Genomic DNA, 72089 nt, shown 5'->3' on the forward strand with positions numbered 1-72089 from the left:
GCTAAACAAAGGGTCTAGAATTGGTGGTAGAGAATTTAGAGTGAGGGGTATCAGTTACAGTTTTGGGACCAACTCCAGCAGTACAGACTATAGCTGGCCCTACTAATTTCCTTCTGTAAAGAGGATCATACTAATTAGAGAAAACTAATAATAAGAATAACCATAATTTATAGAGCTCATATATTTTTGGCCTTCTTGTAGGTGCTTCACACTTGTAAACTCACTTAATCCTCACAAAACCCTATAGATTTTAGTAGCAATATTATAATAGTTTTACAGATGAAGGAAATGAGACCTAAGTTGAAGTAACTAAGTGATCAAGAGTTGAAGAGGATGTGGATGATAGAATAAACTTTGCATGGAATAATCAAAAAAGAATCAAGAAAAAATTCATCAATAGCCTTTTGTTCCTTTGCTTCAAGATGGATTGGACGAATAGCAGATTTGATGGTGGGTGGGTGGATGCGAAGAAGACAGGTATTCCAGATGGGAGGGATGGGATGAACAGGTGCATGCAGGGAGTAAATAGAGATGTATGCTTGGTGAGTAATAGATACATAACTTTGGCCAAAGGATAAGACTGATGATGGGAAAGAATAGGAGATAAAAGCAGAACTGGGTCATACTAGGTATGAACTAGGTAGTTCTGAAACCAAGTTAAAAACTTTGAATTCTATTTTGGCACAGGGAATGATTGAGGGTTTTTAAGGACATGTATGGCATGATCAAAGAATTCTCTAGAAGAGTGGTTTCTGATGCCAGGTGGTAAGCTGATCTTGGTCTGGCTGCCTAAGTAAGAATTGCTTGGGGACATTTTAATAATACAGATCCCCGGGACACACCTCAGGAATTCACCAAGCATATGTCTCTTTTAACTGTCTTTCCCTTTTTCTTTCTCCGTGACAGGCAGGTTCTGTTTCCACTTTAAAGTGAAGGCCCCCTTGCTTCCTCACATTTATTTGTGACATCAGTTAATTGTGACTTCTGGCTCATGTACCTATTTTGCCTGAGTTTCCTTGACTCAGTTCTCAAATGTTTGGCAACCTTAGGTTCTTCCTTTTTGAGGTCTTGCTAATAAGACTCATGAAGATCCCTTTCTTGTCTTTGGAGTCCAAAAATAAATGGAATCCTTCTGATAATTTTTTTAAAGATTTTATTTATTTATTTGACAGAGAGAGACACAGTGAGAGAGGGAACAAAAGCAGGGGGAGTGGGAGAGGGAGAAGCAGGCTTCCTGCAGAGCAAGGAGCCCGATGTGGGGCTCGATCCCAGGACCCCAGGATCATGACCTGAGCCGAAGGCAGATGCTTAATGACTGAGCCACCCAGGCGCCCCTGATAATTTTTTTTAAAGACAATTTTCAGAGTTCTGTTTTGCTTTTTCTAAGCTAAATAGTATCTGCCCTTTTATTGTTCCAATTATGTCATGGTGTCAGACCTTCAGTGTTCTGTTGGGTTCCAGTCAGTTTGCCTGTAGTCCTTTTAGGCTGGGACACTCAGAATGGCATGCAGTATTCTAGATATTCTTTTTTTTTTTTTTTTTGTAAAGTTTTTACTTTTAAGGAACCTGTACACCCAGCATGGGGCTCAAACTCAGGGCCCCGAGATCGAGAGTCTGAACCAGCCAGGTGTCCCAGTACTGTAGATATTCTGATCCACCCAGACTAGAGTGGGACCTCCCCTGTCATCCCCCTGGACACTAGATCTCCTAGCTCACCTGCATTCATACCACAGCAGTCCATCTCTCTGCAGCTGCTTATAAAGCTTGTGGCCACTGAAGTCACTACGACTTTTCCATTCTAGCTCTTTGTCATATCTCTTTTATCAGTTGTACATGCAGTTAGTTTTGAGAATTTTGAGAAATTGGACTCACTACTTTCACTGATTTATTGTCCCATCTAGCTTTCTTATGATGGGCCAATTTATTGTAATATTGGTACAATTGTGATTCCATCTTTTTCTCTCTCTTTTTTTAAAGATTTTGTTTATTTATTTGACAGAGAAAGACACAGCAAGAGAGGGAACACAAGCAGGCTTCCTGAGGAGCAGGGAGCCCGATGCAGGGCTCGATCCCAGGACCCTGGGATCATGACCTGAGCCAAAGGCAGACGCTTAACGACTGAGCCACCCAGGCGCCCCTCATTTTTTTTTTCCTTTTTAAAATAACATACACCAGTATTTGCATTTATTAATTTATTTTTTAGTGTGCCAGGTTTGGTTCTATCTCTTCATTTTTTTTCCCCATAAGAGTAATATGCAAACTGTTTTGTTTCTATGTTCTGTCATCAGTCACAGAGAAGAACTTTCAAAATGGAATTTGTTTTTTTCCTTTGACCAGCGGACACGTGCCCTGGTCACTGAGTTTTCAGATAGGTGGGCATAGAAAAGAAAATCCATACTGAGGACATGGGTAGAATGTGATAATGCATGTTTTAAGAAAATTGAGATATAATGCACACAGCATAAAATTAATTTTAAAAAATATATAATTCAGTGGTTTTTAGTATATTCATAAGGTTGTAAAACCATCACCACCATCTAATTCCAGAACATTTTCTTTTTTTTTTTTAAGAAAAGAATTTATTTATTTGTTTATGTGTGTATTTATTTATTTAGAATGTGAGCAGCAGGTTGGCGGGGTGCAAGAAGCTGGAGGCGGGGGGAGAGGGAGAGAGAAACTCAAGCAGACTTCTTGCTGAGCGTGGAGCCTGACATGGGGCTCGATCTCACAAACCGTGAGATCAAAACCTGAGCTGAAACCAAGAGTCAGCTGCTCAACCCACTGCATCACCCAGACACCCCTCCAGAACATTTTCATTACCCCTAAAGAAACTCCATACCACTTAGCAGTCACTCTGCACTCCCCTGTGTCCTCCGCCACATTTGGATCTCTGACTTCCTGCCATTACCTATGTGTAGAGATACGAGTCTTGCTCTATGAGAGCTGTCTGGCACATGTTTTTTGCATCCTAAATTGTACAGGGGAGAATCTTGCATTCTCCATCTCATCTATTATACTGGATTCTTAGGAAGAGATGAACTCAATTGTGATAGAAATGGGCTCATGCTTACCATCATCTCCCCAACCTGGGCTTCAGTTTCTTAAATATTCATGTTACTCTTTGCAGTGAAATTCCCATTCTCTTTAGATTTTTTTTTTTTTTTTTTTTTGCGAGAGAGAGAATGAGAGACAGAGAGCATGAGAGGGAGGAGGGTCAGAGGGAGAAGCAGACTCCCCGCGGATCAGGGAGCCCGATGCGGGACTCGATCCCGGGACTCCAGGATCATGACCTGAGCCGAAGGCAGTCGCTTAACCAACTGAACCACCCAGGCGCCCTCCCATTCTCTTTAGAGAGAGAGAAAAAAAAGAAGCAAAATAGAAGTTAAGTAATTTTGCTTTTTAAAAAAAATTTTTATTTAAAGTTTAGTTAACATACAGTGCAATATTGGTTTCAGGAGTAGTAATTTTGCTTTCTTTATGATCCGTTAACAACAGGCTTACATCCTCCTTTTTCTCCTCCAAGGGAAATCACAAAAATGATTTTTCCTCATTGTCCTTAGCATCACTTGTGTATTCTGGGCTTTCGCCGTCCTGACATGATTCCCATTGATTTGTGCTGACTTTTGCATTTAATCTTGGTCATGGGTCCCTTGATCCCATTTGTGGTTTGCATGTCCTAAATTTGAGCTTGCGAGGACACTTTCTGTGTAGCAACATCAGTTCTTGCTCTCTTTTCTTCTCCTCAGGAATAATTTCTAGAAGTTAGGTTAGAGTTTTGGTTTTGAAAGCTCCATCCTTTGTGTAATCTTCCCTACAGAACCACAGACTGTGGCCCCATCACTGTGTTTTCTTCCTGCTATACAGCGAGAGGGCTTGCTTCTCACTACTCAGCCCTCCCTTCCCTAATAGTCATCACGCCAGGATGACAAAGTTCCTTTGTTCCCTAAGGTTCTGACACTTCCCCCTTGCCAAACAATCCTCCCGTATTGGTTCAGAAGAGTAGTTTCCCTCATTATTTCTTCTACCTCAGAGAGCTCATACTGTCAGGCTGAATTTGTCAGATGCACTTTCATAAATGGACTAGGACATTGCCTTTATAAGACCTTTGTAGTATGTGATCATTTGTTCTTTTATAAACATTCATGAAGTACAACTTGCAAAAATCCACCTGAGAGCAGGAATGAAAGGAAAGGAGGAAGCTTGTATCCTGAGCTGATGGAAAACAGGGCCACGGAGGCACATACCTGATTTCTCTAGAAGATGATGCTGTTTTAGGCCCCACTTTTTGGGAGTAGAAGCTAATTTACTTACTTTCCCACGCAGATAGATGATTAGGTTATAATTCTGGCTCTACCCTAATGTATGACTTTGGGCAAATTACTTAATCTTTCTAAATTTGGTTTCTTCATTTTGTAAAATAAGAAAAGGAGTACCTAGTTCATAGAATTTGTCACAGATTAAAAATGGAGGCAAACGTTTTGGACACTCCTCCCATTAAGAGGTAGAGTATATGTTTCTGTTCCTTCAATCTGTGCTCTATGACTGCTTGGTCAATAGAATGTGGCGGAAGTGACAATGTGCCTATTTTTGGCATAAGAACATGGCAGCTTCTACTTCCCCTTTCTAGGGAAACTTTCTTTAGGTATCCTGGGCTACCATGTAAGAAGTCCAAATACCCCGAGACTGCCATGCTGGAGTCTCAGGATGGGATAATCTTAGCTGAGCCCAACCTTTTAGCCATCCCCACTGATGTGACAGACGTGTGAGTGAAACCATCTTGGACCCTTCAACCAGCTTATCCATGAGCTGATACCACCAAGTGACTCACTACCTGCAGTTGATGCCCTGTGGGGCAAAGGAATTGTCCAACTGAGCCTTGATAGAATTCTTGACCCACAGAATCATGAGATATAATGATTATGATATATAATCATGAGATAAACAATTAAACTATTCAGTATGCAGCAATGGAAGACTGCAACAGAATTTGATATCTGGAAGTGGGGTGTTGCTCTAGTAAAATCCTAAAACACGTGGCTTTGAGACAGGGCAGCAGTAGACAGAAGCAGGAAGGCCTTAAGGGGCCCATTGGAGAAAGCTGGAAGGACAGGGAGAACACCACTGCTGGGGAAGTCTGGAAGGACAGGGAGAAAATTGGTTTTGTGGGTTGGAAAAAACATGACTCTTGTATTTTGGAGGAGTTTGACAACACTGTAGTCTGTAGTAATGGGGAAAATAGAACATAATCCTAACAAACTGGTGGATTTGGCCAGAGAGATTTCTGGCGGAATGTTGAAGGTGCCCATTAGGTTCTTTGGGCCACTTAGGATAAGGTGTGGGTAGAGAGATTAAAAAAAAAAAAAAAGATGAAATTTTGTGTTCAGATAATTTTTAAAGGAAATACAAACAACCCAGGACTTAATGGGCCTGAAAATGAAACGTTCTCAGCCTCTTCAATGGTGAAAGGCTTTTGAAATGAAAACTGACCTCGTGGTAAGGTCATGTCAAAGTTAAGGCTATAAGACCCTTTGTTAATATTCCAGAAAGATTTAACATGTCTAGAACTAGACAAAAAGGCTTCTAAGCATCCCAGAACACTCTGACTCAGCCCAAGGCAGAGGAGGACCTGTTTCAAAGAGATCTGTGGGTATGGCTTTCATTTAATGGAGTGAACCCCAATAAGATTCATAGAAATCCAACAGAGTTTTTAAGAGAATTGAGTTGTTAGAAGGACCATCAACTTTGACTGAAAGGGATAAAATAACTCAAAATAACGAAAGCCCTTGGGGCTCTCAAATTTCAATGGGCAAGAAGCAGTTTCAGGAAGCTTAAGCAGCAACCACAAGCCAGTTCTTACGAAAAAAAAAAAAAAGGTTGTTCAGAGGATGGGATCAAGAGATATGGGGTATAAATCCCAGGGAACATGAGTGGACCCTAATCCAGGATCTGATGGCAATTGACCAAGTGTGATTCAGAATTATCACAGCCTGGTGAATGCTATGTGCCTCCTGTTCTTTCCCTTTTTGAATGGGAGTGTCCCTTGCTGTTATCCTATGACTTTCTCACTATTGTAGTGTATGTGTGTGTGTGTGTGTGTGTGTGTGTGTGTGGCAGATAATTTGTCTCTTTACAGATCTCAGATTGAGAGGAACTGTACCTGAGGGGTCTCCTCCACACCTGGACCTGACTTAGATGATGAGATCCTGGACTTTGAGCTGACAGAGTCTTTAGGGGACTTTGGAGAGGAGTGAGTGTATTTTGCCCGTGGGAAGAATGTAAATAATTTGTGACCAGAGGGCAATTTGTGGTGGATTAAATATGGTAACAAATTCTTTGATACTCCTCCCATTAGGAGGTAAAAATCTATGTCCCTGCTCTATGAATCTGTGGATTCTGTGACTGCTTAACAAATAAAATATGGCTGAACAGATATCTTGTCAATTTCCAGACTCAGGTCTTAAAAGGCTAGCAGCTACCACGTTGTGGATCAGTCTTTTTAGAGCCCCAAGCCCCCATGTAAGAAATCCAAATACCCTGAAACCATCATGTTGGAGAGGCTATGTATAGGCATTCCTGTCACCGTCCCAGCTGCACCAAGCCTTACAGCCCTCCCTGCTATGGTACCAGACATGGGAGTGATCCCATCTTAGACCTCCCAGATGATCTCATCTCGTATCTGCATACTGCTGATTAACTTTAGTCCATGCCATATGGAGAAGAAGAAACGCCTGGCTGAGCCCTGGTCGAATTCCTGACCCATGACATCATGAGATACAATAAAATGGTTGTTATTGAGAGATGTTAAGTATTGAGTGGCTTGTCATTTGGCAAAGATAACTGGAACAGAGTTGTGAGGATGAAATGAGATTATAAAGCACTAAATAAAACAGTGCCTAGAACATAGTAAGTACTTAATACATGCTAGCTCTTATCAGTGTTACTCTAATTCTCATTCTTCCTCTGAAACCATACCCTTTATACCAAGTACCGTGTCCAGTATTCATCTTTCAACAGATTTATTGAATGCCTAATCTGTGCATACTTTGAGCTAGTTGCTGTCATATTATAGCTGTTTGATAGAACAGGTCCTTGAAGATTGAGCTCAGACTACACATTCTCTTGGAAGCTGCTTGCAAGTCACCCTACCTGGCTTGACTGGTCCTCCATGGCAGCCCTGTCAGCGCTCTGTGTGCTCTGTTTGGACTATATTAATGTACTTTAGTGGATACATTGCTTCATAGGTGATGATGAATAGTTATTTCATGTCACTGTGGCCTGTCTTCCCAATTAGAGTGTCAGCATCTGAAGGGGTGGGATCTTGAATTCAGAGTCCTTTGTCTTTCCTCACAGGGCCTTTGGCAGGTCCAAGTGCCCGTTAATCTTTGAATAATTTGGAATTCTCAGTACAGGAACTCTGGAGCAACCTGTGTGAATCTGAGGGGGAAAAAATATCCTATCTTTTGTGAAATTCATCTAGAGATGAATCCTTTAAAGAAGACCATGAAGACCAGAGGTCTGACCTTGAAGATGCTCTTCTTTTCATATATTCTCCATGTTGTCTCCTTAGAACTGAGGCTTCTTGAGGATGGTAGAAACTTTTTTTTTCAGTTCTTTTGTGAATTTTCAGTAAAGGTAGTTTTGCCTGGCCCACCTGGGGTTTAGATGCTGTTAGAACAGCGTCGACAACACCTTTACTACTTTTTTTTAATATGGTATTTCTATTTTTGTTTTTTTAAATTTAATTTTATTATTTATGTTAGTCACCATACAATACATCATTAGTTTTTGATGTGGTGATCCACGATTCATTATTTTTGTATAACACCCAGTGCTCCATGCAGTACATGCCCTCCTTAACACCCATTACTGGTCTAGCCCATCCCCCTACCCCCTTTCCCTCTGAAACCCTCAGTTTGTTTCCCAGAGTCCATAGTCTCTCATGGTTCATTTTTCCCTCCGGTTTCCCCCCCTTCATTTTTCCCTTCCTTCTCCTAATGTCCTCCATGCTATTCCTTATGTTCCACAAATAAGTGAAACCATATGATAATTGACTTTCTCTGCTTGACTCATTTCACTTAGCGTAATCTCCTCCAGTCCCATCCATGTTGATGTAAAAGTTGGGTATTCATCCTTTCTGATGGCTGAGTAATATTTCATTGTATATATGGACCACATCTTCTTTATCCATTCATCTGGTGAAGGGCATCTTGGCTCTTTCCACAGTTTGGCTATTGTGGACATTGCTGCTATGAACATTGGGGTGCATATGGCCCTTCTTTTCACTACATCTGTGTCTTTGGGGTAAATACCCAGGAGTGCAATTGCTGGGTCATAGGGTAGCTCTATTTTTAATTTTTTTTTAAGATTTTATTTATTTATTTGACAGAGAGAGACACAGCGAGAGCAGGAACACAAGCAGGGGGAGTGAGAGAGGGAGAAGCAGGCTTCCGCTGAGCAGGGAGCCTGATGTGAGACTTGATCCCAGGACTCTGGGATCATGACCTGAGCCGAAGGCAGCCGCTTAACGGCTGAGCCACCCAGGCTCCCTATTTTTAATTTTTTGAGGCACCTCCACACTGTTTTCCAAAGTGGCTGTACCAACTTGCATTCCCACCAACAGCGTAAGAGGGTTCCCCTTTCTCCACAACCTCTCCAACATTTGTTTTTTTTTTCCCTGTCCATTTTTGCCATTCTAACTGGTGTAAGGTGGTATCTCAATGTTGTGGTTTTGATTTGAATTTCCCTGATGGCTAATGATGATGACTATTTTTTCACGTGTCTGTTAGCCATTTGTATGTCTTCTTCAGAGAAGTGTCTGTTCATGTCTTCTGCCCATTTTTGGACTGGATTATTTGTTTTTTGGTTGAGTTTGAGAAGTTCTTTATAGATCTTGGATACCAGCCCTTTATCTGTAGTGTCATTTGCAAATATCTTCTCCCATTCTGTGGGTTGCCTCTTTGTTTTGTTGACTGTTTCCTTTGCTGTGCAGAAGCTTTTTATCTTGATGAAGTCCCAAAGTTCATTTTTGCGTTTGTTTCACTAGCTTTTGGAGATACATCTTTTTTTTTTTTTAAGATTTTATTTATTTATTTGAGAGAGAGAGCATGAAAGAGAGAGCACATGAGAGGGGGGAGGGTCAGAGGGAGAAGCAGACTCCCTGCTGAACAGGGAGCCCGATGCGGGACTCGATCCAGGGACTCCAGGATCATGACCTGAGCCGAAGGCAGTCGCCCAGCGAACTGAGCCACCCAGGCGCCCTGGAGATATATCTTGAAAGAAGTTGCTGTGGCTGATGTCAAAGAGGTTATTGCTTATGTTCTCCTCTAGGATTTTTTTTTTAAAGATTTTATTTATTTATTTGAGAGAGAGAGAATGAGAGACAGAGAGCACGAGAGGGAAGAGGGTCAGAGGGAGAAGCAGACCCCCGCTGAGCAGGGAGCCCGATGTAGGACTCGATCCCAGGACTCCAGGATCATGACCTGAGCCGAAGGCAGTCGCTTAACCAACTGAGCCACCCAGGCGCCCTGCTCTAGGATTTTGATGGATTCCTGTCTCACATTGAGGTCTTTCATCCATTTTGAGTTTATCTTTGTGTATGGTGTTAGAGAATGGTCGAGTTTCATTCTTCTGCATGTGGCTGTCCAATTTTCCCAGCACCATATATTGGAGAGACTGTCTTTTTTCCATTGCATATTTTTTCCTGCTTTGTCGAAGATTATTTGACCATAGAGTTGAGGGTCCATATCTGGGCTCTCTATTCTGTTCCATTGGTCTGTATGTCTGTTTTTGTGCCAGGACCATGCTGTCTTAGTGATCACTGCTTTGTAATATAGCTTGAAATTGGGCAACGTGATGCCCCCAGCTTTGTTTTTCTTTTTCAACATTTCCTTGTGAATTGGGGTCTTTTCTGATTCCATACAAATTTTAGGATTGCTTGTTCCAGCACTTTGAAAAATGTCATTGGAATTTTGATCAGGATGGCATTGAAGGTATAGATTGCTCTGGGTAGCATAGACATTTTAACAATGTTTATTCTTCCAATCCATGAGCATGGAATGTTTTCCCATCTTTTTGTATCTTCTTCTATTTCTTTCATGAGTGTTCTGTAGTTCCTAGAATATAGATCCTTTACCTCTTTGGTTAGGTTTATTCTGAGGTATTTTATGGTTTTTGGTGCTATTGTAAATGGACTCGTTTCTCTAATTTCTCTTTCTACAGTTGCATTGTTAGTGTATAAGAAAGCAACTGATTTCTGTGCATTGACTTTGTATCCGGCCACATTACTGAACTGCTGTATGAGTTCTAGTATTTTGGGGGTGGAGTGTTTTGGGTTTTCCACATAAAGTATTATGTCATCTGTGAAAAGAGAGAGTTTGATTTCTTCTTTGCCAATTTGAATACATTTTATTGTATTTTTTGTTGTCTGATTGCTGTGTCTAGGACTTCTAGTACTATGTTGAACAATAGTGGTGAGAGTGGGCACCCTTGACGTGTTCCTGATCTTAAGGGAAAGGCTCTCAGCTTTTCCCCATTGAGGATGATATTCACTGTGGGTTTTTCATAGATGGATTTTATGAACTTGAGGAATGTTCCCTCTATCCCTATACTCTGAAGAGTTTTACTCAGGAAAGGATGCTGTCTTTTGTCAAATGCTTTTTCTGCATCAATTGAGAGGACCATATGGTTCTTCTCTCTCCTCTTATTAATGTGTTCTATCACATTGATTGATTTGTGAATGTTGAACCACGCTTGCATCCCGGGGATAAATCCATGTTGGGGGCATAGATATTTACAATTGTTAGACCTTCTTGTTGGATAGACCCTTTAAGAATGATACAGTGTCCTTCTGTGTCTCTAACTACAGTCTTTAGTTTAAAATCTAATTTGTCTGATATAAGAATTGCTACCCCAGCTTTCTTTTGAGGTCCATTGGCATGGAAGATGAATCTCCATCCCTTCACTTTCAGTCTGGATGTATCTTTAGGTTCAAAATGAGTCTCTTGTAGACAGCATATGGATGGGTCCTATCTTTTTATCCAATCTGCAACCCTGTGCCATTTTATGGGAGCATTTAGGCCGTTCATGTTGAGAGTGATTATTGAAAGATATGAATTAATTGTCATCATGTTGCCTGTGAAGACCTTGTTTGTATAGGTTGTCCCTGTAAATTTGTGTTGTATATCACTCTTGGGGGTCTTTTTTCTTTTATAGAACACCCCTTAATATTTCTTGCAGGGCCGGCTTAGTGGTCACATATTCTTTCAGTTTCTGCCGGTCTTGGAAGCTCTGCATCTCTCCATTCATTCTAAATGACAGCCTCGCCAGATAAAGTATTCTTGGCTGCATGTTCTTCTCACTTAGTACCCTGAATATGTCTTGCCAGGCCTTTCTGGATTGCCAGGTCTCTGTGGAGAGGTCTGACGTTATTCTGATGTTCCTCCTTCGGTACATAAGGAATCTCTTCCCCCTAACTGCCCTTAAGATGGTTTCCTTGGTTCTAAGATTTGTGAGTTTTACTATCACATGCCGGGGTGTTGACCTGTTTTCCTTGACCTTAGGAGGGGTCCTCTCTGCCTCTAGACATGAATGTTTGTTTCATTCCCCAGATTAGGGAAGTTCTGAGCTATGATTTGCTCAAATATATCTTCTAGTCCTCTCTCTCTCTCCACCCACTCTGGGATTCCAATAATTCTGACAACGCTTCATGGTGTCACTTATTTCTCTGATTCTATTTTCATGGATTCTGAGTTGTTTTTCCCTGGCCTCCTTTTTTCCCTTTTTAATCTATTAAATGGTCTTCCAGGTCACTAATTTGTTCTTCTGCCTCACTTAACCTAGCTGTTAGATTATCTAGATTAGATTGGATCTCACTGATAGCATTTTTAAGTTCTGCCAATTCAGCTTTCATTTCTGCCCTTAGAGACTCTATGTTGCCATTAATTGATTTCTCCATTCTAGCTATTGTCTTCACAATTGCTACCCTGAATTCCATCTCCGATATCTTGGTTATATCTGAATCCATTTGTAAATCTGTGGCATAAGTCATAGTCTCTGAGTCTTTCCTATTTTGGGGGTTCTGCCTCCTAGTCATTCTGTTGAGGGGTTGTTGAGGGAATGTATAGAGTCCAAATTATTGACCAGAACCCAAGCAAGATGCACTTGTTTTCTAGGGACCTTAGGGTTGCTGGCCTCTTGTTCTCCCAGCCTGCCTTCTGGGGGAGGGGCCTGCCCCGCTGTTACTCAGGCAACCCTGTTTGGGCAGAGTTGCCCTGCCCCCTGTGGCAGGGGATGGGCTCAGTGGGAACCAGTTTTTGGGGCTTTTGTTCTCTGGCGGCTTTCCCTGGCAGCTTTCCGCGTCTCTTCCGAGAGTCAGAGCAGAAGACACCATTTCCAACCCTCTGCCTCAGAGCAGAGAGATCACAGTCTGTTCTTCAGTGAGCTCTCCAGGCCACACTGTCTCCGTTTGTGTCTGTGCTGGTATAAACTGCAGTGTCCTGGGTTGTGCGCCCCTCAGCAGCACTCCCAGTCCTGCCTCCAGGTTGGGGCACGTCTCTGCCCTTTGTGCTTCTAAAATCGCCAGCCGCCCCCAGTGCGACCCCGCTGCTCCAGGTTTCCGTCTGGGGGGGGTGCCCTAAAGTCCTTTCCCCGCCGCTACCAGTCTGTGAGTCTGTGCCCCGATCCCCAGCGCGGGAGGCTGTCGCTCACCGGCGGTGCAGGATCCCCATGGCCAGGTTCCCTCCCGCTGCCGTTTATCCTCCGATATCTGCCGCGGAATCACCACTCCCCACTTTGTACCTTGAAACCAACTGCCTGCGATATTCTGTTTGTACAGATCCAGATCTATCTTCTTCATCTCAGGCTGATTTCGTGGGTGTTCAGAGTGGTCTGGTAGATATCCAGCTCAATTCTGGGGACTGGTTGGAATAGGGTCCCCTACTCCTCTCCCTTTACTACCTTTTCCTCACCTCTTTGTACCCAGCAATGTACCAGGGATTTTTTATTTTGCAATTGGGTGAGAAGGGTAGGACTTAAAATTTTTTTTAAGAATTTTTATTATTGAAGTATAGTTGACATACAATGTTCTATTAGTTTCAGGTGTACCACATAGTGATTCAACAAGTTTGTACTTACTCAGTGCTCATCGTAAGTGTCACCACACAGTGTTACTGCAGTATTATTGGCTATATTCCTTATGCTGTACTTTTCATCTCCATGACTCATTTATCTTATAATTGGAAGTTTGTACCTGTTAATCTGTTTCACTTATTTTGTCCATTCCCCATCCCCCTGACAACCACCAGTTTGTTCTCTGTATTTGAGTCTGTTTCTATTTTTTTTTTTATGCTTATTCATTTGTTTTGGTTTTAGATTCCACATGTAAGTGAAATAATATGGCTTTCGTCTTTCTCTGACTTATTTCACTTAGCATAAAACACTCTAGGCCCATCTATGTTGTTGCAAATGACAAGATTTCACTCTTTTTTTTTATGGCCGAGTAACATTCCTTTGTGTGTGTGTGTGTGTGTGTGTATTGCATCTCTACCCGTCTATCAATGGACTGTATCCATCTATTGATTTGGGTTGCTTCCATGTCTTTTTTTAAAATTTAAATTTCTAAATTTCTAAATTTTTATTTTTATTTATTTGTTTTTAAAGATCTTATTTATCTATTTTAAAGAGAGAGAGAGAATGAACAAGTGAGAGGAGGGGCAGAGGGAGAGGGAGAGAGAGTCCTAAGCTGACTCCTTGCTGAGTGCAGAGCCTGAGGTGTGGGGCTCAATCTCACGACCCTGAGATCATGACCTGAGCTGAAGCCAGGAGTCTGCTGCTTAACTGACTGCACCACCCAGGCGCACCATGGATACAGGATGTTTTTTAATCATTAAAGAATAGCCAATTTTTTATTGCATGGACTCTCAGTTCCGTTCACACTTGGGTAATTGCAGGCTTTGATCTCAGTAGTGGGTCCCATGGTTTTCACTGGCTTGGCTCTTAGAAGTGAGATCAAGTGATCCTCTACTGGCCATGAACTCTGCATCTCGTCTATAGTGTCTTAGTGCACAGTGATTATGACTGATGGAAAGTCTACACGCTGGAATTTTGAAGAGCTAGATTCACCATAAAATCTGAGGTTTGCCATATCAGTAATCTCGTTCACGGACCTTTGGCGCAAGCCAGGGCAGGAATGGGAGTAGGGAAGGTTGGAAAGCTAAAGGAAAGAAACACTGAGTCGAATCACACAGTTAGAAAATTGTAAGAAAATGCCTGTTGAACTTTCCCCATCATTAGAAAGAAAAATAAATAATGAAAATTGACAGTAAAGACACCAAGAGCTAATTTTCAATTTCAATTTCAATTTCAGTTTGTCTTTCTGAATGATGCTTCTTTGGTCTTTTATGAAGGATAAATTACATTTGAAATGAAATCTTTTAAATGAGTTATCTTTTGGGTAGTTATTTTGTACACTTTTAACGTGCGTTTTACTTATTTGTGGGGGCTGGGGCAGAAAGATCAGTTCTGAAGAAATTGAGAAGTAAATAATTTCAGGAGGTAATAGATGAACTTGGTCTGGATGATTAATCAGGTCAGTTGCAAGAGAGTGCCAAATGCATAACGGGAGTAGAACTAAATATCTGATTGTAATTAAAACTTTAGGTTTCTAATGGCTGCATGAAAGATATTTTAATAAACGTGAAATGCACTTTCTAAATGGCACACTAACTTTTAATGACTTGGGTGTTTTGTTTGATTAGTAACCTGGACTGTTAAATTAAAGCCAACTGCAAGTGCATGATAAAATATTGATGGTTTCAGGCAAATGAATTGGGGGAGTTATGCTTGACAGATTTTTTGTATCATTAAGGATTTTAACTGGTGGAAAATATATATTGCTGGTGCTTAAAGATAGTTAAAGAGGATCTTCCTGTTTATATGACCTCGTTTTAATTTTACAGTAATAATAAGGGGGAAATCTGAATTATTCACAGATGGTTGGTCAAGAGAGGTCACTTAATTAAAAAAGTGTTACTTTAATTACACCTGTTTCACATTCTTGGAATAGGAAATTAAATATTTTGAAGCATTTGATGATTTCTGTTTCACAGAGTACCTGGACTTTTGCTGACTTTTGTGAAGGCCTGGGAATTTTGTAGGTGAAGCTTTTACTTCTTGTTAGCAGGGAGTTTTGTTTTAAGACTCAGGATTTTAAAAATAATTTTTTTCATTGATAGTTTTAGAAATAATACAGAAAAGACCTATATAATTATTCCATACACACCCTGTATTCTTGCAGATGCAGGACTATTTTTAGAAGGGTGCATAAGAAAATATGAAGCCCATTTACTTGGGAGTTGAGCTGGGAAGTCAAGAGTGAGGGGGATTTTATGTCTTACTTTATTCTTTTGGGAAATAGAATATGTTTTGCCATGAGAACGCCTTCATTTTGTTAAAAAAATTTTCCTTTCAAAACTCAGTTTTCTTTCAATGACTCCATTGTTTTCTTTTCATGCCATTCTCACATAACAGAGAATTTTTATTTTTTAATTTTTATTATTTATTTTTTAAAAAGATTTTATTTATTTATTTGAGAGAGAGAATGAGATAGAGAGAGCATGAGAGGGGGAGGGTCAGAGGGAGAAGCAGACTCCCTGTTGAGCAGGGAGCCCAGTGAGGAACTCAATCCCGGGACTCCAGGATCATGACCTGAGCTGAAGGCAGTCGCTTAACCAACTGAGCCACCCAGTCACCCTCACATAACAGAGTATTTTTAAAAAAGATTTTATTTATTTATTTGAGAGAGAGAGTGAGCAAGAGAGAGAGGGGGAGAGAGAGAGAGAGAGAGAGAAGGAGCAGGGGGAGGGGCAGACTCCTCACTGAGTAGGGATCCATCCCAGGACCCTGGGATCATGACCTAAACTGAAGGCAGATGCTTAACCGACTGAGCCACCCAGGCACCCCAACAGAGAATTTTGTTGATTCTATTAGGAGATATGGTTAATTTAATTTAATTTTTATTTATTTATTTTTAAAGATTTTATTTATTTGACAGAGAGAGACACAGTGAAGAGGGAACACAAGCAGGCAGAGTGGGAGAGGGAGAAGCAGGCTTCCCGCCAAGCAGGGAGCCCGATGTGGGGCTCGATCCCAGGACTCTGGGACCATGACCTGAGCCGAAGCAGACGCTTAACAACTGAGCCACCCAGGAGCCCCAGGAGATTTGGTCAATTTTAAAGAGCTTTTTTCATTGGATCAAGTTAGTTTCTTTCCTTTCTTCCTCCAGCCTCCATCCATCTTCCGATATTTAGTGTCTCTTACTGCTTTTTCTAGCCTAAGTAAAAGTAACTCTTTGGGAAAAAAGAGACCGCAGCAGCATTCTCAAGGTCGCTGTCCCTCTGATGGGACTTCAGCTGTGTGAAGAAAAAAAAAATGGTGAAACTTTTGAGAAGATGGAGTAATTTTGCAGAGGATGTAAGGACAATGATTCATGGTGACCTAGGTTCTCTGTAGTTAGATATTCCCTAACATAGGAGGAAAAGAAAACACTCACGCTCCTCAATTAATGAGAGACTTGCAAAATGCCAGAAGGACATCTGGAGGAATAGTGATGGAAAAACCTCTGCATAAGGAGCAGCTCTTTCCCAGGGTGCTGACCTTTGTTTGGCAGCATAGGTTGTGTGAGGTTGAAAAGACCCAGGGAGATTCTTGGATAGTATTTGACCCACGTGCACCTGCACACACCTCTGTCCAGTTGCTTGTTCCAGTGACTGAGCCTCAAGGGAGTGGAGTGAAGGATATAAAGTTAATTCTTTTCCCATGTTCTTACTGTTTTGCTCTGAGTTTGTACAAAGTTTTGATCCCTTTCTGGGTCTCTTGGCTATGAAATGAAGATACTTATTCTGTTTCAGAGTTGTTCAGACTAATAAACTAGTCCTCAATTACTATATTAAAATGTAGTAATTTTTTCCACTACTCCTAAGGAATTATAGCTGTTTGGATTTAGTTTTGAGATTGCAAATCTTCATATCAATGGACAGTAGTAGTAACAATTTAGTAGTAGCTACAATTTATTGGGTACTCACTGTGCCAATAGATTTACACACATTATCTCATTTAATTTCCTATGTTTTGTAGATGAAGAAACTGAAGCTCAGAGTAGTGAAGCAACTTGTTGGTGAGATTAGAGATTAGAGCCAAAGTATTAGACTGTAATTTGACTCTTCTCATGGAAACCCAAATGAAATAGCTTAAACAAAACAGAAGTTTAATCCTCTCTCACGCAGATCTGGGACTAAGAAGGGGAGCATATGTGTTTACACAATTACAATGGTCTTGGACTCCTTCTCTCGTGTTGCTTTGCTGTCCTCAACACGCAGCCTCATTGTATTCAAGATGGCTCTTCCAGTTGCCAGCATCCCAGTCACATTCCAGTGAGTGAGAAAGAGGAAAAAGAAGCAAGTGTAAGGCAAGGTCTTTCCATTTAAGGGCATGACCTGAAATTCTCCAAATCCGTTCTGCTCCCATCCTATTGGGCAGAGCTAGGTTCCCTGGCTAACCCACTGGAAGGGAGTCCGGAGAAAGTAGTCTTTATTCTGGGTAGTCAGTTGTCCCAGTAAAAAAAAGAAAAGAAAAAAACAAAAAAAAACCAAACCTTTTTTTTCCTAAGGAAGAAGGGGAAAGTGGATATTGGAAAAGTAGCAATGTCTTCCTCACCTCTTTTGTAAGATTGCTGACTTTGTGCTTACGGTGTGCTTTGTTTTGCCAAAATATACCAATATTATGAAAAATGTTTAATAAACGGAGCCACCTAGAAAGAGAAGTGAGCTATTTTCACTAGAGGTTATTCAAACAGATGCTGGTGGACAAACACTGCTGTATACTGTGTAAGCATTCGAAACACATACATGTATGTTATATAAAGATACCTTATGTTTCTTGTAATTCTAAAATTCTGTAGTTCAATTAAAATTGCTTAGTGGCTGGGGCATCTGGGTCGCGCAGTGAGTTGAGCATCCACCTCTTGGTTTTGGCTCAGGTCGTGATCTTGGGGTTGTGAGATTGAGCCCTGAGTCAGGTTCCATGCTCAGTGGGGAATCAGCTTGGGGTTCTCTCTCTCCCTCTGTGCACCCCCACTCATGCTCTCTCACTCTCAAATAAATAAATCTTTAAAAAAATTGCTTTGTGGCTATACCATATTTGTTGACCTTACAAACATACCCATGTATGAAACCATGAACAAATTCTTGAACTCCCTACTGTGCAGGATGTATGTATAGTTTTATATTTATATTTGAGCTTTCTCAAGTTCTATATCACATACTGAGTTTAGTATCTCCCTCTCTTCATCTTAAACCAGGTTAACTTCCCTTTTTATAAGCATGTTACTACTACTCTCTCAGGCTCCCCACTTGAAATTTTGGCCTATTTCTCTCCATTTATCTCCATTGGCCCAACTGTTACCAACATTGAATAGATTTTGCCCCTTCAACAGGTTCATCAATTTTTCATCCCTTCTCCTGTTCCTTCTGCCATTTCCATAGGTCAAACTCTCATCTCTTCTTGTGTCTGGACTGCCATGATGGCTCCCTAAGGGCTCTGCCCCCCTTCAGCCTGCATCCTCCCCAGTTTAGCCCATTCAATATGAAGCCATTCATTTCCCATAGCTTTTAACATGCTCCTCTGAAGGCTCCAGAAACCATGGGTTTTCCATCTGGCTCTATCTTGCCTTCTACTTCTGCCTCTGGGCCCTGACTTTGTTTGGTCAAGGCCCTTCCTACCCTTGCTCTACCCAGTCGTACCAAGCTTATTTCCCTTCACACCCAACACACAAAATTTCTGTGGTCAGACGTTTCTACTTTCTACATTTCTACTTTCTATTCCGTCTTTTTCATTTGAGTTCTCTCTCATGCCCTTCTTGCCCTTCTTCCTTTCTTTCATCACCAAATAGCTTCTGAGTGCCTATCATGTGCTAGTCTTTGGAGATAGAACTGTACGGCAAGCTGAGACACCGTGTGTTGCTTATGCTCATTTGTGAGCCTATCTCTGAGTCTGAGTTTGTTTCATCTGCCTGAAAGTCCTCCTTTTTCCTTCCACCCATCTAAATTGTGTTCATCACTTAAGGCCTGACTCAAGTTTTTCTTCATCTTCAGGTACATTCTCCGAATGCTTCAATACACTTCTGTTCCTGAACACCTTTAGTACACGGCCCCCACTGTATACTTCAGCTTCTAATTGTTCTTTCGCACAATATGCAAATGGTGTTCTATTCTGGAGAGCAGGAAATATGTCTTTTTTTTTTTTTTAAGATTTTATTTATTTATTTGACAGAGAGAGAGAGAGACAGAGAAGAGGGAACACAAGCAGGGGGAGAGGGAGAGGGAGAAGCAGACTCCCTGCCGATCAGGGAGCCTGATGTGGGGCTTGATCCCAGGACCTGGAATCATGACCTGAGCCGAAGGCAGACGCTTAACGACTGAGCCACCCAGGCGCCCCAAGCAGGAAATATGTCTTATCTATATTAATATTCACATACATACATAGCTGTATATAGACCTCTGTTTCTGTGTGTAAAACACCTAGCACCCCAGATCTTTTCAAAATTCTCTAATCCAGAAAAGTGGAATTGTTTTAATTCAGGATCCTGGCCTTTTCCAGATTTATGTTTCTATCCGGAGACGAGTGTAATCTTTGTGTATTCTCATACCACAGTCTTTTTTATTGTTTACTAAAGGTTATCTCTAGCACCTACAGCCATTTTTCACATGGTGACAAAATTCTGATGGTTTCCTAATCATTGCCACATGCCTGGAGTGAGAATGACATAGGATGCAGAAGTGACATGGTTAACTGCTTGAGCTGCAGAATAAGGCACACCTGGGGTCGGTCCCCAGTCAGCTAGCTCTGTGATCTCTCTGTCACACTGACTAGCTCTGCGATCCTGCTCAAGTCATACTAACTACCCATTTGATCTTCTCAATCACACTAACTAGCTCTGTGGCCTTGCTCAGTCACAGTGACTACATGATTTTGAGTATATTTCTTAACCTCTTTTGAGTCTCAGTATTTTTTGTCTATAACCTGGGGATAAAGTGGTTATAATCATGGTTAAATGAGATAATATATAGGAAGTAATTAGTACAGTACCAGGCATATGGCAAATTAAGACAATAATAATGACATTGTGTTTTTAGGATCGCTAGCTAACTAGACTGACGAGGCTGAATTACTAAGTGATTGTCTCCCAAACACTGGTGTCCTGCTATTTGCCATTCAGATTTGGGCCTCGGCAAAGACAAATTGCTATAGGTCATGAGGCTCTTGGACTGTTGTGAGAGGCAGATCCACGGGTGCCACAAGTTAGTATAGTATACTTTTGTGTACTTCTGACATGCTGCTGACATGGTGTTGGACCTCTAGAGAGACCCAGCCTATGATTTATTGATTCATGGTGTGGATAGTCAGAAAGGGGGAGTTAGGGTAGAGTGGACAGACAGACTGCTCAGGGCCCTTCTAGCCACCTGCATCTCAATCCATCTTCATTCTGGACTGGAGCACAGCTTGATCTCACATGGCCTCCTCTAAAGATTTTATGAATGGGAGTGAGGAATGGAGAAGAGCCAAAGATAGCAGCTGGGTTATTCTCTCGGACCGTGCAAGATAAAGGACTCTTTTATGGACTAGGTTTTGGGTCTGGCATACTGCAATCACACTAGACCTTCTCCAGTGACCTTTCCCACCCCCAACCCCCCATCCCTGCCCTCCTGTGTAAGCCCTGGGAGGGAGCAGGCTCCAGCACAGGCCACGAAGCGCCTAACAGGGCGCGGGGTGGGGTGGGGGGAGAATGCTCCTTTCCTTGCCTTTTCTAGAGGCTTCCCGCCCAGGCAGGGCAGGACACCAGGCAGTTGCAGAGGAAATAAAGGTCTGCGCACGTGGCTCAGGACTGTGACCCAAGCCCAGGCAGTGACAGGCATCACCGGAAACCAGACTGCTTCCGAGAGCTAGTTACAGGACTGCTATGTATGCCAGAATGCCACGGATCCACGGAAGGAGGCTGCATGTGACCTCACGGAAGCATAGCTCCGAGGGTCAGATTCGCTAAGCATCTCTGGGAAGGCCTGGAGGAGAGCAGCATCCCCTGGGTACAGCTGACATGATGCGGGTTGGGGTTTGTTCTCAGTGATTAGCTTTGGTGTTTGGAGGGCCCCCCAAATACCTTGAGAACAGATTTGTGTTATAAAGCCCAAACACTCATTTCCAGGTTCCCGATTCTTTACTAGTACATTCCTCCACCCTTTCCCTGACCTCTGCCCTTTCCTCCTGGCTGGCCCCATCCACATGCCCAGTGGTGGACCAGCAAAGGAGGGCAGCAGCGAGGAGGCTGGGGGAGGCCATGTGGGTGTTTGCTGAGCTCTGACCCCCTGCCCCCCCTCACCAGGGGGGCACATTCTCACAGCCTCACATGGCAGCACCTTTGAAGCAGAAAAGAAATCCCACCCTTCCTTTGAGGTGCCTTTTGTAATGTTGCTTTTCTCTGGCTGGTTGGATTAGTTAAAATTTCATCTGCTTTTCTTTAAAAAAAAAAAAATTTCCCTCTTGTCAAATCATGAAAAGAGAGGCTATCCCTTGAAGGTGTTTGCCACCCTCAAGAAATAAGAAAGAAAAGAACCTGATCCGTTCTTATTCTGGAAACTGAATTTCTCTTCCAAGCTTAAGCTGGTCAGATGATGTGTTTTGAAACAAAAAACTTCATGTCTATATATTTTGTGGTTGTTTATTAAAAGAAAAAAAAATAAGAGGTCCCCCCCCCCCACCGCCCCACTGCTGCAATGTTCTCCGTGTTCTTTGGGGCATGAGGGTGGGTAGCTTTAGGGACCCGGGTAAGAAACACATTCTGAAAACCAACTCAATACAACGGCAGCCAGGATGAGATTATGAGACCACATCAGTAGGGGGCAGTCTGACACAATCTAACAGAGGTTGATAGTCTAATAAAACATCAGAAACAAGGCTCTTCGAGACAACAAAGGCTAAAATTGTGCTAAGAGCTGTAAATCTTGCATGCTAAATTCCTGTGTAAGAGACAGTCATGCTTGTATCATAATTAAACATGCTACTAAAACATAAATCCCTTACTGATAACTTCTTAGTGGTCTCGTTTATCGTGGAATGAACCAGAGGCTGGTCACCCATTAGCAATAATTGCAAAGATTTCTGATGGGTTCAGCACAGACTCGTCTTTTGTGTATTGGAAGCAACAAAAGAAAAGTAAAGCATCATCGTCATTGCCACGAAGCATTCCAGAACCATCCTATGGGCGTGCGACTGTGTTGGTGCTGAAGGATGAGCTTTGATGGTTGACTCCAGTGCCTTACAACCTAGGAAGGCGGTGGGTGGAGAATACCTTGCAGGTATTGTCTGAGTTTCCTAGGGCCATGATAACAAAGTTCCACAAGCTGAGGGGCTTTAAGTCACAGAAATGTATTCTCTCAGTTACATCTATAAGGACCCTATTTCCAAATCAGGTTATGTGTGAGGTATGCGGGATTAAGGCTTCAACACAACTTTTTATGCGTGGCGTGGGGCGCAATTCAACCCATCACAGGTATATAGATATTTCTGAGTCATTTGGACTCTGCCGTACAACCTTTTACTGCGTCATGGCATCTCCTAAACCGGGTCAATCAATTTGGTCTTTCCAGAAATTCTAGTCCTTGCTTAGGCTAATTCTTTTTTTTTTTTTTTAATTATGTAGATTTTATATGCTCTTTTTTTTTTTTAAGATTTTATTTATTTATTTGACAGAGAGAGACAGCGAGAGCAGGAACACAAGCAGGGTGAGTGGGAGAGGGAGAAGCAGGCTTCCCGCGGAGCAGGGAGCCCGATGCGGGGCTCGATCCCAGGACTCTGGGATCATGACCTGAGCCGAAGGCAGACGCTTAACGACTGAGCCACCCAGGCACCCCTAATTCTTATGAAAGAGTAGAAATGGTATAAGCACTTGTTCAGTGATTACTAAGTGGTACTTTGCAAAAGTCATTTTCAGTGCAACCAGTTCTTACCTCAGCCCCTGCTCCGTGCTAGTCCAAATGGCCATTATCCCCAGGAGGGATGGACCATTTCCATGTCCTATAAAACCCGGTCTTCCTGCTTTCCAACTTGCCTTCTGTATTGGTTATCTGCTGCTGCATGACAAGTTACCCCAAAACCTAGATGCAACAGTTATTATCTCAGGAGGGTTTCTGAGGGTCAGGAATCCAGGTGCGGCTTCGCAGGGCTCTCTGACTTCTGGGTCTCTCAGGAGGTTGCCATCAAGGGGTTGGCTGAACTGCCGCCATCTCAAATCTCCACCGGGGTGGATCCACTTCCGAGTTTGCTCGCTTTGCTGTTAGAAGGCCTCTGGTCCTCCTTGGCTATTGGCTGTTGACATCAGTCCTGGTCACAGGGACCTCTCCAGAGGCCTTCTCTTCATCAGGCAGCTGGCTTCCCCTAGGCGAGGGCTCTGAGGTGGAGAGCAGGCGAGAGAGGCTGGACAAGAAGAAAGTCCTGGTCTTCTGTAACCTAATCTTGGAAGTGGCCTAGCATTACTTTTGCAATATTCTGTCAGAAGCAAGTAACTAGACCCAGCCCAGGCTCAAGGGGGAGAGGATGAGAGGAGGACACCGTAAGGAAAAGCTCACTTCCTCTTGTGTGTCTGTCTCTCCTTTACTCTCACAAAATTGCTACACTCACAACCCTTCTGAACGGCAGATGTGTGGGTTTTCCACATATCCAGCAATTCTGTGACACCAGCTGGGTGTCCTACAGCGTGAGTCAGTTCTGACACTATCTGTAGGCATGCCTCGTTTTACTGTGCTTTATTGCACTTTGCAAATACTGCTTGCTATTTTTTTCGTCTAATTTTACGTTTTTTATAAATTGAAGGTTTGTGGCAACCCTGTGTTCGCCAAATCTATTAGCACCATTTTACCAACAGCACTTGCTCACTTTGTGTCTCTGTGTCACATTTTGGTATTCTTGCAATATTTCAAACTTTTCATTATTCTATTTTTTATGGTGATCTGTGATCAGTGATTATGACTCACTAAAAGCTCAGATGATGGTTAGCATATTTTAGCAATAAAGGATTTTTTAATTAAGGAATGTAAAAAAATTTTAAGGACATAATGCTATTGCACACTTAATAAGCAGACTAGAGTATAATGTAAACATAACTTTTATATGCACCAGGAAACCAAAAAATCCATTTAACTCACTCTTACTGCGATATCTGCTTTACTGTTGTGGTTTGAAACCAAAGCCATAATATCTCCAAGGTATGCCCATACCTGGAGATAGCATCAGATCCCACAGGTTAAGGGCTCAGTTTCACAAGAGAAAACAACTGGGCTTTCAGGAGCCAATCACAAATCCAGGTTGTCACCCATGCTTCTGACCAATTGGCTATAAATCGAAAGTTCACACCACTTCTTTCTCTGGTTCAATTAATTTGCTAGAGAAGCTCCCAGAATTCAGGAAAGCATTTCTTTATTAGATTATTGGTTTCTGATAAAAGGATTTAACTCAAGACACCTGGGTGGCTCAGTCGGTTAAGCGGCTGCCTTCGGCTCAGGTCATGATCCCGGGGTCCTGGGATCGAGCCCCCTGTCAGACTCCCTGCTTGCTGGGGAAACTGCTTCTCCCTTTGCCTGCAGCTCCCCCTGCTTGTGCTCTCTCATGCTCTCTCTTTCTGACAAATAAATAAAATCTTTAAAAATTAAAAAAAAATAAGAGGCTATATAACTCAGGAACGGGTAGGTGGAAGAGAGAGGTGCATGGAAGAGGGACAGAGCTGCTTCTGCGAGTTCCTGCACACAGAAGTTCTCTGAACTTCATCCTTTTGGGTTTTTATGGAGGAGGCTTTCTTACATAGGCTTGGTTGGTTAAATCATTGGCCATTGGTGATTGAATTTGGTCTCTACCCTCTCTTTCTGGAGCTGGGGTGGGGCTGGAAGTTCCAATCCTAGAATCAAGTTTGGTTCCCCTGGCAACCAGCCCTCATCCTTAGGTTACCTAGGGGTTTTCTCTTAATCATCTTGTTAATATAAAGTGAGGTGTGGTTGTAAGGGGTTTGTTCTGAATAACATCACTCTCATCACTTCGGAAATTCCAAGGGTATTAGGAGTTCTGTTCAGAACACGGGGAAGACCGAATGTATATTTCTCATTAAATCACGTATAAGTCACAATATCATTGCACTCACACGAGGAGATAGGAATTGCTGGGAACCATTTTAGAGGCTGCTCATCATGTCCTCCTACAGATTATTGGCTAAACATTTTCCAGAGTGACCTAGTTAAAAATGTAAATCACTTCTCACAACAACTCACTTCTGCTCAAAACCCTCCAATGGCTTCCCATCACTCTTAGAGTCTGAAGTCCCTACCTAAGCCTAAGTGATTTGGCCCTAGGTATCTCTCTGATCTCACCTCCTTCACCTTCCCTTCCTCCATTGCTTTACTTTAGCCCTGTGTCCTCTGACCCCACCTTGGGACGTTGCCCTTGTTCCTCTGTCCCACCGAGCTTCGTGTGGGCACACTGGTGGTACTGCAGTCTGGGAAGGAAGGTAATATGACCTTTCTGGGCTGGGGGCAGAGGAGGAAGAGGAGTTCTACCACATGACTTCCGGGGGTTTCACAGAGGATTCTGGAGATGATGAGTATCCAGAGGACAATCAGACACAGTGGACGAGGTGGCCCTGGCTTTGACATCAGTGCCGAGAAGCCGAAGAGCCAAGAAGGAAGCACTGAAGAATCACCAGACCAATGAGGGGCCTCCCAAGAGCTCGAGGCCTCCGAAGGTCAGCACTGCTGGCAACTCTCAGAAGGCCCGAGAAGAAAAGGCACTGCTATGGCCAGGACTGCAGGGTGATGGCTCTCACAGTCTGAAGTCCATGGGTCAGTCTCTGAGCGCACACATAATGTTCCCTCGGGTTCAGGGGAGGCAGGGCCAGTCCAGGCGGTGAAAGAGGCCCCAGTGTGAGTGGCCACTGACGGAAGAGGAGCAGCTCAGGGAGGCCAAGATCACAGAGGAGCCGGACTTACCTTCATCAGAGATGACATACTGTCCACACTAACGCTGAGTTCGCTCCTTGCTGAGTTACAGGTAGAGATCCACCAGGTGGCATTGTCACACCAAGGAGACTTTCTTTGCAGCAAATAGAGATCACGGGGCACACTTCCAAAGCTGTGACTCCCCAAGCAGGGGTGAGCAGCTTTTCTTATTCAGGGTTTAGGATGAATATTCAGAAGGGGACGATTTGTCTCAGTGGTAAAGGCAGGCGGGTGTGAGATTGCACAGTCCTACTTAGAAAACTTGCCTACACACACACACGCACACACACGCACACACACATATCCTTATGTTATGTGCCTGTGTTCCTCCTGGGGTGGAGACTTTATAACGAAGCAGCAGTAACCGTGGGACCAGGAGAAGGGGTGGTAGGCATGCTCTCAGAGCCGATCCCGGGTTCCTTAACTCAGGTTAGGAATGCAGGGTCTTGCTTACTTTTGAAATAGCACTGGGAGTTTTACCACAGATTTATTGTCCGCATTATCCTATTTCCTGGCCTGGTGGAGACTGTTAGTTTTTGCATTCCCTTTGTGCCCTTCGAATCCTTAACTACTGTGATTTTTGCATTTCTTTGTAATTCTGACACCTTCCAGAAACTTCTTCGAGAAGTGTGTTTGGGCGAATAGGGCGTAGATCATGGGGAAATAGCTGGAGGCCTAAAATGACTTCTTTAGTGTCACGAAAGCTAGGTCTTGTCTTTTTCTGAGGACCCCTGACTTTTTCTGCTTAGAGCAGAAGTAGCTCGAGGCTGCCAGGAAGAAGCAGGGTTGCAAGAAGCAGGAGTTCCCAGGGCACATGATCACTTTTTATTCAATTACAGTGTCCCTGGATGGGGGAGCTGGGCCCCAAGCCAGAGAATGTCAGTAGAGAAGCACTCGATCCTGCTTCCACTGCTTCAGCCTTGACCTCTGTGCTGGGACGGGGTCTGTCTGCCACACTGCTCGCTGCTCATGTAACCTCATCACTTTTAGTAATGTGATGACATTTGAAGAATGGGTTCCCTGAGGGTGCCGCCCAAAGGTCCCTGTTCTGAAGGGCTGCTCGGGGACCTGGTGGCTGGGGGTCGCCGAGCAGTTCCGGTCATGGTGTAACGGAACCAACGTGAGCTTGCTCCTTGGTGAGTCATAAAAACTGCACCGGGTGAGTTGTCGTACAAAGAAGACTTTATTTGCAGCAAATAAGGAGATCACAGGAATGGCTTCCAAAGCCGTGATTCCCTGGTAGGGGGATGAATGGGTACCTTTTGTTTAGGGTTAGGATGAATATTTAGAGAGGGAAGCCTTGTCATCGTATGTGGAGGCCAGTGTAAGGTTGTGCATGTGCCTTAAAGAAACATGCCCAGGGCGCCTGGGTGGCTCAGTCGTTGGGCGTCTGCCTTCGGCTCGGGTCATGGTCCCCGGGTCCTGGGATCGAGTCCCGCATCGGGCTCCCTGCTCGGCGGGAAGCCTGCTTCTCCCTCTCCCACTCCCCCTGCTTGTGTTCCCTCTCTCGCTGTGTCTCTCTCTGTCAAATAAATAAATAAAATATTTAAAAAAAAAAAGAAAGAAACATGCCCATACACACATTGTATGGTTACATAAATGAGGCGGAGGCTCCTCCTTGGGCAGAAATTTTAGTATTATGATGAGGTAAAGGCAATTGCCAGTCATTCCCCGGGTCACTTCCCAGTCCATCTGCATAAGCAAGAGTCAGGGGTTTAGTCAAACAGTCTGGGTGCCTGGGCTGGGCTGGCTGCAAGTCTTGTCAGGGTACTCGCCGTCACCTGAGGGGTGGTTTTGGGTTTCATTTGTCTGAGTTAAGAGGTTAACCAGAAATAAGAGCTTAAGGAAAAATGTAAGACAAAGGTTAGTGAGTACAAGCAGGCGGGCAGTAAAGGTCAGGTCTTGGGGTCTAGTTGGTTGACACTGGAACTTGTTAGAGACATAGCTTAGGCCCCTGCTTGACCCTTCAAGATCATCCTTGAGGCCTGCAAGAAGGGCATGACCGCCCACATACTGCTGCCCACTACCTGGGCCGTGGGCCCTGGGCCACCACCTCCTGAGTCCCTCCCTGCTCTGGGCTCCGGCCTTGTACCAGAGCACCGTCATCAGATGAAGAGATGTCTAGCCCTGAGAAATATCTCTAAATATTGCCTTTTCCATTTAAAAAAAAGATTTTATTTATTTGAGAGAGAGAGAAAGAGAGCATGGGCAGGGGCAGAGGGAGAGGGTGAGGGTGGGAGAGAAGCAGACTCCCCACTGAGGAGGAAGCTTGTTGTGGGGCTCGATCCCAGGACCCTGGGATCCTGACCTGAGCCGAAGGAGACGCTCAACCGACTGAGCCACCCAGGTGCCCCGAAATGTTGCCTTTTCCAGAATGCTATATATCAGAATCATGATTTTCAGCCTGACTTCTTTCACTTAGTATGCTTCTTTCTCCATGTTATTTCGTGCCCTGATGACTCATGTCTTTTTATTGCTGAATAATATCCCATTGAATAGATGTGCCACAGTTTGTTTATCCATTTACCTATTGAAGGATATCTTGGTTGTTTCCAATGTTGGGGAATTATGAATAAAGCTGATATAAATATTTATGTACAGATTTTTTTTTTAATTTTTATTTTTTAAGTAATCTCTACACCCAACATGGCACTCAAACTTACAACCCTCAGATCAAGAGTTGCATGCTCTACTGACTGAGAACCTATGCGCAGGTTTTTGTAGACATAAGAATATAAGCTATTCAAAATGACGTTTACTTCCAGACAAAGGGCATGAGGGAACTTTTTGGGGTGATGAAAATGCTAATGAAAACATCTCAATTTTGGTGGCAGTCTATATATTTGTCAAAGCCCGTGGTACGGTGCACCTAAAAATAGTGAATTTTACTGTATAGAAAGTATATTTCAATAAGCCTACCTTAAAAAAAGTTATTATGACCTCCCCACAAACAAATGATGTTTGCATAAAATTTGATGCTTATGTAGAAAGTTAAGTAAATGAGTCAGGATTGAAAAAAAAACTATACCTAAAATAATAAAAATATTAATGCTGTTGTCTGAGGGTGGTGGGCTCATGAATGGTTATTTTTCTTTTTCTTTATTTTTGTTATGTTCTTTCTAATAAACACATCATACTTTAGCCGTAAGAGTATTAAATATTTCCACTAAAATATTGATAAAAATTGAACATACAGTTCAATCTTTGAGGATGTGAAAATGCACAGAAAAAAACTGGAGAGAATGCTAAAATAGCAAAAAGTGATATTACCTTTGGGGATGATTTTTTCCCTTGCTCTTTTATACCTATCAGATTTAAAAAACCTAACATTAAAAAATTAAATTTCTGGAGTGCCTGGGTGGCTCAGTCGGTTAAGTGTCTGCCTTCGGCTCAGGTCATGATTCCAGGATCCTGGATCGAGTCCTGCTCTGGGTTCTCCCTCTCCCCCTGCCTGCCGCTCCCCCTGCTTGTGTGTGCTCTCTGTCTCTCAAATAAATAAATGAAAATATTAAAAAGATTAAATTTCCTCATGAAGCATCTACTACATTCATAATCATAAAAATATCCCACAGAATTTGAGGTGCCTTTACATATTTGATAGGTATAAAATTCACTTTGTTTCCCGTCTAGCTAATTCTTTTGGAAGTGCAGGAGAAACATGATTGCTAGACGTGGGGGTAAGATGGTACCTCTGGACACTGTCAGCAGAGGCCCTGGGTGGCAGCAGGTGGTTGTACTAACCAGGCAGGGCAGCCCAGGAGGCCATTGCTACCCAGATACCTACTTGCTGTCTATGCCGTGTCAGTCATCAGAGGGGAGTTGGGTCCTCTCTCCCCAAGGCTGCCACTGGGTTTCGTCTGTGTGTTGGCAGCATTTTCTGTTCTGCACACCAAAAGGCAACAAGTCATGGGGACTGATTGAGAGCCCATAGCTCAGAAGGGGCAAGACAGGATTCTCTTATCCCTTCCTTTTCCTTTCTTGGCCCATCTTCTTCCCTTTTCCGGGTAGGGATGAGATCATTGGCAAGATGAAGGAAGGGTAGAATACAGAACTTTTGTTGGAATAATGCTGCGACAAGGAATAATGCTGCCCTGCTTCCCCTCATGCTGGAAGTACCCATTCCCCTTGGCCCTGAGAAGCCTCTCTCCACAGGTCCCCCGGATCTGAGAGACTCTCACTCGACTGGGAAGAAAAACAGTTCTTGGAAAAGACCCTTTATATGGCTTATTCAGGTCACTAAGCTAGTTCTGCATATTTGTTCCGCATAAAGATGTGTAATAGCGTGTTGTTTGCAGCTACCGAGAAGAGTGGGGAGCTGAAACACTGAAGTGTGGGTATTCTTCTTTCTTCTTGCCTACAGATTTTAGTAAACAGCAGAGACTTACTTAAAATGTTGAGTCTGTGGTTTTTATTTACTCAATATAGTGTTTTCCAAATTGTGGTATGTGTACCACTGGGATGATTTCATGTGGTACATGCATAAACTTTATTTATTTATTTATTAAGATTTTATTTATTTGAGAGAGAGAGAGAGAGAGAGAGAGAGAGATTGAGAGCATGAATGGAGGGAGGGGCAGAGGGAGAGGAAGAAGCAGACTCCTTGCAGAGCTGGGAGCCCGAAGCAGGACTTGATCCTAGGACCCTGGGATCATGACCTGAGCCCAAGGCAGAAGCTCAACTGACTGAGCCACCTAGGTGCCCCTTAAACATTTTTTATTTTAGTAGTGATGTGTTTGTTATAATAATTAGTTGAAAAATATAACCAGCATAAAAACCCCCCACAATTTTGTGGATATTGTTGCATATGCAGCCTCATTTCTTAAATTCTTAAAAAGTGAGAAATACTAAGCTAAGAGAGCACTCAGGAAATCAGTAAGGCAAGGATTGGAATTGATGTATGGGAAATGCAGTGCTCTTGGATGTGGCCAATATTAACAAGGGAAGGAAGGGTCTGTTTGCTTTGTAGATATTCTATTCTGAAGAATATCTAGTAATGATTATAAAAGATCTAAAGCTTCCTCAGGACCTGATGCTCCTTGCCTGGAAGGAGTCAGGAGCTCAGCTCATTGCTTTAGTTTTCATTAAGTTGGAGCTGGGGCCCTGGGGGCAGAGCAGAGAGGTGGGAGAACTTGAGAGGATCTAACTGGGAAGAGAAGAGGGATGGAGACCACAGAGAGATGGATCCCTTGTCATCCAAGGTGGATGCTGAATAAATTTACAGGTAACTTGATGGGGTGGTAATTTGTGGTACCATCTGTTCTCCTTGTGGGAGAGAGATTAGTAACAAGAATACATTCTGTTAAGGGGCTAAACCTATAGTCAGCTCTGGGTAACTGGAGTTCAATCCCAGTTGGGACCCTCTGAAGAATTATATAGAAGAGCTGTCCCCGGCAGCTGTAGAAGAGAAGTGGGCCCTAAAAAAGTGGGGCAACAAGAGCATCTGTTACAATGTCTCCCCCCAGTACCTCAACCCAAAGCCTCCAGATAGGCCATCTTACTCCTATGTTGTGTAGTCAAGTGTCTATACCTACTTCACATTGTGGTGCAGATGGACAATGGTATATGGTGTGGACATTAAACAGTAATGTATATGCAAACCTACTGTTGTAAGAAGATATTAACCATATGTTAAGGAAAAGGGCAGTTTATAAAACTGTGTTAAAGTATAATCCCATTTTTTGTGTGTGAAAAAAATACATTTATGTACATAGAGGAAAGTCTGGAAGGAGAAACATAAACATGTTTATGATGATTATTGCTTGGTAATGGGATTGTGGCTGATTTTGTTTCACTTCACTAATTTTCAAAATAATGAACATGTATTACTTTGTAATTTTTTTTAAAGATCAGAAAGTTTTCTCTTTATTCACTTACATATATATGCCCTCAAGGGGACTTTCTATGTAATTCTGGTAACCTTGGTTACCTATGTCTAAGGTTTGGTTGGGCACAGGTCAGAGTTAGGGCGTCCAGCTGCTTGTGGTAAAGGGGTTAGACCGTGGTTTCTGAGGCAAACAGAATTATTCAATTCGGAATTTTTTTTTTTCTGGGTGTGGATAACTTAAAAAATACAGCTTTTCAACAATATCAGTCATAGAATACATACATATATATAAAGTATTTTCAATTTAGGTATTCTTTGATGGTTCACTTGAAGCATGTGTCTTCTAATAAAATCAGATATTCAGTTTAAATAAGCAAATCTGTCATGCAGCACCTTTTACCACTACTGATATAGACACTATTTTTTGCAGTGCTTTAAAATTATTTTCCATTAAATAAAATGAACATTGGCAGAGAATTCTATTGTATTAGGCACTGACTCTTATTTAGCCAACTTAACCTACTTGAAAAACTGAGTTATTAAATCATAATTTAGGTTTCCAATAATTATCAATATTCAAACTAATTTGCAATTATGACCACATCATATGGCCAGAAGGAGATCAGATGAAGAGAACCCCAGAAATAAGTCCATTCAGTAAATATATATTAAACACTGACAGTGTGTGTAGTGGAAAGTTACCAGGGCTGACTCAGGACATGATGGTTTCTAATCCCAACTCTGTCAGAATGGCTCTGGGACTTTGGCAAGTTGCTTAATCTCTCTGGGTCTTCATTTTCTTGTTTGGAAAATTAAATATATTTATTATGTGTAGAATTTTGTGCTAGACACTTGGAAAAACTCCAAAATGCTTTCAAGGAAGTTACAGTGTAGGAGTAGTGACAAATATGCAATTATTTACAATACAAAGGCAGTCCGTGGCTCTTGGCTTTTGGACCAGCTCAGGGCAAGTGGTTGTTAAGGGCAGAGACTGGGGGATCAGCTGGGTTCACACTCCAGCTCTGACATATGCCGCAGTGAGACCCATGTAAGTTATATAACATTACCTTGTAGAGCCTCAGTTTTCTAATCTGTACATTGGGAACATCTATTCATAGGGTAGCTGTGGAGAGTCAATGAGATGACGTATTTATAAATAAATGCTTAGCACAGAGGTGGGCTCATTGTAGGTATTAATAAATGCTAGCTATTATTATTATTATTAATGTTTCTCCCAATTGGGATAATTATGGTGAAAGGAAAATTTAAACTTTTTTTGAAAATTGAGCTAAATGTTTTTAAAAAATTAAAGTAACTTTAAAAGTAACATAAGCAATACATATTCATTGCACACAGATAAGGATAAAAAAAAAGTGAAGTAAAGTCAAATAAGAAAAGATACATGTACCTAGCAGATGGATGAGACTTTGGATGGTGAGAAAGCATTTTTGGAAGAGAAGCAAGAGAGTAGAGAAGTATCCACCCACTGGAGAAGGATGCTCAGTCAGATGGCAGAAGCAGAGGGTCCTTTTGGGGAGGGGTCAGAGATAAGGTTAGGTCAAACGGTGGAGGGCCTGAATTCTGGTCTTTCGACTGCAGGCTAATAGGAAGCCAATGGCAATGGCTAGGTGGGAGGGACTTGATGAAGGAAATGTTTTAGGAACAGGAAATGCTTTTAAAAAAGATGTGCTTGCTGGGGCGCCTGGGTGGCTCAGTTGTTAGGCATCTGCCTTCATTCGGCTCAGGTCATGATCCCAGGGTCCTGGGATTGAGCCCCGTATCGGGCTCCCTGCTCCGCAGGAAGCCTGCTTCTCCCTCTCCCACTCCCCCTGCTTGTGTTCCTTCTCTCGCTGTGTCTCTCTCTGTCAAATAAATAAATAAAATCTTAAAAAAAAAAAAAAAGATGTGCTTGTCTGCCAAGAAGACTCCTCCTCCGCCACCCCAGACGTTACAAAGTGGGCCTAGACTCCAGAAAGCTCAGTTTGCTTATTCCACCTTCTTCCATCAATTATTGAGACCTCAAAGCAGAGACACAACCTAATCTTGCAAATGCAGCGACTCTAACTTCTTACAGGCCTGGCTGGATTTTCTTGAAGCTGTAGTCGTGGGCAAAACTTTGCCTGGCAATAGTCCTGCTAACTCTCTGTAAATAGAGGAGGAACCCTTCTGTATAAACCCAAGGGAGTATGCCTCACTCCAACCTCCCTAAAGAACCATTTCTATTCTTCTGTAAGGAGATCCCTGCATTCACCGGAATTCCTCCTGGGAATGCACAATGTTTACTTGTTTGGGTAAATACACTGATAAGACATTTGGGATAAGGAAGGAGACCCCAAGGACAAAAGTGATCATCAGTCCAGCTTCTAAGAAATGTGGATCCTCTGATGAGTCTAGCCAAGTTAATTTGGAATAAGCGATGAGACCCAATTGGAATTGCTCAGTGTGATAAGAGGGTAAGGAATTGAAAGTTGGGGGGTGGTGTTGGGAGATGAGAAGACCAGGAACCTGGGACCTGGGTGGAAAGGGAGCAAGAGAAACTCCCAGAGCCGCCAAAGCAGAAGAAAGACCGTGAGAAATGAAAGTGCCGAGTTGTTTGTGCTGGGGTGAGCGGCTCAGCCCTCCTTCTCGGCTGTCCCCAGCGAAGCGTTAGGCAGGTCTGTGTTGCTCACTTCATTTGTGTGTGTGTGTGTGTGTTTATTCTTCTTGGGGCCACTCAAACAGATGTCTGGCTTCTTATAGGTAAAAACGGAAACCACTGAGACAGACTCAGGGACAAAAGGCAAAGATATAGGTGACATTAGAGATATGGGCATCGCTCTGCTGCGAATGCTTCACCTGCTTTCGTTGCCTGCAGCGTTTATCCACTGAACACACACCACACACTTATTAATTTATTTATTTAAGTCTTTTGTGAAATTTTGGGAGCTCAGCAAAAATAGCGCCGACTGAATCGCTTCAGGCCCGCCGAGCATGAAGTCATTTGCCATCAGTAGCCTTGTGAGCGGGTCATTCTTGGGGCCCGGCAGTTATCTGACACAAATTCTGAAAAATATCTTTACAAAGAAGTCTAAAAGCACACTGTTTCATTAATTCCCCATCAGTTGGTCAGTGAGTGATTTCCCCGAGACCGTGACAAAGCACATCCTATGTCAAAGGAAGCCTAGGACAACTTCTGTGGGTCGTTCTGAAGTACCCGAAAGCCAAGGCCGTGGCAGAGCGTGTTGGTCTGTGACAACTTCCTTTGCTTGTGGTGCTGTTGCCCACTGGCCAACACCCGTGCTTTCCTGCGGGGTCGTTCTCACGCTCTCTCCTCAGGTTGATTTTCTCTGATGCCCTCCCAGGAAACCATCCCTCTCTTATCGGCGTTTGCACGGCCTGTGGTGTGGCGCTCTCCTGGCCCTTCTCACATCGTCTCATGCTTATTTACCTGTGCTCACCCTCTCCTGCTAGGCACAGCTGTCCCCTTCTGTGACCCCCCATGTGTCCCCTGCAGAGGAAGCTGGGCTCTTCCATCGGAGTTCTGTGAAGCTCTTTTCCAAAAGTCCAAAGTGTAAGTGGAGACTGTTTTAAGGAGATTCCCTGAAGGCTCCTGGATAATGCAAAGGCAGTGACATGCAGAGAACAGTTTACTTAACTCCTTAGCAGGTCAGGAGCCAGGTTTCCTACAGTTCATTGCCTCGCTCCCAGGCTCTCCTTTTTTTTTTTTTTAAAGATTTTATTTATTTATTTGCGAGAGAGAGAATGAGAGACAGAGAGCATGAGAGGGAGGAGGGTCAGAGGGAGAAGCAGACTCCCTGCCGAGCAGGGAGCCTGATGCGGGACTCGATCCCGGGACTCCAGGATCATGACCTGAGCTGAAGGCAGTCGCTTAACCGACTGAGCCACCCAGGCGCCCGCTCCCAGGCTCTTCTGAGGGTCAACTTAGCTTCCTCTTATTCATGCTCACACCACACATGCCTCAGGCATCACTATTCCTCAGAGTCTGGGCCAAACTCACTATTAGACCTCGGGGTGGTGGTAGCCCAGCTTTACTGGCAGACGAACCATCTGTACAGTTGCAGAAGGTTCCGCCCTTAGAATCATCTTACACATAGGGATGCCTGGGTGGTTCAGTCGGTTGGGTGACCGACTCTTGATTTCGGCTCAGGTCATGATCTCCTGGTCCTGAGAGCGAGCCCTGCATTGGGCTCTGCGCTCAGCATGGAGTCTGCTGAGATTCCCTCCTTCTCCCTCTGCTCTTGCCCCCCCTACCCAACTTGCACGTGCATACGTGCTCTCTCAAATAAATAAAATCTTGGGGCGCCGCGGTGGCTCAGTCGTTAAGCGTCTGCCTTCAGCTCAGGTCATGATCCGGGTCCTGGGATCAAGCCCCACATCGGGCTCCCTGCTCAGCAGGAAGCCTGCTTCTCCCTCTCCCACTCCCCCTGCTTGTGTTCCCTCGCTCGCTGTGTCTCTCTCTGTCAAATAAATAAAATCTTAAAAAAAATAAAAAAATCAAATAAAATCTTAAAAAAATAATCATTTTACACATAGTTTAATGCTCTGCCATTGCCATCTTGAAGTTCTTAGTAATTACTGAACAAGGGGCTCCACATTTTCATTTTGGCCTGAGCTCCACAAATTATGCAGCCAGTCTGAGGACACTCTTTCCTCACCCCTCTTAAGGCTTCTTCCTAAGGCCTGTTTTCTGCTGTTGTGTTGATGTCTTCTTAAGCCAATCAATAATATAAGTCATGAGTCCCATCAAGGGGAAACCCCACCCTTACCTTTAGGGCAAGGCTTGATCCTATGGTCCCCATAAGGTAATCTTATAAAACACTAATATTAGATATTTCCAAATCTAGGTATTTTAAGTGTTCAAGAGCTCCTAGAGTCCATTCTAACCTAGTCATTCTGTTACAGATGGTAATGCTATTTGTGTCAGTTTTTCTTTTACTAAGTTATCTTCAAATTTAGAAGCACCTGAAAATAAAACCGGCCCTTAGGAAATGCATCAGTACTTGATTATATACTAGAGTGAGTCAGAATTGTCCTTAATTTTTTTTTTTAAGATTTTATTTATTTATTTGACAGAGAGAGACAGCGAGAGAGGGAACACGAGCAGGGGGAGTGGGAGAGGGAGAAGCAGGCTTCCCGTGGAGCAGGGAGCCCGATGCAGGGCTCGATCCCAGGACCCTGGGATCATGACCTGAGCCAAAGGCAGACGCTTAATGACTGAGCCACCCAGGCACCCCAGAATTGTCCTTCATTTAAATCCTGACTATCTGGAGTCATGCTGGGAGGTACTTGATAGTTCTAAGCCCAGTGGTTTTCAAACTGGGTCTGATGGGGTTCTAAGAATTCTCTGAGGAGTACATCAGGGTCCAGTGGGGGGACAAGCTGGATGCCGTTTAGCTGAGGCTTAGGGTCTTCCATCTTGGCTTCAAACAGAGTCACTTTTTCTCTTTTATATTTTGAACTCACATAACAGTTCTGCTGCTAAAAAGAAATCTTGAAAACTTCCTATCTTGTTCATCTCATTCTACTCTCATGTGCTGGAAGAAGCCACTGGAATTTAGAGATTTAGTGGATTGCCCCAGATAACCAAGTTTATTAAATGGCAGAGCTAGACTTCAAGTTTGACCTCTTGACCCCTGATGGTACTTGGGCATTTAATACTGTAGTTGTGTACAGACTGGTTAAATAATTTCACTGGGATGTGGTTTTATAAAAGCCGAAGAACATGTTTGCTTGGCTTTTATTTCCAGGAAAACCTGAGTTCATTCCCGGAGGTGCCACCTCTAACCCCATCTGGACGTCTCATAAATCTGTACAGTTGTTTGCTAGAGGACTTGGCAAGAGAGGATGGAAGGTGAAAACCAATGGGATATCACTGCTGGAAAAACAAGTTCATGTTCCTGAATAGGCAGGCATGGAAGAAGAGATATAAATGCCCAGGAAATTTATGAAAAAGTGCTCAACTTCATTGGTAGTCTAAGACAACAGATTGTTGTATAACGGATTGATAAAGATGAAAAATATTGTGGGTAGTTGGCTAGAAGGGGCAGAAGGAGCATTCTTATCCTCTTTTGGTGGGAGTATAAATTGATACTACTGCAGGACTTCTCTGCCTTTAGCGCCTGTGGTTCTTGGTTGCGCCGCTTCGAAGAATGAAGAGGTAGACCAGATGAAGAGTGGTGGGCAGCAAAGCAAAGTTTTATTGAGTGATAGTATAAAGCTCCTGGAGAGGGAGGGGACCCTAGAGGGGTGCCCTTGGAGTTTCTAAGTTAGGGGTTTTTATGAGCTCTTTTGTGGAACTATCTTAAGCAACTAGGGTATGCTGAGTCATGCCAATCAGGGCTTTGGTCACATATCTGTCTACCTATTAGGCTAATGTCAGTGTGCTGAAGATCTTTTGTGCTGACATCTGGGGGCTGATGTCTTTAACTGCTCCTTGCCCATGATAGGGACAAATGCTTTGTGATTAATTGTCTTACTTTAGGACATTCTGCAGAAGTCATTTCTGCAAAGGCTGCAAAACAGAATGCTAGCGTAGTCCTGTCTAAGCTGCAAAACAGGATGTTAGAGCTGTTTTGTCTAAGCTGTCCTGACTCCCTATTTTCTTGTTGGACCCTGGCCCCTGACTACCTAACTGTCCAACTAACTCCTACCAATACCACTTTTTTGAAGGGAATTTTGAAATACCTTTTGAGATTTTAAATAGACTTTTGATCTAGCAATCTAGGAGTTTGTCCTACAGTGGTACTCAAATAATAGCACAAGCTTATTTGTACAAGGAAATTCACTTGTTGGGACAAGTGAGGGCAGAGGCATCCTTTCTCCGGGCTTCATGTTTGCATGTGGGGGGAACTCCACCAGACTAATGTTCTTGTCCTTTTGCCCCATCTCCTCACTTACCTTAACCCTGGGGAGGAGAAACTGTTTTTATTTGTGTGTTTGGAACAAAGGGCTGAGAACTTTCTGTTTGGCCCCTTCCTCCCCCTCTCCTTGATTGGATTTGCCTGCATGAAGTTGTGCTCTTATCAGCTCTTGATCATACCTCCGACCTTTGGGGTAACCTGTGGTTTTGGGGTTACATTCTGATGGTGGTGGTAGGGATCTTACTAGCAAGCTCATTTGGCTCTCACACTTAAGCCATGTTCTCTAGAACCTGCTTAAATCGGTAATGGAAGTGACATTTGATTTCTATATCTGAATCCTGTGTCTTCGTCTTTTAATTATTCTGAAATCCAATAGGAAAATGAAGAATATTATTGATAGTCCCTTCAAACTCAGTAATAGAAATTCTAAACAACCATAATGTCCATTAAATAAATTGTGGTAATCTTGTTCAATAGAACACCATGCTGCCATTACAAGGAATGAAGTAATCTTATATATACAGACATAGAAAAATGTCCACAATATATTGCCAAGGGGGGATAAAGGGCAACTTTTGTAAGAACTTACATAGTTAGAGTTTGTGTGTTTTTTTTGTTTTTTCTTCAAAGTTTGTACGTGCCCTAGCAGAATGGGAAAATGCACACTGATACACTGATAGTGTTTACTTCCAAAGGCTGGTGTGTGGTGGGGAGCTTTTACTTCTAGAATGTGTTCTGTTTTGCTTGGAGTTTTTTTTTCTTTCCCCACAAAGAGCAAATATTGCTTTTGTAAAAATAATAAAATAAAATTTATTATTCTTTAAAAGAAAAAGTTGTGATTATTTTGTTACTGGTGAGATTAGATAATCTAGTGATCGGAGGCAGTACTTAATGCAACAATTTTTCCCCCCTCTGGCTACAAAGATAAGTGAGGGCCTTGGAGATGATCAGAAGTCATGGCTCTTAGGCTAGAAAATGATACTTGGTCATATTTACCCCGGTACTATTTTTGAGTTTGTATATAATATCTTAGTTTAACTCTCTGATCTCATAAGAGTCTTTATTGTTTATCTTTTTTTCTTCTGATAGTAAAAGTAATACAAACTGATTATATAGATTTTGGAAAATAGAGAAAAACACAAAGAAGCAGAGGGACAAATGGCTTATGATCCCATTATCTAGAGGCAAATATTCATAACATTTTGTGTTGTCCGTTTCCCATTTTTTTCTATACATCTTTGCACATGGCTGATATTACAATTCTAAATTCAGATTTGTAACCTGCCAGTCTTTTACTTTATGTTCTATCATAAGCTTTTTCATCATATCAAAAAAATTCATAAGCATCATTTTGAAAAACTGTAATATTTTATTGCACTGGTGTATTTCAGTTAGAATACTTCTGGAGTGCTGTCTGAAAGCAGATGGCTCCAGAGTTGATCAGGGTGACAGGCCAATATCTGTGATTCACAGGCCCTTCCATAATAGTTTCAAGACGGCTGCCACAATTCCAGACTTCACGTTTCTACGTGGTTGAATTCAAAGCAGGAAGCAAGGGGGCAGGGAGAATAGGAATTTAAAAAAATGTACTTTTTTTTTTGGAGGGGGAGGAAGAGAGGAAAACTTTGCCAAATACTAAGAGCTTTAAAAATATTTATACCCTTTCACTAAGTAATTCTATTTTGGGAATCCCTCTAAGGAGGCTTTCTGGTACAACTCCTTGAACAGAACTAGGTCTCATACCTGTTCTTGGACTAATCATTTCCATGATTTATCTCTGGGATGTGCCAATTCTACTCAAACCCATTATTAAGGGAATTATCAAAGAAAGAAGAGGAGGAATGTAGCTATTGAGAAGGTAATTAAGAGAGTATTTCCTCCTTCTGTATTGGAAATAGAAAATATATTTCCATATAAAATACTTTTGCATATAAAATATTTTTGCATGTTAGATAATTTTCTTAGCAGGATTCACCTAAGTAGAATTACTAGATCAAAGGGCATACATATTTTTATGGTACTTGATACATACCACGGGAATTGTAATATTTTTCTTTTTACGGAATTCTGGATTTACAAATGAAACAGGACAGAAACAAACACCACAAAAAAATGAAAGCCCATATGTTCTCAAAGTTTTCTTTTAGTAATTACCGAGTGAGCTGAAATTGGACAAATCACAATTATTCTTTCTTTTGCAGAGGAGAACAAACTCTGAGGTGAACGTTATCATGTGCGGAGGAATACAGAGCTGACAGGGTAAGTCTGTCTGTCAGTTCTTCTCATTCTGTCTCCTTGAGATCATTTTATCATTTACCACTTCCACATGACTGTAGGAGCTATGGAAGGGAAGATCAAATGCAACTTGATTAATTTTGCTTTATTATTGATTAAGCAGAAGATAAAAAAAAAGTATAAGAAGTTAAAACTTAGTCAATAGGAGGAATTTCTGAATATCTCTGGTCTGGTTATCTTTTCAAACTCTGCTTCGGGTAAGTTAGTCGACTGCCATCAGCTTTTTTCCCTATAAAAGCATTCGTCACACTGGATTCTTATAGGAGAAAGAGAAATACGCTTAAATGCCCAGGAGAACTGTTGTGAATGTTAAATAAAATTTGGTTGCTAAAGAAAAGCGGAAGGATTTGTTAGCATGATTCTGATGGATTAAGGCTTTGCAAGAGGGTGTGCTAATTAGGTCCACTTCATTTTTCCATGTGTGCCTTTTCTCACCTACCTTGAAAAATTGCGGTACCAATGGCACTTTAACAAAGACCTCTTCCTGCATTTGTGGAATTGACAGGACCCACTGATGAATTGGAAGTTCCGCTCCCTTGAGAATCAGTTGCGATTTCTCTCACATATTTGTTAAGTTTTATCTTAATCTTGTATAAAAGATAATCTTTAGAAATTCTTTCCTCAGTAGACCGCTCTGTTTTCCCACAAAATACACTTGCAAATAAGTCTGCAGATTTCTCAACACAATGCCTGCAGCAATACCCATGATAAATCCTTTCTTGGCCTCAGCTTTCTGTAACCTTCTCCATCCCTCACAATGATACACATTTTCTCTCATTCATCTTTTTTTACAATTCAATATTGTGCTTGAATATCATTAGCTTGTATGCAGCACTCCCCTCCCCCCACCCCGCTTTTTTTTTTTCTTTAAGGGACAAACTACTGTTGTTATGCACATTTCATCTGGAAATTGACTTTGGTGTTATAGGTTCTAATATATTTACACAACAGGTACAGAAAGGTATTGGAAAAAAGAAGAAATATTTTTAACATCGTAAACCTCTAGCAAAAATATGTGTGTAATAGAATCGGGTACTATGGTATTACACACATTACAACTGTCACTGTGACTTAGAGCCTTAGTTTAGCTGAAGGAAAATCTATAACCCCAGAAATGCAACAATGTCTGAGTCACAGTTCAGGGTAATAAATGTTTTTCACAGAATACTGTAATCCATATTTCCAAAGCTGATGCAACAAAGGAATTTCTACTAGAAATCTTTCAATTTCATGGGTGGAGGCTCCAGTGTGGAGAGAAACAGAGGAAGAGAAAAAAAAAGTATTTAGAAAAAAAATGATACACTTGAGTGACACCACAAAGTGCCGGATGTTCAGAAACCTTAGCCATCTGGCTATCGAATTTGGTTGCTGGATATCCTCCTCCGATAAAAGGCCAGAGAGGGCAGACTTTATTTGAGTAACGTCAAGAGTGGGCCGTTTTTGTCTATAAAGGGCATACTCCCTTTAAGAGAGAATTGTTTTATGACTATCGCAAGAATTTGGGAGGAGGAATCCTAGACTTGGATCCTGAAGGGCTTTCCTCAGACTAGGAAAATGAAGGAATTATAAGGCCTTACCGATGTATTGCCTTTGTACAGGTTTGGGTAGGGACTGATAGTCTGAGGAACATACTCGAATGCCTGTGATCACCACTCATGTTCTCTCTCTTTTTGTTTTTTTAAAATTTTTAAAGATTTTATTTATTTGAGAGAGAGAGTGAGAGAGAGAGAGAGCGTAAGAGGGGGGAGTGGGAGAGGGAGAAGCAGACTCCCTGCTGAGCAGGGAGCCTGATGCGGGACTCGATCCCGGGACTCCAGAATCATGACTTGAGCCGAAGGCAGTTGCCCAACCCAACTGAGCCACCCAGGCGCCCACCACTCATGTTCTCTTGACATAGCCGGCGGTGGTGGCAGATAGGAAAAGCCTAGGATGGCAAAGAGGAGGGCAAACGGAGGTCTGTTGGAACCACTGAAAAAAAGATGGCTGGTTTAATTTGGTAGGCTTTGTTATGACGCTTGCTTCTGGCCAACTAAACAGTCATTTTTGAAAGGCGAGAAGGACCTAAAATACTTTTTTGTTCACTCGAGGGAACATGGCTAGAGGATCTGCTCAAGTGCTGGAATTTGCTATCACAATACAGGCCGTGTCACACTATTCCTTTCCCCTCTAAGTCTGTTACACTCCTACTCATTCCTTAAGACCCATTCAAATGTCCCTTTAGAAATTCTTTCCTCCTACCTCTCAGCAACCAAAACAGCTTATTTGTATTCATTGTATATTACTTGTGACATTCTAAAACTAGTTGCTCACATGGGCAACAGATTGATTTGCTGAAGATCAATCCCCCAAAGTCATTTAGCCGAATTAATTTCACCAAAAGTCAAGTGAGGAAACCAATTTGTTTAATGCAGATTTTCCTACAAGTGTGTGATTTATTCATCGTAAGCTCCTTGAAGGCAGAAACCTTGTCTGATTCATGCCTGGTGTTCCTGCATAGCTCAGCATATTGCTTGGGGGGTATTGAAGGGGTTAGTGGATGCTTAGTGCCTATTGAATTTCATTGCACATAATTATGATATGGATGAAATATTATGATGATGATGATGACTTTCTTGCTTTCCCTATGTTCGTTCTTTCTGTCTTGGATATGATGCCTAGCAGGACTCTATAGTTTTCCTGCCAAGCCTGTCCTGCAGGTGTAGAGCTTGCATCGATTTATGTGAGAAATTCAGCTCTTTATTTGGATTTAGAGCCTCTTGACCCCTCAGTAGCTGGTGTTCTGCTTGTTTTATTGTAATTTCTTTTAAGAAGTCATCTTTGCTTATAATTGTTTTCCTGTCCCTTTGTTTAGTTTCCTTGTTGCTTCATTACATAATTGACTCATTGCCATTGGTTGTTGAGAAGTGGATTGGACATCTTTTCTGTTTACTCCCAGAACTCCCATCTCAGACATCAGCAGGATACAAAGTCCAAGGAAACGAAGGCAAAGGCAAACCACTGGGACCTCTGTGGATGAGGATAGTGATGTGAATGTGGCAGCGTTGTTAGTTGCCCATCAGTGACTCTACCCCTTTCCTGCCAATGAACCCCATTTTGCTAAGGTACTGGGTGGCCATATGCCCCAGGAATGGTGGGGCCCTTGCTAGCTCCAGGGAGAAAATGATGTGTGAGTCAGTTGTAGTAATTCCCCTTTGCCAGTGAATGGTTAGGAGTGGGCATCAAACCCACCAGTGGCTGGTGAGATATAAGGGGATGGCTGCTGGAGGACTTGGAAAGTTTTTCTCGCCTAGTAAGCGTCACAACTGGGAGAAGAGTCCTTTCCTGCTTTGGATGTTACTGGGTGAGGATTTGGTGCTTGCTACTGTTTCAGGAGCCCAGCTAGACCCATGATGTTTAGCCGCCAATGAACCAGTGCCATAGCTGCCTTACCTTAGATTTCTGTGCTTAAGCCTTGGTACCTGGGGCTCCTTGCTATTTTCAGCTGACAACATCCGAAATAAGACAGTATATATGTTGCTTTAAGGAATAGTTGAATAGTCCCTGACGATGAGCATTTGATAGATGTTCCCTAATCTCAGGCTGGCATGAAGCCTATATGATTTTAGAGTCAACAAGTTCTGTGATCCAACTCTGGTGCCGCCATTTACTAGCTCTGTGACCTTGGTCAAGTTACTCAACTTCACTGGGCCTCGTATTCATTCTCTGTGTCCCACTGCTGGAAATCTGAGTCTCTTATCAGCCCTCACTCCATCTCTGTCCTCATAATACCCAGGCTGAGGATTTTGGAGAATTTTGCTTTTTAGCAAACTCTTTTTGATTAAGAATCTGCCATATACTAAGGACTTCAACCAGCCTTCAGGAAGTGGTATCAGTTCTCGGTTTGCATTCATGGCATTTACGTTGGCTAGAGTGGTCTCTTCTATTTTAAACAAAAGAGATAATGCAAATTGCTGGTAGCATATAAAATTAGCTGAGGAGTGAGAAGGAGCAAGATTTTTAGAAGTCTTTTATGTAGGCTATAAAAATCTAAACCAACATCTTTCAAGTGAGTCCTGGAATAATTAGAAATGAAGAATTGGAAACTTTCATTTGAATCCCACAGTAGATTATATAAGGGTTTAAAATACATGTCTGTTGTCCTTTTAGCTTTCCCCTCACCTGAAATATGGTACATAGAAAAAAATTATTCTTAATTTTAGTCCTTGTGAATATTACACGAAGGTCCTAAATTTTGGATCTGGGGAGTAAAATACAACTAAGATTAAAGTTCAGGTTTCTGATATTCTGTGTCCAATAATAATCACTTGAATGAAGAAATATTCCATTCATTTATGGAAAATCCTGTATTCAAGATGATAACAAATAGTTAAAATGTAAATTCATCATGGTATATTTCATAAAGGCATTTAATACAGATTAGTATTTATTTCTGATAACCTCTATTAATAAGCTAAGAGAATGGATGGAAACTTTCTTCATATGGTAGGAAAAAATCAATCTCAAACCAATAGGTAAGATGATTCTTAATGCAAAATACTAAAGGCATTCCCATTAAAGCCAGGAACAAGGTGAGAATGTCCACTGTCACCATTATTATTTAATTTTGTATATTCTAGCCAATGCATTAAGATAAGAAAAATAAATAGGAGGTATAATTATTAGAAGGGAAAAATAGAAAATGCTCATTATTTATAGACAGTATAATTATCCACAAAAAACCCAAGAGTATTAGCTGGAGAACTATTAAAACTTAATAAAGGTGGCTGCTAAGATATTTTCCTTATGCTTAGCTATAAGCTTAACAAGAAATGTGTGGCACCCATATGATGTTATAATGAAGAGCCTATTGTTTGATATTTAACTTCTAAGAACTTTTAAGCCTTACCCCTTCCTCTTCCCTTTGGGGCTCACGTTTGGAAGGCTGATAAGAAAATGAGTTCTCCAATGGGCACTGGCAGGAGATAGCAACCTGTCCCTTGTGGGAACACATATATCAGACTCCTCACTACTCCAGCCACACAAAAAACCCAGAATAGTTTCCTTTCCTTGTTCTCTCAATCAATTTTGGACCTGCTTGAGAGCCCTACCCCGCCTTCCCCCAGAGACCTCAATTATATAAGTAATAAGCCTTTTTTTATGTCTTGATATGTATTTGTGGTGTCATCAGTTTTGACGCTGGAATCAAACTGTGGGTGGGGATCCCTTCTGCTTTTTCTGGGTGACCATAATAGGTATATAGCAGATATAAAAAGACCAAGATGAAAAATAATGGCTAACATTTACTAATGCTTATTATCTTCTTATATACTGTTTTCAGTGCATTGGATCATATAATTCTTACAACAACCTTATGAATAGGTGACATCATTACTTTCCTTTTATAGATGAGGAAATAGAGGCCAGAAGTTAGGTATTCTACACTAGAGCACAAAATGATCAAAGGTGGGGTCAGGATATAAGTCCAAAAGTGTGGTTCCAGAGCCCTCTCTAAGTCACCACATGGCAGATTATACTTTACTCTATCAACCATTTCATATTTGACTTAATATTTTAAATGAAAAAACATACCGGGCGCCTGGGTGGCTCAGTCGTTAAGCGTCTGCCTTCAGCTCAGGTCATGATCCCAGGGTCCTGGGATCGAGCCCCACATCAGGTTCCCTGCTCTGCGGGGAGCCTGCTTCTCCCTCTCCCACTCCCCTTGTGTTCCCTCTCTCGCTGTGTCTCTCTCTGTCAAATAAATAAATAAAATCTTAAAAAAAAAAAAAAGAAAAAACATACCTATACGTTTACCCCACGGTGGCTACAAAATGTGCATTAATTTTCTCTTGGTAGGTGGTTTGGCACTTTCACATTTAATTGCTGATTTGTGACAGATGCTTAAAATCTGGCATACCAAACCAGGCTTTCTGGAAGATGAAATGGAGGCACAGGGTATTTAAGTTAATTTGTTTAAGTGTCACATATCTATGAAGGGGCAAAGCCAGGATCTGCCCCTATTGCCTTTCTGATTTAATAATTAATGTTAGTGTACTGCTTTTCAACTAAAAAAGCTTGTTACAGATATTATTTAAAAACCTCAACAGTTGTGGGAAAGTAAATATAGAAGTAAAAATCTCCTATTGTTCAGATGAGGAAACAGAGCCAAAGAGGTTATGTAATTAACCCAAGGTCAACACATGTTAAATGTATGTAGAAGACATAAATGTGGTCTTTGATTACCACATTTTTCATGGTACTAGCTTGGTTTCTTGTTCAAGGTGCTCCTAGAAAGTGCTTAGATATGGAGGGGTCTGGCATACCACAACCCCTTTCAGATTTGAGTGATCCAAACCAGAGTTTCCTAGGAATCTGAATCTGATCTGTGGGTGCTCCTTTGGCTCCTAGAGAGCTCCAAGCCCTGATAACAAGATCTAGAAGTGGTCAAAGTCTCAGTAAGTGTTTTATTTATTTTTTACCTTGCTTATTTTTTTTTAAAGTTTTAATTTAAATTTCAGTCAACATACAGTGTAACATTAGTATTAGGTGTACAATACAGTGATTCAACACTTCCATATATCACCCAGTTCTCATCACAAGTGCACTCCCTAATCCCGATCACCTGTTTAACCCATCCCCCCACCCACCTCCCCACTGGTAACCATCAGTTTGTTCTCTATAATTAGGAGTCTGTTTCTTGGTTTGCCTCTCTCTCTCTTTTTTCTCCTATGCTCATTTGTTTCATTTCTTAATTTCTACATATCAGTGAAATCATGTGGTGTTTGTCTTTCTCTGACTGGCTTATTTCACTTAGCATTATACTCTCTAGCTCCATCCATGTCATTGCAAATGGCAAGATTTCATTCTTTTTTATGGCTGAGTAATATTCCAATGTGTGTGTGTGTGTGTGTGTGTGTGTGTGTGTGTACACCACGTCTTCTTTATGCATTCATCAGTCAATGGACACTTGGGCTGTTTCCATAATTTGGCTATTGTAGATAATGCTGCTATAAATATTGGGGTGCACATATCCTTTTGAATTAGTATTTTGCATTCTTTGGATAAATAGCTAGTAGTGCAATTGCTGGATCGTAGGGTAGTTCTGTTTTTAATCTTTTTATTTTTTTTTAAAGATTTTATTTATTTATTTGAGACAGAATGAGAGAGAGAGAGAGAGAGAGCACATGAGAGGGGGGAGGGTCAGAGGGAGAAGCAGGCTCCCTGCCGAGCAGGAAGCCCGATGCGGGACTCGATCCAGGGACTCCAGGATCATGACCTGAGCCGAAGGCAGTCGCTTAACCAACTGAGCCACCCAGGCGCCCAATCTTTTTATTTTTTAAGTAAGCTCTATGCCCATTGTGGGGCTTGAACTCACAACCCCGAAATTAAGAGTCACACGTTCTGCTGGCCGAGCCATTCAGGTGGCCCTATTTTTAACTTTTTGAGGAACCTCTACGCTGTTTTCCAGAGTGGCTGCATTAGTTTGCATTCCCACCAACAGCGTAAGAGGTTTCCCCTTTCTCCACATCCTCGCCAACACCTGTTGTTTCTTGTGTTGTTGATTTTAGCCATTCTGACCGGTGTGAGGTGATACCTTATTGTAGTTTTGGTTTATATTTCCCTGATGATTGACCTGTTACTTTTTATCCCAGTGTAGCTGAACTAGGGGATGCCTTGCTAGTTTTCAAAGTGCTTTTCAAATTTAATTTCTCTTTCAATCTTTACAATGTGTCTGAGATACACAGAGGAGGTAGTATTATTCCCATTTTTTTTCATAAGGGAATAAAGTCTCAAAAAGGTTATACGACTTGCCTAGAGCCATGTGCATAGGTTCAGGGATAAGGTTAGCATCCAGATGTCTTGACTCACAGACTGTTTGTACTCCAGCAGCCAACCAACTTGTGAGTTGAGCAAGACAGAGAATAGATTGTGTGGGAGTCATGCCTCTAGCTGATGTTTTAACCATTATGGTAGGTGTATGTTCAATGAAACTCACTTGTTTCCAAGACAACAGGATTCAAATGAAAACCTCAATTGCTCGGGAGAAGGCAGATTCACTGTCATTTCTATCCCTTTGAAGAATTGCACATTTTGATGGGCAAAGTGCCAGAAATAATTAAGCCAAATAGCTCCACAGAACCCTGTTGGAGCAAGAAAGCTGAAGAAAAGAAACATATTTATATGTATATAGATGGGGTGGTGTTTCTGCTGTGAGAGTCTTTTAACAGAAATCCTGACAATCCAGGAAAATCCAGGGATCAATGCCACATAGAAAAGAACAATAATCTGGAAAGAAAACAAAAAACAAAAAACAAAAAACAGGAGCACCTTGAGGCGGAGAGATGGGGATGTGGGAGGAAGAGAAGGAGGAAGAGATAGGCAAGAGGAGAAGCTGCCTGGCCCCCAGCCCTTTCCCTGGTCCCTAGTGGAAGAAACCGTGGATGAAATGATCAGATTTTAACTTGAATTCCCTATGTTGAGTCAAGTGGGCCCAGAGTGTTTTTTTTTTTTGCTTTTCTTGTGAGGTATCCACTCTGGCTCTAATTTCCCATTTCTCCAGTGGAGATCAGGAGATTTGGAGCCGAGCAGAGACAGAATACATTCTTCTGTACAGGCTGCATGCAGACTTTGTTACAATTTTTAAAAAAACCTTAGTTTATTATGGGATAGAAAATTTGGTTTCTCAGGCACATGAGAGTGATGATACTCTTTTGATTTCTTCTATTCTGGTTTTTAATTCATTCGACCTTTATCGAACGGCTATTCTGTAGAAGGTCCTGCCCTAAGAATTGGGGATTCAGAAACGAGTAGGGCCTAGCATTCACTGGATCATATTTAATGTACTGACTTATGTGGTCTTCCTAGCTCAATACAAATTGACCCTTGAACAATGTGGGGATTAGGGGTGCCAATGCCTGCCTAGTAGAAAATCAGTGTATAACTTTCGACTCCCCCAAAACTTAACTATGAATAGCCTGGTGTTGACTGGATGCCTTACTGATAACATCAATAGTTGATTAACACATATTTTGTATGTTACATATATTATATACTGCATTCTTACAATAAAGTAAGCTGGAGAAAAGAAATGTTATTAAGAAAATTGTAAGGAAGACAAAATACATTTACAGGACTGTGCTGTACTTATCAAAAACAATCTATGTGTAAGTGGACCTGCATTTCAAACCTGTGTTGCTCAAGAGTCAACTAGTAAGGAAAATACCAAGCCCTGTTGTGAGCTACAGAGTGATTGTCCAATACATGGTGTGTTTATGCAACATTTATTTGTTCATGTAGTCAACAAATAATTATTACCTCTTACTAAGAGCCAGACGCTCTGCTGCCTGGGGGAGTCTCCAAAAGTGAACAAAAGCAACATGTACAACAAAGAATTAGTATCCAGAATTTATAAAGAACCCTACAAATCCATAGGAAAAGAACAAATAAACCAACAGACCAATGAGTAAATGATATAGACAAGGGAGTCACAGAAGAGGAAAACATAAAAGGTTACAGAACATTTGGTAAGGGGCATCTGGGTGGCTCAGTTGGTTGAGTGTCTGTCTCTTGATTTCAGCTCAGCTCACGATCTCAGGGTTCTGGGATTGAGCCTTGCTGCGGGCTCTCTGCTCAGTGGGGAGTCTGCTTGAGGATTCTCTCCCTCTCCCTCTGCCTGTCCCCCTGCTCACATTCTCTCTCTCTCTCAAAATAAATAAATCTTAAAGAACATTTGATAAGATGTTCACCCTCACTAAGCTAATGAGGAAATGCAAATTAAAATCACCACAAGATACTATTTTATTTTTACCTGCTAGTGTGGCAACGATGAAGTTTATTAATATCGAGTATTATTGAGTTGTGGGAAAAGGACTGCTTTCCTAAACTTCTGGTGGGAATGGTAAAATGACCTCTGACTTTGGAAGGCAATTTTATTTGTGAAAATTGTTTGTATCAAGAACAATTGGAAACAACCTAACCGTCCCTGGAGTGGATAGACAGGACATGGTATGTTCTTATGGTGAAACAGTACACAGAAATTCAGAGAAACATATTAGAGCTATCCACATCAACATGGATTGATCTCAAAAATATACTGTAGAGTGAAAAGAGCAGTTTGCAGAGTTGTATGTACTCTATGACCATTTCTGTGGAGAGAAAAAAAGACCCCCCCACCAAAATCAATACTACACAATTTCTGTAGTGTAGGTGAATAGTCTGGTGAAGATACATATCAGAGTATAATAGTGGTTATCTCTTGGCTTGTGATGGGAAAAAGACTGAAGAGGTCCAAGGGGACTTCATCTATATGTGTAGTATTACATATTTTTGGCAAATAGATCATACATAATTTATCTGTTAAAAATTAACTAGAAGAAAATAGGATCCAGGACACAATTCCTGTCTTGGAGGAACTTAATGACTAATGGCCTTATCCCCTGGCAGAGCTGGGATTAGAACCCAGGTTTTCAATTTCCTAGTGCAACGATCTGTCTCTTGGATATATGATAAATTTAACCACCTGTGAAGAATCTCACACCCTGACTTGCTTTCTGCAAAGGGATAGCTTTTCCAGTTGGCATGAAGGTTAAGGCATTTTATTTCTTTTCTGTGTATGGGGGTGGATTTTTCATTAAAAGTTTTTTTTTTATTAACAAATGAAGAAGTGCCAAGAATATTTATAATGTATGTGTAAGGCATACAGAATAACAATCCAATGAACGCACTCATGAACCTACCACCCAGTTGAAGGAATAGAAGGCATTTTCAAAACATTTTCGTAACAGAAACTGGTGAGAACATTTGGACTGTCCCATCAGAGACAAAAACCTGGAGGGCTCGATGGTGTTCTTTCCCAGGCTACGTCAGCACCATTTCCACCACTCCCTAGCAGCGAAATTAATGAAACAAATGGCCCTCTCTGGAGAATTGGAATCTTCTCTTCTTTGTATGCTAAATGGCCAAGAAGTGATTTATCTGGGCTGCTCCTAGAGGGCGAGAAGTCACACAAAGTTCTGAGAGACGCCTCTGGAGGTAAATAGAGTGTCCAAGTGTATTTAGCTAACGATAATACAAACCACAGGAAATATATAGCATGGAGGAAGGAAAATGTGCCTTTGCTGTCTGGGAAGTAATTGAACATTTATAGTTTGGGAATAGTGAGTTCAGAGCTGGAGGAAGGGAGATCCTTGTTTCTGTCAATGAAAAAAAATCAGTGTTCTTTGGAACCCAATGGGGAATGAGGAAGTCCATTCTGAGGTTTCTCAAGTCTTTATCTGAAGAGGGATTTACGCAGGAACTAGTTAAGACTGGACCCAGAACCTGGGTCACACACACACACACTCACAGGTGTATAGACACTTGCATGCAGGACGGGAGAGGAGAGAGGAGGAAGGAGGACAGAGAGACAGAAAGATCAGAGGGGATAGGTGGAGTTTAATGCCACAGACTTGTCTTCCATGATCTCCTAAGGTATTGGGGGCCACAAGCTCTGACACATGTGGTATGACAGCCTCCCAGTAACATGCTGTTCCTTCCAAAAAAGTGCCTGGTAGTCTAAGAGATCAGAACTACAAAGGGATGATTAATGAGTACACAAAAGCTCCTGGCAGCCATCTGGGGCTCCCCAGAAATCCCAATGCCCTCTTTGCAGACAGTGCTGGAGAACGGAGCTCTTTCCCTCCCCACAGCCCGTGGGACTGCCAGATAGAACCCAGGATACAATATTTGGGACATACTTACACTAAAAAATGGTTTGCTGCTTTTAGCTGAAATTCAGATTTAACTGGGTATAGTTTTTATTTTCCAAATCTAGCAACCCTGTGTTTATGAAATATGCTTGCCCTATTCCTCGCCCAATTCCTTTTTAAATTCTGATCAAGTCAAAGTTCTGCATTCCTGCAAAGACCCCGGACTGCTTCAGAACGGCCTGTGTAAGGTGATAATTTTCCTTCTTTAGGACCCATAGTCTAATTCTAAGGAGGGAAGAAATGTACTGCTCTCATTTCCACCAACCCCAAGACTGGTCCCCCATTCTGCTTGAAGACTATCTCACCATGTCAGAGAATTTCTAGTGCCTATTAGCCAAGAAGGTCTTTCACTCCAATGTCAGTGGAGAGATTGTGATGGAGATCATTGTGCCAGAATATTCAAGACTAAGAAAGAACTAGAATCTTATCTCTAAACCTTACAGAATCTAGAGGGGCATGACAGGAAGAGTCTGTTAGCACAAAGAACACAACGTTAGTCACAATCACAAACACACCTGGAGTTCAGAAGATGGGCAAGGTGTTTCTTTACTGTTCCCATTGGGCTATTCCCCTTTCCTATTGTAGTTAGCCTTGGAGAAAATCTAGAAAGTCCCTTCCACTTTGCTCTCCTCGCAGTTGAAATGGGGAAGACCTGTTACCTTTCCTGCCCGGGGAGGGCAATAGAGGATCATCACCTCATCTAAGCCATGAGGTGGCAAATTGCAGCTTGTGGGGCAAATCCTGCTCACTGCCTGTTTCTGTACAGCTCGTGACCTAAGAATGGGTTTTGTATTTTTAAATGTTTAAAAAAAAGTCAAAAGAGGAATAGTATGAAGTGGATATGTGGAAATCATACACAATTAAAATTTTGGGGTTCATGGTTTTATTGGAACACAGCCACACTCATTCTTTTATATATTATGTGTGGCTGCGTTCATGCTGTAAGGGCAGAGGTGAATATTTGCAACAAGGACCATGTGGCTCACAAAGCCTAAAATGTTTACACTCTGGCCCTTTTAATATAAATTTTGATGACTCATGATTTAAGCAATAAATTTCTCTTACTAATAGTAGCTGCCCCTCTGAGAGTATAGCTTTCAAGTGTATTTACTCTCTGGGCTACAAGATCCCATTCCCACCAGGAATGGATCATTTAGAACCCTTTTGGTGGTCAGGGACAGAAAACCCAGTTCAAAGTGCCCCACTCGTCCTGTCCAAGCTAGCCGCAGTATGCGACTGATCTAATAGTGCATGCATGTTGATATGAAAACTTTGTTTTGCTTTGGAAACACATTATTGTTATTACTGGAAGAACATTACCACAAAAAATTTCACATGATCTTGGTTTCTATCTCCTCACCTGCCTTCCTGTGTGCGAGCTTTCCTCTTTGTCCCTTCTCCAGGGCTCCCCCTACTGGTAACAGACGGGCTATAGTAGGTTTCCGGCCTGACCGCCTCATTCTACGTTCCCGACTTTTGTCACATCTTGACAAACATAGAAGATGTCATTTGTAAAGCACATTGAGAGAAACAAGGGGGATTTGTGAGTGTTTCCATAGGGCTCGGTGGAAAAAAATCTGTTATATATTTTATAATCACAATATATAATTTTTATAATTATGAAAAGGAAATGAAAAAGCATTAGGGAAGATATTAAATGTAAGATTTGTATAAATCTTACAAATAAGATCTTTCCAAAATTTTAAATGTGAAGCTTGATCTTGCTTGCATAAACATAACATTTTAATTTCATATTTTACTTGAAATTGTTGCATGTATTTCCTAATCAAGTCTTTAGAACCATGATCTCTTCAGTTATGATAGTCACTAAACAAAAACATTTGCTTACACAATTAAGTGGGAAAACATGTAAAAACTTTTTTTTAAACAACCATTTTAGCACAGCTTAAATTATATTTACAAATGTGGCAGTTCTTCCCTTATTTTTATCGACAAGTGCGTTAATCGAACTTTCTTATAATGGTGACAGATTTTTTTTTTTTTTTAAAGATTTTATTTATTTATTTGACAGAGAGAGAGAGACAGCGAGAGAAGGAACACAAGCAGGGGGAGAAGGAGAGGGAGAAGCAGACTCCACGCCGAGCAGGGAGCCCGATGCGGGGCTCGATCCCAGGACCCTGGGATCATGACCCGAGCTGAAGGCAGACGCTTAACGACTGAGCCACCCAGGCGCCCCAATGGTGACAGATTTTTAACCCAGTAGAACTTTTGCATATCAACGGCATACATGGCCTGAACAATCATGTGCAGGTAACTTGGACGCTACTAAAATGGCATCTAAGCCACAAGTAGGGAGAAATAGCTCATGTGTACGGAGACAGAGATTTGGGACCATGGCCTGGAGTGTGTCTCTGAGGAACCCTCAGCCCCGACAGTTGACCGTCACTGCTTGGCCGCATCCTGGGCTGCATGCTTGTACGCTGCATTCCCGGGACTCCCGGAACACGAAATTCTTTCCCTAGCAGCTCCAAGAGCCCCTTGCTCGCTGCGACAGGGGTCTGCTTTACAGAGAACGTGCGCTCTGTAGCTGGCCAGGAGTAGAGCACCTCCTTTGGTTATACTAGTGCATGTTAGCAGGTGGTGAGGCCTCGCTCGTGGAGCCCCCACCTGCAAGGATGATGGGGCATGCCACTGCATTCTGCTCAGCTTTGGGGCCATTTCTGAGGAGTGCCAGATGAGGCTACTTGAGGCCAGAGGTGACCTAGCTGTGTGTGTTGGTCACCCCGTGTGCCCTTTTGCTATCGCCAAGGCTGAGGGGATCAATATTTTGCAGAACATCTGTAACCCATGTGTGGTATACCAGTGAGCTCTGGCCGGGAGGCTCTGCCTTAGCAACTACTGCAACGTTTCCCGAACAATTGAAGGAGGTGATTCAGGGGAAAAGTACCTTCCAGAACAAAGTTTAACTCCCATCAACCTGGGTTGCTTTGGGGACAGATTTTTTCCATTATTTTTGTTTACTTTTTTGTTGTCTGGTTGTTAGCTGTGCCTTATACCCATATGTGTGTATATATGTACATTAGTGATTGCTCCAAGTAGTACAGTAGACCTCCTTGACCGTTCCCAGGCTGCCTTCAGGTAATATTATTCGACCTCACATAAATGTCAGAGTCTTACGAGTAAGCTTCCATCTCCCTCACTCCCATCCTTTGTGCTATTGTTTTCTGACATTTTATTTTGACATCTCTCATAAACACCACAATACGTTGTTATTTGGTATTATACCATCAATTGTCTTTTTAAAATTTTTTTTTAAAGATTTTATTTATTTATTTGACAGAGAGAGTGAAATAGTGAGAGCAGGAACACAAGCAGGGGGAGTGGGAGAGGGAGAAGCAGGCTTTCCGCTGAGCAGGGAGCCCGATGCGGGACTCGATCCCAGGACCCTGGGATCATGACCTGAGCCGAAGGCAGAGGATTAACGACTGAGCCACCCAGGCGCCCCTGTCTTTTTTTTAAAACAGGTTTCTTGGGATGTAAATGTACATATCATAAAATTCACCCAGATAAAATGTATAATTCAATGGTTTGGGGTGTAATTACATTAATTAAACAATGGTGGTAAAGTATGTATAACAGAATTTGCCATTTTAACTATTTCTATGTACGTTTCATTGGCATTAATTATATTATCAATGTTGTACAACTATCACCACTCTTTCTAAAACTTTTTCATCACTCCAAACAGAAACTCTAGCTATTAAACAATAGCTCCCTATTCTCTCCTTCCTGCAGCCCAGGAAGTAACTTATTTTTTCTTAAGATTTATTTATTTATTTTCATTTTATTTTTAAAAAGATTTTATTTATTTATTTATTTAGAGCAGGGGGAGGGGCAGACAGAAAAGGAGAGAGAATCTTCAGCAGACTCCATGCTGAGTGTGGAGCCCCACTGTGGGGTTCAACAACTCTGAGATCATGACCCAAGCTGAAACCAAGAGTCGGATGCTCAACTGACCAAGACGCCCAGGTGCCCCTTATTTATTTACTTGAGAGAGAGAAAGAGAGAGAGCGAGCAGGGAATGGGTATGGAGGGGCAGAGGCAGAGGGAGAGGGAGAGAGAGAATCTTAAGCAGGCTCCGTACTCAGCCCGGAGCCCAACTTGGGGCTTGATCTCACGACAGTGAGAGCGTGACCTGAGCTGAAACTAAGAGTCCTCTGCTTAACTAACAGAGCCACCCATGGACCCCCAGCCCCTGGTAACTCTAATATACTTTCTGTCTCTATGAATTTGCCTGTTCTAAGTATCTTATAATTGGAATCATATAATATTTGTCATTTTGTGTCTGGCTTATCTTACTTAGCGTGACGTTTTTAAGGTTCATCCATGTTGTAGTACATATGAAAACTTCATTTTAAAGCTAAATAATATTCAGTTGTACTTATATAACACATTTTGTTTATCCATTCATCTGTTAATGGACTAGTTAATTATCTTTTAAGGAAATGAAGAAACAGGAAAAAATGCTCCTTATATAGTTACCCACATATTTTTTATTTATGGAACTTTTCATTTGTTTACATATAACTGAATTTTTATGTTGTCACATCCTGAAAAATGTCCTTTTAACATTTCTAAATGCAGCACAGGTCTGCTAAGGACCAATTCTCTCAAATTTGAAAATAACTTGATTTTTTCCTTCATTTTAGAAGAATATTTTGCTGAATATAGAATTCTAGGTTGAGAGTTTTTTTTTCTTTGACCACTTTAAAGATTCCATTCCACTGTCTTCTGGATTGCATGGTTTCTGATGATGTCAGTAATAATCTTTGTTGTTGTTCTCTTACATGTAATACATCTTCTTTCTGCTATCTGCTTTAAAATTTTTTTCTTTCTCTTGGTTTTCAACAGTTTGCTGTGATGTCAATAGGTATAGTTTTATTTGTGTTTATTCTACTTGGACTTTGTAGAGCTTATTGGATCTGTGGGGTGATATATATATATTTTTTAATCAAATTTGGAAAATTTTATGCCATTATATTTTCATTATATTACTCATATATTTCCTTGTGTTGTCTCATTCTCTTTCCTATCGTTTTAGGACTCGAATACCAATTATGTTGGACTACTTGATATTGTCCCATGGGCCATGGAGGCTCTGTTGATTTTTTTAGCTTTCTTTTTCTCTGTTCTTTAATTTCTAGATTCTATTGCCCATTTTCAAGTTCATTGATATTTTCTTTCTTTTTTTTTTAAGATTTTATTTATTTATTTGAGAGAGATAGAGAGCGAGAGAGTGAGTGAGCATGAGCTGGGGGGAGAGGCAGAGGGAGAGGGAGAGCAGACTCCCTACTGAGCAGGGACCCTGAGATCACAACCTGAGCCCAAGGCAGTTGCTTAACTGACTGAGCCACCCATGTGCCCCTCATTGATATTTTCTTCTACAGTGACCAATATGCTGAAAAACTCATCCAGTGAATTTTTCATTTCAAATATTATATTTTCCAGTTCTGGACTTTTCATTGTTTTATTCAATAGTTTCTGTTTATCTGCTGAGATCACCCACTGGTTCACTTGTCATGTCCATCTTTACCTTTAAATCTTTGAATATATTTGTAGTAGTTGTATTAAATTCCTTGTTGGCTGATTTCAATATCTGTGTTGTGTGTAGGTCTATTTCTGTTGCTCCCGCCCCATGCACTTTTGGACAGGGCACATCTATGAGACAGTTGCCTTTCACAATTCTGGGCAGGAATCAAAGCACAAGTCACCTCTCCTGGGGTGTTCAAACTTTAACTTAGATTCCATCACTCTCTCTGATGCCCATGTTTAACTTTCTAAGCCCTCTTACCTCCCTTTCCAAATTTTTTTCCGTTATCTTAACTCAAAGGTGGTTACTGTTTATTTTGTTTTGTTTTGTTTTATTTTCTTCTAGTTTGGAATGAGGGGTTGATGCAGAAAGTGGAAAAACTTGGCTCAGCTAGAACTCTTTGACTTCCAGTCATCATCAGTGTTTTACCTGCAAGGAGGCTTTTTGAACTTAGGAGCTGATGGTTCAGTGTGTTGGTCCTCTGACCTCAACATGCCAACTAATACAGGAATGGCAGTCAACTCAAACAAGAGGAAGTATGGGGGGGGGGGCGGTAGCACAAGATGGGACAAGATGGGGGAAGAAAGAAACATGATGGTTGCTACTTCAATTGTTGCTTTGCCACACATTTTTTCAGTGAGATCATAGTCATGTTAAACAGAGTTTTGTTAATTATGGCGTTATGGTTGCCTCTCCCGTTTATAAACTATACATTCAATGTGTGGTACTGACTTGTAGACCTCTGGGAGAGCACAGCTATATGTTAGACAATAATTTTTAAAGGTTGATTTTCATTCAAAGGCCATCTAAAAACATTAAGGGCATTTGGGATCTTCTGACCACCATCTTATAACAGAACTGCTCATTTATATTGTATATTTATCTGTATTGGTGATAGGGGATTCCTTAGGGTCACAGATTTAATTTTAATGCAGTGTTTGGTTTGGGATATTGGGTACCCAGGGCTCTATGGATGTATACTTAGAGGACAATGTGGATTTTTTTTTCTTTAAAAAAGATCTGTATATTACATGAATTGAAGAACTCAAACCATTTTCACTTTCTATTTTATAATAAGACAGGGGTTGTCAAACTATGGCTCATAGGCCAAATGTGGCCTCTGGCCTGTTTTGGTATGGCCTACCAGCTAAGAATGGATTTTACATTTTTTAAAGTTGAAGAAGAAGAAGAGGAGGAGGAGGAGGAGGAGAAGAAGGAAGGAGAGGAGGGTCGGGGAGGAGGAAACAGATTTTATGTGGCCCACAAAGCCTAAAATGTTGACTAAGTAGATTTTTTTAAAATTATTTTTTAATTTTATTATGTTATGTTAATCACCATACATTACATCATTAGTTTTTGATGTAGTGTTCCATGATTCATTGTTTGTGTATAACACCCAGTGCTCCATTCAATACATGCCCTCCTTAATACCCATCACCGGGCTAACCCATCCCCCCACCCTCTCCCCTCTAGAACCCTCAGTTTGTTTCTCAGAATCCATAGTCTCTCATGGTTCATCTCCCCCACTGATTTCCCCCCCTTATAAAAAGTTTGTCAAGCTTTGTATTAAAGACTAGATGGGGGTAGGATGCCTCTGTCATGAGAGAACTGTGACTCAGAGTATTAATTTTTCCTTTCCTTGGGCTAATAGGAGGTGAGGTGCAACTCCAGCCTGGTTTTATCTTTGTGGAACCTTCGCTTCTACCCTGATACAGAGAGTCATTGTTTGGGCCTGTGGTGTCACACTCTTTTCTCTCTTGAAATAGTCATGGAAGCATGGATGTCCTCACATGGGACAGACACATCTGAAGGCCCAGTGTAAGTTCCCAAGGGAGGGACATCTCTCCAGCTGAGAAAGGCAGGCCAGAGCCGAGGTGGTCCTGTGCAGAGGCAGAGGGCCGAGCAGAACACAGACCTATCAAGTCAGGACTCTTCTCTCTTTTCTGCTATTTGCTTGCTGTGAGGACTTGCGTGAGTGAGAAAAGAGAATGTGAATGTAATGTCCTGCTGGGTGCTACTTTGAATTCTCTCCCCGGCCTTTGGGACACCCCTGTGGGATGGTAGCATGTTTTATGTTAGGTGCTGGTGGTGAGCGATGCCATTCATTATCTGTGTGGCTTTCAGACTGCCTGTCAACCTTCTTATAGCAATAAATAAGTGACTGTGGATCTCTAGAGATCGAAAGTCTTCTCTTTTTGTGTAATGGCCTGGTGAATAGGGGCCGAAGTATAACTTTCCTCCAGAATTCCTTTATCATCCTGCTGTTCCATATTTAAGTGCTATTATCTGGAAGTCATTCTTCTAGGCAATAATTTGAAAGAAAGTTGCTTACAAAGGCATCAAGCAGAGGGGACAACTTGCATAGAATCAAAATGGGACAGAGATTGAATTCCAGGATAAATCCCTGGTCTGTCCCTTGAAACTGAGGCATATAGATGAGAAAGCAAACAGAAAACAGTAGGTAAACATGCCAGAATGTACAGTGGGTAATGGATATTGAAGGATGATCTTGTCATGCATGCTAAGCAGATACTTTTATGAGTTTAAATTTAATTAGCATCTGGAAATTAACAAGGCTAGAAAGAAGGGCAATGTGTTTTTAAGTGATGGCGATGGATAGGTACTGTTTGGTGCATATAGATAAATGAAGATTTAATTTGTAACGCATAATGAGCCAGGTGCCTATAAAATAATTTGTTTTTGTAGTTGCTATCGCAGAACAAAACAATAGAAATATCCAAGGTCAGGCAATTACTGTTATTACTGTTCTTCTTTGCTTAAATGTTGAAATCAGCCTTGTAGATGGCTATTGATCTGTATTGTTCAAGTTGGATAATGTGAATGTTTTCATTGTCATACCTTCTGTTTCTTCTGTAACGGATGAAGCACAAAAGTAATTTTTGGTCCTACCTCTTTTGTACATTTACCTTGAGTATGTGTGTGTTGGGTCAGAGTCTGCTCCCGGAGGAAAGGGGAATGGTGTGTATCTTCTCTTCTAGTACATTTTAGTATTAAGAGCATTGGTTTTTTATGGTATTCTTGGAGGAGGGCCTGAGAAAGGAACTTTAGCTAGAAAAAGGGACCCAGTTCAGTTTGAAAATGACATAATTTCTGTTCTTCCTTTGGTCATAAACTGCATGGCTCTGTCTAAAGCATAAGTTGAAGCTGCTGTTTGTATCCCGAATGGTGCTGAGTTGGGGTGAAGGTGAGGGTGCTGGGGCAGGAGAACCCCATGGGTTTGGGTCAGAATCAGAGCAGCCCCACTGGGAGAGTTTGCTCTCCTACGGTCAGCCCCTGGTGCTGAGCACAGCCTGTGTGTGTAGGAATGAGCGCGGAGAACCTCCACTGCCTGGCTTGCAGGAGGCGCAGCCTTACTAAGAGTTACGGAGCTCAAGCGTCACACGGGATACCATGCAGACAGTGGCTCGTGTGAAGGCGGTATCCATCTGCGACACTGCTGTGCCCAGTGGAACCTGCTTCAAGCTTCAAGCGTCAGCCTCGCACCTAACTGCCTCAGAGTGGTGCCCCGTGAGCTGGGGAAGAGTCATCTTGGGCAGAAGCGGAGGACAGGGCTGCCATATTTTTACTTGTATGAGGAATGAATTTGTGTTTCTGTTTTTTTTAATCATTTTTTCTCATTTCTTCCTAAGGAAGTGTGTTTTAGTGTGTGTGTGTGTGAGAGAGACAGAGAGATAGAGCGAGCAGGTGGGCAGCCCAGGCATTCCAGGGAAACTCAGTAACTCATATAGGTCTCTAGGCCCGGGGAAGGGTGCCCAGAAGGCCATTTTGTGCAGCCATTCTTTTTTTTTTTTTTTGAAGATTTTATTTATTTATCTGAGACAGAGAGAATAAGAGACAGAGAGCATGAGAGGGAGGAGGGTCAGAGGGAGAAGCAGACTCCCTGCCGAGCAGGGAGCCCGATGTGGGACTCGATCCAGGGACTCCAGGATCATGACCTGAGCCGAAGGCAGTCGCTTAACCAACTGTGCCACCCAGGCGCCCTTGTGCAGCCATTCTTAAACCTGGCTCTGCAATTAGGCGCCTCCAGGGATCTTTGACAAATTCACTTTCCAGACCCTACTCCTGGAAGTTCTGATTCAGTCATTTTTGAGGACCTAGGAATTTATGTTTCAAAGAAAGCACCCTGGTGATTCTGTTGAGCAGCTGGGTTTGGGGACCCCAGAGCCAGTGCAAGTCTAGCCTGTAAGTGGGAACACACTTAAATCTTCCCCATCTGGGGAGACTATAAATGTCAGAGGACACATGTGGTCATAAATTTTGGCATTAGAACCACTTTGCCATCTCTGGGCCCTCATTGTCTCTTTGATCTTTTTTAAAGCACAAATCCTCGCCTCGTTCTGTTTCCTGCACCTGGAGCCTTCCCCACCACCCAGGTGTTGCGGGTGGGAGTCGCTGTGGGACCCGGGCTCGGGACCGGGTGCTTTAACATTCCACCTATTTGAGTGGGAGTGGGAGTAATCCAGAGCAGGCCAGGATTTACACAGGCAAGACCTTGTGTCGTTTCCTGCCCTGGGCACTGCCATGCTCCAGGGAGTCCAGGCTGCTTCCCTGCCAGTGGGAGGTGGTGAGGTCAGTGTGCTGAAGGATCCACCCTGGAAAAGAAAAAGGTGTGAAGGGGACTTGAAAATGTTTTAACATGGGCTGGACTCTCACAGAACCCTCGAGAAAAATAAATTTAGCCATTTTGTTTTTATCACTGTTCCTCAAGTTCCACAGTGGAGAATTAGGGGCTAGTCTCCAAGGTGGGGATGCTTTTTTAGCTTTTGTGTATTTTGAAATGGGGGTCTCGGGGGACCCAGGGCCCAGCGAGGGCAGGGAGGAGACGGCTGCCACTTGAGGAGCACCCAGAGTAAGAGCTGAGAGGTTGACGTGGTGTTTGTGCGTGGTTAAAACAGTGGTGGGGAAGCAGTCTAATTCTTCAGTGACAACCCTTTGTTTTAAGATAAATTTAAACAGAGCTGTTAAGAGAGTTTCACGTTTGTACAAGTGCCTTTTATGAACAATAGTTTCCAAACCATTTAATCATGACCTTGGCACTTTCATCAGAACAGCACAATCCTCAATCTGTCCCTGGCTTTGCTGAGGAGCCGACACACTTCCTGTTCTCCTTAATCGCTTCTCCCATCTGGGAAGCAACGGGCTCTCAGGAAGACACCTGTTTTCTCGCCTGTTATTTTCCAAGCTTGGATCCCTCGTTGGTCCCGAACGGTTGTGAGCAAGGAGACGGGGGCCAGAGGGTCAGGCCTGTCAGTCCTGTGTGACCAAAATCACGAAATATCTGTGAAAGACCCCATCATCTCAGTATCTGCCTGTGAATTCCCGAGTGAGGTTGGGCATTGTTCATGTATTTTTTTCCTTAGTGAAAGGTGACTTCTGTTCACTTCAGGAAAAAGGAATTGATGGAGAATGAGAAAAGGAAGATTTTGAAGAAGAATTAAAATCAGAATTAGAAGGAAAAGAAACACAGAGTTAGAGGAGGAAAAAAAAATCTTAGTTTAGAGAAATCCTATGTGTCCTGAGAAGCCTAGCACCTGTATTTTAGATTATCCTGGTTGTGTCCACAAATAGATTTCTTGGAATTTGATAAAGAGAATGAGGCTTAAAGGAACAAGGGAATAGCCACGCTTTTAAGAAAGGTTCCCATGCTCATGGGATCTGAGGACTCAACCATAAAGGCTAAGAATAGGGTGGTGTGCCGTGAATTTTTGGCCTTCTCTCAGCCCTGTGTTGCAGGGCGGCGTTCCTGATGAGATCACCTCAGGTGGCCTTCAGCAAGGGCTTAGTGGCTGCAGTCAGCTTTCCTGGCAGCACATTTCACTTCCCAGCATTGGCAATTCCCCCCGGACAACTTCCCACAAGAGTCCCAAAGGCCCGTACCTCCCATTCTTCCACAAAGTGAAGTTTGTGTGGGATGACAGTGTCTCCCCCACAGGCAGAAGCCACCATGGACTTGGGCATGGCAAATGTCACCGTGGTCCCGGCCTGGAGGGGGGCGAGAGGTGGTGCAGGAAATGTCAACACAGTGTAAAACCCAGGCCCTGCCCTCAAGTACCACGCTGTCCACCTGGGAAGGAAAAAGAAAGTTCATGGGAAAAAGTTAAGAGTGTTTATTCAAGCAAGTTAGAACTGATAAACAAGAACAGAGGCCATGAGTGATTAGAGCATCACGGGGCTAATCAGCAGAGGTATTCTAAAAAGGAGAGCTTCAAATTCAAAGCCAGGTAATGTAATAATAATAATAATAATAATAATACCCATCATGAGCAAGCAACAACATAATAAAATACTATGATGCTATTTTCCCAAAACTCAAAGCTCATTAAAAAGCTGACCTCATTTGTTATAGCATTTGTGAGACACAAGCGTCATTATCCTCATGTTGGGGCAAAGAAACGGAGGCTCAGGAGGATTGAGCCTTTGTTTCTAGCATGTTCCATGCAGAACCATACTCAGAATTCCGATTGCAAGATGAATCCTTGATCTGTCACAAGAGTCCAAGAGTTCATCACCTCTGTCTAGCTTTCTTAAAGCTCCTTCTGAGGAGAGACTATGGCATTATTATGTCACCAGGCTAGTGTCTTTGGGTGGGGGGGAGTAGCTAAGTAATTTTTGGAGGTTTATAAACGGTATATTTGAAATTATTTTATTTTTGGACATATATATGTGAAAAAATGATATATATAAGTTTATTTATTTATTTATTTTTTAAAGATTTTATTTATTTATTTGACAGAGAGAGACACAGCGAGAGAGGGAACACAAGCAGGGGGAGTGGGAGAGGGAGAAGCAGGCTCCCCGCAGAGCAGGGAGCCCGATGTGGGACTTGATCCCAGGACCCTGGGATCATGACCTGAGCCGAAGACAGTCGCTCAACCGACTGAGCCACCCAGGCGCCCTATATATAAGTTTATTAACAGTGGTTATGTCTGATATACATAATCATGGGTTATCTTTATTTTTTTTTTGATCTCCCTGTAAATTATAGAAATGAGTATGCAGGGCGCCTGGGTGGCTCAGTTGGTTAAGCGACTGTCTTCGGCTCAGGTCATGATCCTGGAGTCCTGGGATAGAGTCCCATATCGGGCTCCTTGCTCAGCAGGGGGTCTGCTTCTCCCTCTGACCCTCCCCCCTCTCATGTGCTCTCTCTCTCTCATTCTCTCTCTCAAATAAATAAATAAAATCTTAAAAAAAAAAAGAAATGAGTATGCATTGTTTTTTTATTAAAGGGAAAAAAACCCCCTAAAATAGTAAAATAAAAGAAAAGGTTTTAAGGTTTCAAAGCAATTTCTAATTTACTTTTAGATAATTATACCTGTTTTATTTTTATAAAAGAAAACATTTTGTTAAATATTAGAAAATTCAAGTTATAATAATCACTTTATATTGTTGTAGCTTTTGTGTATATTATACATATACATAGTACTTTATAATTTACTGTAACTCCTTTAATCATTTCCCTACTGTTAGCTATCTACTTTTTTTTTTTTTAGATATCTACTTTTTCTAACTTCTTACTAGTATGAGAAATCTAGAGTAAATGCGGCTAAAATGACTTAAAATGAAAGTAGAAACACCCTGCCCTTCCTCCAAAAGATTCTGAAAAATGGGCAGAAATCCTTTCTGGGAAATTTTATTCATTTCTCACCAAGTTATTTTTTTAACCAGATTTGTGATCTTAACTAAGGAATGGAAGGAAAATAACATTTGTTAAGTACCTACAGCCACCCACAAATGAATCGTAATAATACTTCTTGGTTTTATATTTTAGTAGGTTTTAAAATCAGGAATGATTAGAGTTATGATAGGGAGAGTAGTCCATTTTAGATGGATATTCTTACTATAAGGATGATCAAACACAATAATATGTGATTTTACAAAATCTTTCTCAGTAGGATGGATAAAGAAATATTTGGGTGTATGTGTTTGGGGTGGGGGGTATAACTTACTGTTCACCTGCCTGGACGTCCCTGGAAAGGGTTGCTCCATTTGCTTCTCTGAGGAACAATGGAATACTTTCAGTTCTCGTCATGTGTCTCCCAAGTGTCCAAGGATAATTAAATTTTGTATCCAGGAAATATTCCCACATTTTTGGCACTGTATGAGGAATGGGGGTGGGGAGACTTCAAAGGTGAATCAAGAACCACCTCAGATCCACCTCTTACCTGACATCTTCTAGAGGTTCTCTAGGTTCCTACAGGATGTTTTTATTCCTCTATAGCACTTACCACATGATGTCACAATTTGTTCAGGAAAGCCACTTTTTTTCAGATGACAGGACTTACATGCAAGATTCCTGTTGAATCTTAGACTCTGTAGGAATCTTCAGTGCATGGGGGCAAGTACAACGATTTGTTCAAGGGTTTGTCCCCATCCAGTAGGTGGTGAACTTCCCTGGGCAAGTCCCTGGAAAAGGCCTCATGTTTATTGAATGAATGATGAATGAGCTGGCTCATGAAGGATGATCACAACTCTGTCATACACAGAACGGAGAGAAAGGAAAGAGGAAGACCAGGCAAAATGCTTTCATGGAGATGAAACGATGGCTTGAAGACACTATGAGACGTTTGTCACCTCTGCCCTGCATTTGGCTTCTGTCACTGGGTTGACCACCCTGCTTGCCTCCATGCATTGAAGATTCCCGCTGAGTCTAAGATTCAGTGGGAATCTTCAGTACAAGTCTTGCAGAGAGGCTGGGGTCATCTCAAAAGAGAGGATTTCTCGAAAAGCTGAAAATGTGAGTAGGTAGTTGGGAAAGTTGAGTTGGTGGCAGGAGAGCAGCAGGATTTCTATCTTCTGACCTCATATTAAAATAGAAGTTTTCATCATCCTCATTTCTCCAAGCCTTGACATTTTTTTTTTTCCTATAAGACAAACTGGCATTTCTCATTTACTCCACAAAACAAATGCAAAAATTATTTAAGGAACCCAGATGGACCATTTATGTCAAAGACTCTGGTTGCAGAGTTGACAGCTGTCCCCTGATACCTGTCCCCCACTTCTTTCACAATGGTAGGAGCCCAGATTTTTGGCTTGGCACATGGTTGCCCAGAATAAAGCCTGTATTTCTTTTCAGCTTTCCTTCCAGCTATGGAACTCATATTAGATAAGTTCTGGCTAATAGACATTAGTGGAAGTGGTGAGAGCAACTTACAGGAGATGTCTTTAAAGGAAAGGGACTGTGTGCGTTTCTTCTTCTTGTTGGCAGGAGTGTAGGTGTGATAGCTTAACCCCAGCAGCCATTTTGGGTCATGAAGTAACCATGGGGATGGAAGAAGCCACCCCATAGCAGAAGAGCAAGACTAAGGAAGCCTGGGTCCCTGAGAGTGTGGAGCCCTAGTCCAGCTCTGGACTAACCAACTGCTCTACTTTTTGAAAGTTGGAGAGATAAGCTAATTTGTTTAAGCTATAGTTATTTTGGATTATTCCAGTACAGCAGAATCTAATTCTTTTTTTCTTTTTTCTTTTTTTATTTATTTATTTTTTTAAAGATTTTATTTATTTATTTGAGACAGAGAGAATGAGAGACAGAGAGCATGAGAGGGAGGAGGGTCAAAGGGAGAAGCAGACTCCCCGCCGAGCAGGGAGCCCGATGCGGGACTCGATCCCGGGACTCCAGGATCATGACCCGAGCCGAAGGCAGTCGCTTAACCAACTGAGCCACCCAGGCGCCCCTTTTTTTTTCTTTTTTAAAGATTTTATTTATTTATTTGACAGAGAGAGACACAGCGAGAGAGGGAACACAAGGGGAGCAGGAGAGGGAGAAGCAAAACAGGCTTCCTGCAGAGCAGGGAGCCCGATGTGGGGCTTGATCCCAAGACCCTGGGATCATGACCTGAGCCGAAGGTAGACGCTTAACGACTGAGCCACCCAGGCGCCCCAGCAGAATTTAATTCTTACTAATACAGCAACTGTGAGTTGCGGAGAATATTTTGCTGATTTCAATGAGGCAAACTACAAGTCTGTCTCCCTGAGCCCAGCACTTCCCCTGGGAGCTTGGCTGATAGTGTAGTGTGAACTGGAGGCCAAAAACCTGACCAGAGTGTGTGGCTCAGATTTTAGAAAGGCTTTAGGTCAGGGAGGGCCATAGCATAGGGAAGAGGGCATGGCCTTGCGGTCAGAAAGACTTGGGTTAAGACACTGGATCTATCATTTACAATTTTTGTGATTTGAACTTCAGCTTATGAGTTATGGGTATTAATCAGATACTGAGAATATGTCAGTACCTGATACATAATAGGCACTAAAAACAGAGCTATTATTATTAGAATACATTGTGTTAATAGAACCTTAGAACCCCAGGTTTATAAAACTCTTGCTTTCATGTTTGATGCCAAGACATTGGTTCATGTTACCTAAATGAATTCCCATGGATAAAATTTAAAAGTTTAAGCAAACTTCCTGAAAGTAAAAATTTCTTTCAATACATAATAAGATATTTCTGCTCAGTAATAAGTATAAAGTGATGTCTTCTCTCTTATATAATAAACAAACCAAATCTCTACTATGGAATAAGACTGTAAGTAACTATCTTGAATCAGGATTCTTGATCTCGGGAAGCAGAACCATAGAGGCTAATTTTAATAGAAAGAAACTTGTTACAGGGTGTTAGTAGCTTGTGGAATTTCCAGGAAAGCCAGAGAGTCAGGGTTAGAAGGGACCAGCCAGGAGCAGTGCAGCCTGGAGAAGCTCCAACAGTATCAGGTGGTGGGTCTGGTGGAGACCCCACTGGAGCGCCTCCCCACTGCTGGGCACCTATGAGCGAGGAATTGGAGACTGGAACCTCAGTCACAGCTGCCACAGAACAGAACTTCGGCAGCCACACTGGCCTGTCTTCTACTGTTACCACTACCTACGTGGCTCAGTTAGGCCCTTAGAGTCAAGGTGATGTTGGGTAGAACCTGGGTCACAGACAGGCACAAGGGAGGGGGAGATGTAGCTTTGAAACTCTTCAGACCATAGAACAGGAAGGGTTAGCCTGTCTTAGCTTGGGTTTCCCCAGAATGCAGAGCCTGAGACAAGGGCTTTTATTTTGGGAAGTGATCCTAGGGGAGAGAAAGGGGGCGCTTTAAGATCTTTAAGCCAGAGATTATGACACTGGTTTAAATTGACAAGTTCAGCGATTCCTGCCATGAATGTAAATAAAGGCACAAGAACTATACACAATTCAGGATGGAAATAAATTCCCCCCCAAGTTGTGAGGATTCACTATAAAAATCATACCTGCCTTACTTAGGCTGGTGCAGCTAGGGAGCGATTGTAGTAGTATTTGCAGAGAATGCAGGGCTTGAGATAGGAGAGGGACTGTGAGAAGCAAAAGAATGGGGCTCGTGGGGTCTCACTGAGGGGCTTTGATGCCTAATAGCTTATAGAGGGGAGGAGGACAGCTTGAGATGGTGCTGTGTGTCTGGCCTTGGTGCTTGGGAGCTTGGCATTGTCTTCCCCTGGGCTCCAGAATAATGGAGAGGGCACACATATGGGCTGGAGATGGTAGGATGAAGAGTTCCTTCCGTGTATGCTGAGTTCCAGGTGCCTGTGTGTACAGTATCGTCGGGAATGTGGGTCTGGAGTCAGGAGAGAGGGCATGGCTGGGAATTTAGATGTAAGAATCTTCAGCATTTCAAGGGAAAGTAAAGGAAAAGGAACTGGCAAAGGAGGCTGAGGAGCTCCACACACCCCTTCCAGACCAGACACGTCTGTCCTTTTCTCCTCTGTCCCCGATGACAGGTCTCATGCACGTGACCTTCTTCTCCTCCTCCTGGGTGCTGACATCACCAGTTCTGACTCTCATTGTGCTTCTGTTCTCCTGGGAAGGCGGCGTCCCCAGCTCCTTCTAACTCCTCTGGATCCCTGAAGACAGCAACTGGATTTTCTTATTTACTTGTCTGTTTATTTCTGAAATAAATTTTACTCCTAATCACTGCTGCCTAATATAATGGGAATAATAAAATTCACAAACTCATAAGATTTAGAGAATCTTAAAAAATTCGTATGGTTTTGATTCCCTGTCTGTGTTCCTGACTCCCTTGCTGAGACAGTAACTGGAATTTCTCTGATTCCTTCTCTCTGCTTTCATGGCTGAGGATGGGACTATTAATCCTTCTCTCTCCTTCTGAGTCCCTCTTCCCCGGGGAAAGACGTGACTCCATAACGACCCACTTTCTGGCAGAGGCTCGATAGAATTTGTGTAAAAGATATATGTCTTTTGTTCCCACACGGGCAATTTGCAGGTTTGAGAGCCTCCCCCAACCCAGTGCCATCCATATTCTCTTGGCTTCTGCCCTGTGTAGGATTTGGACCCTCTGAATGGTGTTGCTCAAGCCAAGAATCAAGGAGCCTTCAAGAAAGAGGTAGTTGTCAGCTCTGTTGTGTGCTTGTGAAGGTTGATAAAGGGGAGGACTGAGAAGGGGCTATTACACCTGGCAGCCATGTAGTAATTGGTGATTCCTGGGGTTGGATAGACCATGCAGCATGCGGTTAGGCAAGTTTATACTTGCAAGAATAACCTCAACCATTGAAAAATTGTCTGTGCCCAAGATCCTATTGATAGCAAACCTCTTATAAGAAAATATCTCAATTTCTGTGAGCAATACAAGCATCGTGTGTGTGTGTGTGTGTGTGTGTGTACGTGTAAAAATAAGGACAGATCCAAGCTAGATCACCATCAGCATTCTGTAATCACAAGGGGCAAGAGGGAATCCATGGGAACTCAGAGGAAATATTTAGATAATGTCCAAAGCAGAAAAATGCATGCATTGAAATGGTAATATTGCTTATATCTGGAAGCACAGTGCTTTTCTTCCTTAGACAGGTAACTGTTATACATGATGAAGTCTCTCTTTATGTCATAAGTTTCAGTTTTGAAAGGATATCACTATTGCACAAGTGGCCTGTTAAAGGAATCACAATATACACCAATTGCACCTAAACCCACCTCCCGAATCTCTGACAAGTGGGAACTGACATTTTTCTGTACCTCACTGGGTGAACACTGTACCCCCCCTTTTTTTTTAAAGAAAAATTCTAATTTGTTTAAATGTTATTAAAGTGTTCAAAGGAAAAGGTCAAGCCCCTTTAATAAACAGTTTGAAAGTATCTGGAAATCTGCAGGGCTGGTTAAGGAGAAGATTTAAGCAATTCAGTGTAGAATGAGGTTAATAACAAAGGCAAGCAGATGTCCTGGGAGGTAAGGAGCAGCTGGATGGCAGAGACAGAGTGCCAAGTTCATAAATCGTCCTTAAAAGAAAGAGTTGTATGATTAACAATTGACTTCTGTTTCTTTCCCTTCCTCCGTCTCTCCTTCCAATCCTTTCTTCCTTTCCTCCTTCCTTCCTGCTTTCCCTGACTTTATCAGATACGTGTTGCACACTTACTCGAGGCCAGGCCTCCCTCGCACTGAGAGCATAAAGATGGTTGTGCCGAGGCCCACAGTGACCCCACAGCACAGAGAGAAGCACAGGTTGCTACAGTGACTCGGAGCCGGGCCATCTAATTCAGAACTGAATTGGTGCAGGGCGTGACTGGAGGTAGGGCCTAGGTGATGAGTAGTTGCAGGGGTGATGAAGAGTAGGTGATCTTCAGGGGGCAGAAGTGGAATGAGGGGATAGGGGATAAGAAGGAGGCTAGGATGGTTCCCAGCTTCCTGTTTTGCACAGCAGGGTAGGTGGTGAATACAACCGAAGAAATACTGGGAGAAAAAGTATTTTAGTATTAAGCATATCGAGTTTAAGGTAT

General features: G+C 42.2%; 1 pseudogene; it reads left to right on the forward strand.

Annotated features, from left to right (window-relative positions):
- Positions 1-25601: 25601 nt before the first annotated feature.
- Positions 25602-27231, forward strand: LOC118002844 (annotated as a pseudogene).
- Positions 27232-72089: the final 44858 nt, after the last annotated feature.

This window comes from Mirounga leonina, unplaced genomic scaffold, assembly GCF_011800145.1.
Source record: "Mirounga leonina isolate KUSES-001 unplaced genomic scaffold, KU_Mleo_1.0 Mir_83, whole genome shotgun sequence".
Taxonomy (NCBI): domain Eukaryota; kingdom Metazoa; phylum Chordata; class Mammalia; order Carnivora; family Phocidae; genus Mirounga; species Mirounga leonina.